This window comes from Eretmochelys imbricata, chromosome 28 (assembly GCF_965152235.1).
Source record: "Eretmochelys imbricata isolate rEreImb1 chromosome 28, rEreImb1.hap1, whole genome shotgun sequence".
In the NCBI taxonomy this organism is placed as follows: Eukaryota; Metazoa; Chordata; order Testudines; family Cheloniidae; genus Eretmochelys; species Eretmochelys imbricata.
Window position 1 is genome coordinate 908,088 of NC_135599.1, and position 70,028 is coordinate 978,115.

Genomic DNA, 70,028 nt, shown 5'->3' on the forward strand with positions numbered 1-70,028 from the left:
AAACACCCATGGCGGGGGGGGGGGGGGGAAGAGAGAGAGAGAGAGAGATGGATTCTCACCACTCTGTGAAGCTTGAATTGATGGGGGGTCCCTCAGGGAAACAACAATGGTTCGAGGGAGAACACTAGATTTGTTCGTGGGTAAAGTGATGGCTCAAGGGAGGATCCCAAAGTTGTTTTGTTCAGGCTAGACCGCGGGAGCTGATCATTCCTGGCTGTGGGCAGTGTTCCTTGGAGGGAGCGCACAATGCAGTTAGGGAGCTTCACTATTTTGGATATCTATAAAGGATTTATTACTAGAATTGGTCTGATAACTACTGAGCTGGGGGTGTGAAGGCATGGGCTTATTCGCACCTGGAGCAGAGATCCCCCATCCTGCAGTGCTTCCCCGCTTTTCTGGTCCCAGAGTTCCCTGCGGTTCTTGCCTTGGAATCTCTGTTCTCCATTCTGTAAGCTAATGGGGATGCCTCCTTGTCCCATCTTCCATGCAAATGAGGCGAGGGGAGTTGCCTTAATCCTGTCACCCTTATCCCAGCGCTTTAGGTAGGTCTCCCACCGCCTTTTCGTTGCTTTTTGTACGTCTTTCTTCTGATTGGTTTTGGTTCAAGCAGAGGCTGGTGGGAGATAGTGGGGGAAAGGTCTTTGGTGAGTCAGACAGGCTGGGTACTGCTCCCTGGTTCCCCAAGAACACAGAGCTGATAGGTAACAATCCCCCTCACTCCCCTTTTTCCATCTGTCCATCCAACCCTCCCACCCCTTTCTCCGTCCATCTGTCCATCCATCCCTCCGTCCATCCAACCCCCTCAGTCCTCTTTGTCTGTCCGTCTGTCCATCCCCCTCGCTCCCCTTTCTGTGTCCATCCATCAGTTCCCCTGTGACGTTCCCCTTTGGTGTTATCTGGACGCGTGATCTGCTGGGCCTCTCCAAACCTTGACTCTGGGAGCCAGCCTGACCCTGCTCTGCTGTGAGAACCCCCACTCCTGGTCACACACGGCCTCTGGCATGTCAGCTGCTCCTTGGACTGTGCAACCAAATGACATTAGCCAATCTCTCCAGTCCCAGACACAACCCTGGGAACCTCCGTCTTGCAGTGTCCAGTTATGCCCACTGGACTCTGCAAGCTTATATGAGTTCATTAATTTAACAAAGAAACTGATATGTACCTAGCTTGTTATCCCAAGGGGAGTCTCGGACATGCTTCAAACCAAACACACTGCTTCAGGTAGAATAAACAAACAGATTTATTAACTCCAAAAAAATAGATTTTAAGTGATTATAAGTCAAAGCATAAGAAGTCAGATCTGGTCAAATGAAATAAAAGCAAAACGCCTTCTAAGCTGATCTTACAACTTTCAGCGCCCTTACAAACTTAGAAGCTTCTCACCAGAGGCTGGCTGGTGGCTCTTCAGCCAGGCTCTCCCCTTTGATCAGCGCTTCAGTCACTTGGTGGTGATGTCTGTAGATGTAGGTCGAAGACAGAGAGCATGGCAAACATCTCTCCCTTTTCTCATTTTCTTTCTTCCCTCTTGGTTTTGCTGCCCCCCTGCCCCCTTCAGAGTCAGGTGAGCATTACCTCATCGCAGTCTCAAACTGCCCAAAGGAAGGGGGGTAACTCACTTGAGAGTCCAAGAGATCCTTTGTTGTTGCCTAGGCCAGTGTCCTTTGTTCCTGTGAGGCTGGGCTGGGTTTGTCCCATACCTGCCCTGATGAGGTGTGAACTGCCCCTCTGCTCTTGGTGAGTTTTTGCCTGGGCTTATTTTAAGCCACGAAGACACACTTTCAGCCTCATAACTATATACATGAAATTATAACCTATAGCATTAGTTTAACATTACTGTAACAACAATTACTGTAACATCACTATGACCACAGTGCTCAGTGCATCCTGAGCCTTCTGAAGACACCTGCCATGACCAACTTTGCAGTGGATACCACACAATCATTTTACAAGGATGAACATGGGTTTGCTGGGTGTTCCCCCAAAGTACAGAGCATCACACCTCCCCTCCTGGTTTACTGCAAGAGGGTTAGTCACTGACTATCTCAAAGTCAGTTTGTTATAGTTCTCTTGGCATCCAGCCATTAAGGCCATGAGGCAGTGTGCCTCAGTTTCCCCATTCTCACACAGCAAACCAGGTTTTTTATGGTTTCTCTCCTGTGATAAGCTTTAAACCTGTTTACAGGTATTCATTGAAAAGTAGCATTATCATAAAGTTTATCATCTGTGTCAAAATTCTTATCCCCAAAACTTAACATTAATACCAAAATTTTTATCACAGATGGGCATTTACAAGTATCTTTATGATACCACGCCCTCTGTTCAGATAGTAGTTTGAGCTTAGTTTGTTCATTACCCACGGTGTCCTTTGACTCTCTCCCATGTAATCAGTCACTGGCTTGTCAGTGTTTCCCTCTCTGTGGGCTCTTAATTTAATAATGTTTCAGGCATTTTGGTGCCTCAGGGTCTGGCAAGATAGGTGTTCAGGGGGATCCTGCACATTGGCTGGCCCTTTGGGGAGCGATCTCCCAACCCCAGGACTGTACATATACAGAAAATCCAGCTCCCTTTTTGGGGTTACCCTGTGTTTCCCACTCCCAGCACTGAGTCCTCCCCTGCCCCCTAGAGGGCTGTGATCGGTGCTCTCTGGGCTAGGTGTATTTGCTCTTTGATCAGATGCACCTTTTCCCAGAAGCTCTCCCATAACTGCTCCCTGTCTCTCACCAGCCTGGGGGAAAACACCCCCTTCTCTGTCAGTTGGGCCATTTGCATTCTCACAAACTGCCACCTGACAATTTCCAGCTGTCACAGGCGTTGGAGCTGCATCTAGATGTAAAGAGACACAGTTACTTTCCAAAAACTTATCAGAAATAGCATCCCGAAAAACTGGGACCTGGATTGGGGTACCCTCCGCCACCCCTTTCTCTGTCCCTGAGAAGTCAGCGGTGTGACTGCTCCCCTCCAGGAGGTCAGTGACACAGTTCCCTCTCCAACCCTGGGTCACAGGCTGAGTGCCTGGGTGCACAGACGCTGACCCAGCCTCCTCCTAGTGCCCTGGGCATCCTGCCCTAAGTGACTAGTGAGGAGACATTCCTGTACCCCCACTATTTCTTCCCCCGTTTCCTCCTCTGGGCCCCCTCCTAGGATGCATTTCTCTGTGCTCCGTAAGAAGAGATCTATCTCTTGTTCAGCTGCAATACTCTGCCAGCTAGCAACTGGGACAGTTTCCTTAATTACAGACCACGCCTCTCCTGCCCCTGCGCCTGAGGGCATGTTGCCTTCTGCTGGAAAGGAGCTCGTCTCAGCCCCTCCCGTACTTGGAAGCACCCTGCTTCCCTGTGTTACAGAGTCACAGGAATCCTCACCCATCTTGGTGGTTTCTGAGATCCCCTGCTCCTTCTCTGGGCTCTCCTCTGGCAGGCATTACACCCCCATCCCTTCCTGATATGGTGGTGCCTCCCGCTGCAATGCCGGAGTTGGTCTCAACCACCCTCCCACCTGGAAGCATGTGGCTTCCCCCAGCTGCAGAAGAATCAAGGAGACTCTCTCCCATTCTCTCTGAGACCTTCCCCTTTCCCTCGGGGGTCCCACTCCCTCCTGCTGCAGGCAAATACTTTATCCTGAGCTACATGGAAAAAAACATTCCCAAGAAGCAGGTTGACTAGAAGGTGTTCCATTACCCCCACAGTCAAAACACTTTCCAAACCTTCCCACCCCACATGGATTTTAGCTAGTGGTACAAGAAATCTGCTTTCGCCCCCCCCGCCACAATCTCTGCCATTTGGCCAGGCAACGTACTGGCCTTTGGGACCACACTCTGCTTAACCAGAGAGATCTGGGACCGTGTATCCCTCTGCCCAAGTATTCCCTGCCATCAATTTGGACAGCCGTAACATGCTCCATATCTGGTTCTGCAGAGGCTAACCTCCCAGAGCCAATACGGTCGGTTTCAATTGCTTGGGGGGTTTCTGTGCTGAGGACAACAGAACTAACATGAGCTATTGGTTGCCTGCTTCCCCCTAACCCAGGGCGTTTATTCCCCAGGGGATCAGTGGAATTACACTGATCGCACCTCCTGGGCTCGTCTGCTTTTTGGGATGAGGGTTAGAGGAATGTTTAGGCTCCCAACCCCCTTCTCTTTTCCCAGGGGCAAAATGGGATCCTCCCCTCCCCACCAGTTTTAAACCCCTCTTTCTGTGGCCTGCCCTCAATAGATGCTGGAGTCTGTTCCAAGGCATGAGATAAAAAAGCCAAATCCTCCACAGACTCGACACCTTTGTCCCACAGACACTGCGTCGCGTCAGGCTGATGCGTGCTAAGAAATGCTCTTGAGCAACAAGATCCAACGTTCCCTCAAAACTTGCCACCTCTTTACCCCTCACCCATTTTCCCAACAAATCTTTCATTTTGTTCACATATTCCTCATTACTCATCCCAATGTCCCTCTTAAGATTCCTAGATTTAACTCTATATGTGTCAGGGGTGATCTGAAAACTTCCTAAAACAGTATCTTTAAGTTTACAATAGTCTAAAGCATCTTCAACAGACACTCCATTGAACACATTTCGAGCTTTATCAGTTAATTTCACAGTCAGGGTAGGAACTCTCTTATCAGGGATTTCACAGCCTTTCGAAGGTAGTCAGATATTCAGCAATATCCTCCTCTTCACAGTACGTAGGACATAAGTGTTCCCACTTGTGGATTTTTGGAGTGATGGGAGTTGTTGGGGTCGGGGGGGTTCTGGTTCTGCAGGTTCAGCGGGTGTTTTCTCTCTCTTTCTCTTTCCTCTCTCTCTCTTTTCTTTTATCTCTAGTTCTTTCAGTTGCAATAATCTCTGGTGCTCCCTCTCCTTTTCTGCGGCCTGCAGCCGAAAAAGCTCCAACTTCACAATTGCTTCACTGCTTTCACTCATTTTCCTGCTTTTCTGTTCTTACTTCCCTTTCCTGAAATCAGCAAACAGGAAATAACAAAACTGTGACCTCCTCCTGGCTGCTTTTAGCCACTGCACTTAAGACTCACTTAAAATCACAAATATCAGTGCTTAAAGTGTGAACTTCACTTGGAGTAACAAACTGCACATACAGCCTGCTCGATGCGCCACTGTGACACTCCCCTCTGGTGTTATCCGGACTGGTGATCTGCTAGGTCACGCCAATCCTTGACTCTGGGAGCCGGCCTGACCCTGCTGTGCTGTGAGAACCCTCCCCACTCCTGGGCTGTTCACGCACAGCCTCTGGCATGTAAGCTGCTCCTTGGATTGTGCAACCGAATGACACTAGCCAATATCTCCAGTCCCAGACACAACCCTGGGAACCTCCGTCTTGCAGTGTCCAGTTATGTCCGCTGGACTCTGCAAATTTGAGTTCATAATTTAATAAAGAAATTTATATGCACCAGGCTTGTTATCCTAAGGGGAGTCTCTGACACGCTTCAAACCAAACACACTGCTTCAGGTAGAATAAACAAACAGATTTTAAATGATTATAAGCCAAAGTGGAACAAGTCAGATTTGGTCAAATGAAATAAAACCAAAACGCCTTCTAAGCTTATCTTAACACTTTCAGTGCCCTTACGAACTTCGATGCTTCTCATCACAGGCTGGCTGGTTGCCCTTCAGCCAGGCTCTCCCCTTTGATCAGCGCTTCAGTCACTTGGTGGTGATGTCTGCAGATGCAGGTGGAAGAGAGAGGAAGGGTATGGCAAACATCTCTCCCTTTTATCTTGTCATTTCTTCCCTTTTGGCTTTGCCCCCCACCTTCAGGGTCAGGTGAACATTACCTCATCGCAGTCCCAAACTGACCATGGCTCCCTCGAGAGTCCAACAGATCCTTTTGCTGCTGCCTAGGCCAGCGTCCTGTGTTCCTGTGAGGCTGGGGTGGGTTTGTCTCATACATGCCCTGATGATCTAGAGATGGGATGAATTAGTTGGGGATTGGTCCTGCTTTGAGCAGGGGGTTGGACTAGATGACCTCCTGAGGTCCCTTCCAGCCCTGATATTCTATGATTCTATGAGTTGTGAACTGCTCCTCTGTTCCCAGAGAGTTTTTTCCTGGGCTTATTTTAAGCCATGAGGACACATTTTCAGCCTCATAATTATATACATGAAATTACAACCTATAACATTACTAAAACAACAATGCTCAGTGCATCATGAGCCTTTCGAAGACACCTGACATGACCAACTTTGCATTGGATACCACACAGTCATATTATAAGGATGAATATGGGGGTGCAGGGTGTTCCCCCGAGGTACAGAGTGTCACACCCTCACTCCACTTTCTCCGTCCGTCCATCCCCCTCACTCCCTGTTCTTCATCCGTCCATCATAGAATCATAGAAGACTAGGGTTGGAAGGGACCTCAGGAGGTATCTAGTCCAACCCCCTGCTCAAAGCAGGACCAATCCTCGACAAAGCCCTGGCTGGGATGGTTTAGTTAAGCTGGACCTTAAAAACCTCTAAGGATGGAGATTCCACCACCTCCCTAGGGAACCCATTCCAGTGCTTTACCACCCTCCTAGTGAAGCAGTGTTTCCTAATATCCAACCTAAACCTCCCCCACTGCAACTTGAGACCATTGCTCCTTGTTCTGTCATCAGATACCACTGAGAACAGCCGAGCTCCATTCTGTTTGGAACCCCCTTCAGGTAGTTGAAGGCTGCTACCAAATCCCCCCTCACTCTTCTCTTCTGCAGACTAAACAAGCCCAGTTCCCTCAGCCTCTCCTCGTAAGTCATGTGCCCCAGCCCCCTAATAATTTTCATTGCCCTCCACTGGACTGTCTCCAATTTATCCACATCCCTTCTGTAGTGGGGGGCCCAAAACTGGACGCAGTGCTCCAGATGTGGCCTCACCAGTGCCGAATAGAAGGGAATAATCACTTTCCTCCATCTGCTGGCAATGCTCCTGCTAATACAGCCCAATATGCCGCTGGTCTTCTTGGCAACAAGGGCACACTGCTGACTCCTAGCCAGCTTCTCATCTACTGTAACCCCAGGTCCTTTTCTGCAGAACTGCTGCTGAGCCATTCGGTCCCCAGCCTGTAGCAATGCATGGGATTCTTCCGTCCTAAGTGCAGGACTCTGCACTTGTCCTTGTTGAACCTCATCACATTTCTTTTGGCTCAATCCTCCAATTTGTCTAGGTCCTTCTGGACCCTATCCCTACACTCCAACATATCTACCTCTCCTCCCAACTTAGTGTCATCTGCAAACTTGCTGAGGGTGCAATCCATCCCATCATCCATATCATTAATAAATATGTTGAAAAAAACTGGCCCCAGGACCGACCCCTGGGGCACTCCACTTGATACCGGCTGCCAACTAGACATTGAGCTGTTGATCACTCCCCGTTGAGCCTGATGATCTAGCCAGATTTTGACAATCACATCAGTCAACTCCCTCAGCACCCTTGGATGCAGCGCATCCAGCCGCATGGACTTGTGCACGTCCAGCTTTTCTAAATAGCCCTTAACCTGTTCTTTCACCACTGAGGGCTGCTCACCCCCTCCCCATATTGTGCTGCCCAGTGCAGCAGTCTGGGAGCTGACCTTGTCTGTGAAGACCGAGACAAAAAAACCATTGAGTACTTCAGCTTTTTCTACATCCTCTGTCACTAGGTTGCCTCCCCCATTCAGTAAGGGGCCCACACTTTCCCTGACCGCCTTGTTGCTAACATACCTGTAGAAACCCTTCTTGTTACCCTTCACATCCCTTGCTAGCTGTTGGCCTTCCTGATCACATCCCTGCATGCTCGAGCAATATTTTTATACTCCTCCCTAGTCATCTGTCCAAGTTTCCACTTCTTGTAAGCTTCCTTTTTGTGTTTAAGCTCACTGAAGATTTAGCTGTTAAGCCAAGCTGGTCGCCTGCCATATTTACTATTCTTTCTCCACATTGGGATGGTTTGTTCCTGCGCCCTCAATGACGCTTCTTTAAAATACAGCCAGCTCTCCTGGACTCCTTTTCCCCTCATATTAGCCTCCCAGGGGATCCTGCCCTTCAGTCCCCAGAGGGAGTCCAAGTCTGCTTTCTAAAGTCCAGGGTCCGTATTTTGCTACTCTCCTTTCTTCCTTTTGTCAGGATCCTGAACTCGAACATCTCATGGTCACTGTTTCATGGGTTGCCACCCACTTCTACTTCCCCCACCAATTCTTCCCTGTTTGTGAGCAGCCCGTCAAGAGGAGCAGGGCCCCTAGTTGGTTCCTCCAGCACTTGCCCCAGGAAGTTGTCCCCAACACTCCCCAAAAACTTCCTGGATTGTCCGTGCACCTCTGTATTGCTCTCCCAGCAGATGTCAGGGGGATTGAAGTCCCCCATGAGAACCAGGGCCTGTGATCTGGAAACTTCTGTTAGTTGTCTGAAGAAAGCCTCGTCCACCTCATCCTCCTGGTCCGGTGGTCTATAGCAGTCGCCCACCACGACATCGCCCTGGTTGCTCTCGCCTCTAAACTTAACCCAAAGACTCTCAACGGGCTTTTCTCCAGGTTCATACTGGAGCTCTGAGCAATCCTACAGTGCAACTCCTCCACCTTTCCTCCCCTGCCTGTTCTTCCTGAAAAGTTTGTACCCGTCCATGACAGTGCTCCAGTCATGTGAGCTACCCCACCAAGTCTGTTATTCCCATCACATCAGAGTTCCTTGACTCTGCCAGGTCTTCCAATTCTTCCTGCTTGTTTCCCAGGCTCCTTGCAGTCGTGTACAGGCACCAAAGATAACTATCCGATTGCCCTGCTTCCTCAGTATGAATCAGGAGGCCTCCCGTCTTGTACCCTGCTCCCCCTACTCCCCTCTCTCTGTCTGTCCGTCTGTCCCCCTCACTCTCCTTTCTTTCCATTCGTCCATCCCCCTGTCACGGACTCCCAGGTTGTGCCCACTCTTGGCCCCGTGCGGTCCCTGGGGGGAACCCCCTTCAGTGCGACAGCCCTTCTCGGGGGGCCTCTCTCAGGCGTTCAGCCCCTCTGCTTCCTAGAACCGCATCTCTCTGAGTCTTAGCACACCTGTCTCTCGCCGTGGGCCCCTTCAGGGAGTCCACTTGCTCTGGACCCCTGGGGCCTGCACTCCCAAAGGGAATAATGCCCCCCCCCGATCTCTAGCCCGGAGCGACTCTCAGCCAGCGTAAAACAGGAGGGTTTATTGAGCGTCTGAACCCAGCACAGGAAACTCTCCAGGCCCTCAGGCCTGGCCTCCCTCAGCACTGCACATCCCAGTCTCCCCTGCATCCAGGTGGGCTCTGTCTGCTTCCTCTCTCCAGTCCCGCGACCCCCTGCTTCCTAGCTGGGCATCGGGTATCACTGGACCCAACAGCTCCTCCACGTCCTTTGTCTTCCGTCCCAGGTAAACAGGTCACCGGGGTCCTTTCTCCTCAGTCCATTGTCCTCTCACTGGCCAGAACCGGCTGACGGCCAAGCTGACGTGGGCATCCTAGTCACCAGTTGTTTGGGTTCCCCATCTCTAGGCTGTTGTCCGGGGGTCCCGGCAGCCAGACGAGGTCACGCCTGGTTCTCTGCATCAACAAACCCTCTCCCACCACCTTGCAGCACACAGGGAAACTGAGGCGCTCACACACTAATCATGTAAAACACTACAAAAATCCCCAACTTCCTCACATCTCTCCCCCGTTTGAGTCTGAACTGAGCGGGGTCACTTCAGGCGGTGACCTGGGGAAGTTCAGGTCCCCGCTCTCCGGAACACAGCATCAGCTATAGCATCTGCACTCCTCTTAACATGGACCACCCCCAGAGGATCATCTGGTGGATCAGGCTCCACCCTAGGAGTTTGGCATTGGCCCCTTTCATCTGGTGCAGCCACGTCAGGGGCGAGTGGTCAGTGTACACCGTAAAGCGCCCCTCAAATAGGCAGCTTTTTAAGAGCCCATCCCAGGGCCAGGCACTCCTCTATGGCTGCATAGTTCTGCTCCAAGAAGAGCAGCTTCTTGCTCAGGTACGTGATGGGGTGTATCTTCCCCTTCAGATTGGCCTGCGTCAGCACCGTGCCCAGCCCTGTGTCTGAGGCGTGTCAGTGAACACCCTAAAGGGTTTGTCCAAGTCTGGGTTTACCAGCCCCAGCCCCTGGGTTACAGCCTCCTTCAGAACACAGAGTGCCACCCTGGCATTGCTCGATCCAGACCCCCTTGCTAGTCCAATGTACCAATCTTTGTAATGGGAGCTAAAGTGGGGTACAAACCTGCAATGGTACCCTGCCATCCCATTAGAGTCCTGGGCCTGTCTCTTGGTTTGAGGAACTGGCCAATCTCTTATTACCTTCCCCTTGGCTTGCTCTGGCTTTAGGCAGCTGCTTCCCACCTTGTGGCCCAGGTACGACACCTCTGCCACCCTCATCTTACCCTTTCCAGCCTCTATCATCCTATCCTGCATCCTGGAGGTGTCCCAGCTCCCTCTTCACCGGGACACACGGTTCTCCCAGCTCGGGCCGAAGACACAGATATCATAATGTAGCCAGGCACAGTCCTCCACCCCCCTCAGTAACTGATCCCCCCCCGGCCCTGTGAGGTGGCAGGCACCCCTTTGAGATGGTAGGACCAGGTGTGATGTTTCCCTCTGGTGTTATCTGGATCGGTGATCTGCTAGGTCACTCCAATCCTTGACTCTGGGAGCCAGCCTGACCCTGCTCTGCTGTGAGAACCCCCACTCCTGGGCTGGTCACGCACAGCCTCTGGCATGTAAATTGCTTGGATTGTGCAACCGAATGACACTCGCCAACTTTTTCACTAGGAGGGTAGTGAAGCACTGGAATGGGTTCCCTATGGAGGTGATGGAATCTCCTTCCTTAGAGGTTTTCAAGGCCCAGCTTGACAAAGCCCTGGCTGGGATGATTTAGCTGGGATTGGTCCTGCTTTGAGCAGGGGATTGGACTAGATACCTCCTGAGGTCCCTTCCAACCCTGATATTCTAATATCTGCGGTCCCAGACACAGCCCTAGGAACCTCCTTCTTGCAGTGTCCAGTTATGCCTGCTGGATGCTGCAAACTTATATGAGTTTGTCAATCTAACAAAGAAATTGATATGCACCAGGCTCATTATCCCAAGGGGAGACTCTGACATGCTTCAAACCAAACATGCTTCTTCAGGTAGAACAAACAAACAGATTTATTAACTATAAAGATAGATTTTAAGTGATTGTAAGTCAAAACATAACAAGTCAGATCTGGGCAAATGAAATAAAAGCAAAACGCCTTCTAAGCTGATCTTAGCACTTTCAGTGTCCTTACAAACTTAGATGCTTCTCACCATGGGCTGGCTGGTTGCCCTTCAGCCAGACTCTCTCCTTTGATCAGCGTTTCAGTCGCTTGGTGGTGGTGTCTGTAGATGGAGGCGGAAGAGAGAGGAAGAGCATGGCAAACGTCTCTCCCTTTTATCATGTCCTTTCGTCCCTCTTGACTTTGCCCCCCCATTCAGAGTCAGGTGAGCATTACCTCATCGCAGTCCCAGACTGACCAAAGGAAGGGGGGTGACTCCTTCGAGAGTCCAACAGATTCTTTTGTTGTTGCCTAGGCCAGCGTCCTTTGTTCCTGAAAGGCTGGGGTGGATTTGTCCCATACCTGCCCTGATGAGGTGAGAACTGCCTCTCTGCTCTTTGGGAGTTTTTTCCTGGGCTTGCTTTAAGCCATGAGGACACATTTTCAGCCTCATAACTACATACATGAAATTACAACCTATAACATTAGTATAACCTCACTATAACAACCATGCTCAGTGCATCATGAGAACTTCCGAAGACACTTGACATGACCAACTTTGCATTGGATACCACACAATCATAAGGATGAACATGGGGGGTAGGGTGTTCCCATGAGGTACAGAATGTCACACCAGGATCCCAGAGCCCTATACGGGTGGTGGGAGCAGATTTCAACCCAGAAACTGGGTCCAAAGGCATGTGCCAGTAGCCCCTGGTGAGATTCACAGTAGTGAGATAACACCCCCACCCCCTGCCCCCCGTCTAGGATTTTGTTATTCCTAAGCCTGGGGCAGGTATCAAACATGGTGACGGCCTTGAGCTTCCAACTGTGCACCCCGGGTCTGATTGACCTGTCTTGCTTGGGGTCCAGCCCCATGGGTGAGTCCCGGGGGCTGGTGGGCAGCTGGATCACCCCTAATGCCAGCACGTCACTGACCTCTCTTTCCAGATCCTGGGCTGCTTTCCCGGTGACTGTGAATGGGGAACACCTCCCCTCCCCCCAGGCACAGCTAGATAGTGAGCCCAGGCCAGCTGGTGCCCGGCTGTGGGTACAAACGCGCCCCTCTGATCTCAGCCGGCGGGCAGGGGTTAGCTGGCCAGAGAGGGGAAGTTATTCCAGAAGGGAGGTCGGCTCCTGGTTTAGGAGAGAGATTCCCTTTCCCCTCTTCTGGTCCCTGATCAGGCACATTGTCGTACCAGCCCTTTTGCCGTTCCTGAGGCCCGGCTAGGTTCTTCCTGGCCAAACCCATGAGCTCAGTGAGCTTTCCCCAGAATCCACCACCCATTCCCCATTTGTTTCTCATCAAGTCCAGGGGTCCCCTCTTTCTCCTTCCATACCCCAACTCAAAAGGGGGGACCCCTGTGAATTCCCGGGGCAGTAAACGTTCTGCAGCAGCTCTCACTGGGTGCACTGAACCGCCTGATGTTTAGAAAGGAGGGACATCCCCCTGGTGGTACTTCTGGGGGACCACCAGACACCCTCTGACCCCCCACATTCAGTTTCCCTCAGGGAGCCCTTTTTGGTCCCGGGTCGCTTCTCTCACCTGGATTCTTCCCCAGGATCTCGCAACACCCCACAAGGCCCCCGCTTCTTCCAGGAAGGATCCTTCTGCGGCTAGGTCTTGAATTCAGCTGCTGGGTTTGGGGCCAGCCCACAAGGGCTGTGCCTCAGTTTCCCCACCTTGGGACAAGGCCTTGGTCTCAGCCCTGTCCCTGGCAACTCACTTCCCCCCATTGGTGGTTCCACGTCCCCCTGCTGGGTAGATTGCCGGTGCCAGGCCAAGTGGCTCTCCTTGACCTTAGCCACAGGCAAGGACCGGGGCACCGTCTGGCCAGTTCTTCAGTCCATCCCCCATCAGCACCTCTGTAGGCAGCTGATCATGCACCCCAACCTCTTTGGGGCCCCCATTCAGATGCGTCCTTGCTACAGGACCTTAACTGGGGGTCCGACCACCCCCAGCACCTGTGTCCCAGTGAGGGTAGGGAGTGGGCCCACTGCTTTGGTTGCCAGTGGGAGCCACCTCTCCCCTGTGCAGGGCTGTTGTCCCACTCAGCTCCAGGGGCTGGCTACAGATGGGCAGGAAACCGGAGCTCCGCAGTTCTTCCCCTGTGCTACTAGCCAGGGGGGAAAGGACCCCCGTCCCTGCCAGCCCCATTTACGGGCCATTCACATGCTCACTGGCTCCTGCCCTGTCCGCCTGACAATCTCTGGGTTCAGCTCTTTGGCCGTTCCTGGCATGGGGTTTGGATCCTGTCTTAAAGAGACGCAGTCACTTCCCATGAGTACATCAAGGCTGACGTGCTGAAGGACCCCAGCTAAGAGCCCTGTGTCTGCACAGGAACCCCGGGTGGATGGTAGCTGGCCGGGAGCCTCCCCCCAACTTACACGGCCCCCCCTGCAGCTGGTGAGGTTGCATCACACCCTCAAGAGTCTCAGTCCCAGAAGCGCGTCGCTCTGTGAATATCTCCCCACCTGCCGCTCCCCCTCAGGATCAGAGGGGCCTGAGCCCAGGACTCACAAGCAGGCCTATCTGCTGGGCTTGGAGGGTAAGCCTGTCTGCCTTCCCCCTTCCCCTGGCCAGCTCTGCCCCAGGAGCTGGCCGGGTGACCCGTTCCCAGCTCGCTCTCTCAGTCTGGGTTACAGGCTGTCTTCCCTTCACCTGTTAACCCTTCGACGGTTCTCTTGGGCCAAAATTTCCTGTCTCTTTGGGCGTGACACCACCTTGAGTCCTTTTGGGCCATAGTAATTACAGTTCAGGTCCCTCAAGTCCCACGAGGTGGGTCGGCCCTCCCCAGCCTTCACGGGCACCCCTGAGTTGGGCTTCCTGGAGTCCCACCTTTGAGAGGTCTCTGGGGGACTCCCCTTCTGAGTCCCCGATGTGGGTCTCCCTCCTGCCCCCGATCTGCTGTCCACAAGCTCATCCACTACAATGCAGATCTATGGGCTTCTGGTCCACTAACTAGGCTGACCAGACATCGCAATAAGATTGGGACTGTCCCGATATTTAGTTGTTTGTCCTGTGTCCCGACCGATGTACGGTTGGGATGGCATTTGTCCCCATATTTTGCTTCGACAGCACTTCGGCTTTTTTGTTGTTGCTTGGAGCGGCAAAAAACTTAGAGCCGGCCCTGGTCGTGGGGAGAGTCTATGGCTGCCCCGCCATGTGTCCCGATATTTTGTTCTGGTCACCCTACCACTAACCACACCTTAAGGTCTGGAGGGCAGATGTCATACAGCTGCTCCAACCCCACCAGGTTATACAAGTCCTCTGCGGTAGTGGCCCCCACTTACGAAGATATTCCCCCAGCAGGTTGGCGACTTTCTTGTAAATGACCCCTGAGGTCTTGCGTACACTCTGGAATTGTTTCCTATACGCCTCGGGGGTCCGTTCAAACTTCAGCAGCAAAGCCTGTTTGACCAGGTCATAGTCCTCCGTCTCAATACCATCCCTTTGGCTGAAAGTCTCTATGGCCTTGGGACCCAGCACTGGGGTCACACAGCGAAGCCTGTCTGCGGGGTCAATCTGGTTCAGCTCACAAGCCTTCTCAAAGTCTGTGAGATAGCATCAATATCCCCCCCACTCCTTAAACCGGGGCAGCAGTTTGGTGTCTAGATTCCCCACAACACTGGTGTCTTGGGGCCCTTCCCCACTTACCCCCTTGGAGGACCTCTTCGCCCCCTGCTCCTCCAACTCTGACTCGTGCTTCCGCTGTTCTGCACGGTCCACCAGCCTCCGCTCCTCCATCTCCATCTTCTTCGCTTCCAGCTCCAGTCTCCACAGCTCCTCCAGGGAGAAACCTGACTGGGGTCCCCCTGGGCTGACTGGGGAGTTGGGTCTGAGAGACTCCCGGTTGTTACTCCGACCTCCCCCACGGCTCCTTCCCAGCTCTCCGGGCACCCTGAGCTCTGGAGCCTGTTCCTCAGGCTGGTTGTTCTCCACAAGCTGAGCCATCAGCTGCTCCTTCGTGAGCTTCCCCATGCTCAGCCCTCTCTCCTTGCCCAGACGTGCCAGGTTCCTCTTACGGAGCTGGTTCTAGGCCATTTCCGCCCTGGTTCCTTCAATTCCCTCGTTTTATCGCTGGCAGCCACTCACTGCAAAGCCACTCACACAGGGTGCAGCCACCAACCATCCTCTGCTACCACGTTGTCACGGACCCACAGGTCAGGCCCACTCCTGGCCCCGTGCGGTCCCTGGGGGGAGCCCCCTTCAGTGCAACAGCTCTTCTTGGGGGTCCACTCTCTCTCGGAGGTTAAGCCTCTCTGCCTCCTGGAGCTGCACCTCTCTGAGCCTTAGCACATCTGTTTCTTGCCATGGGCTCCCTCAGGGAGTCCACTGGCTCTGGACCCCCGGAGCCTCCACGCCCAGAGGGAATAATGCCCCCCTGTTCTCCAGATTGGAGCAACTCTTCACCTGCATAAAACAGGAGGGTTTATTGAGCGTCTGAGCCCAGCACAGGAAACTCTCCGGGCCCTCAAGCCTGGCCTCCCTCAGCACTGCACATCCCAGTCTCCCCTGCATCCAGGTGGGCTCTGCCTGCTCCCTCTCTCCAGTTCCAAGACCCCCTGCTTCCCACCCGGGCATCTGATCTCACCGGCCCCAAATCCCGCCTCTGTCCTTTGTCTTCTGTCCAGGTAAACAGGGTCGCCTGGGCCTCCTCTCCTCTCAGCTGTCCTTTGTTTCTCCTCTGGCTGGAACCCGCTGGTCAGGTCACCGGGGTCCTCTCTTGGGAGCCCATTGTCCTCCCACTGGCTGGAACTGGCTTGTGAGTGCCGAGCTGGGCCTCCCGGTCACCAGGTCGCCAGTCACTGGGGTCTCCATTCTCCAGGCCATTCACTGACCCTCTGTAACAACAAACTCCCTCTCCCATCACCTTGTTCAACCAGTAACACCCAGGGAAGCTGAGTCCAACGCCCTCTGCGTGCAAACCATTGGAAACAACAAGAAAACCCTTTGCTTCATCACAACTGCTAAAATAGACCCCATCTCTTTGCATGCACTGTTGGGATTGTGGTTTCCCATGTGCATTACTTTGCATTTATTGATGAGCCAACAAAAAATACTCATATCCCCGAAGAAGGATCCGGAATTTTTATTCTCACACCTAACTCCCAATTCCTTGGTTGTGGATGGCGTTAATGACCTTGGGAGGTGGCACCATGCCAAGGTTACTCCCTATACCAAAGATCAGAAGTGTCTTGATCTTGTTGGTTGCCAAAGGTCTCAAGTTGGTCCCAAGCAATGGTCTCACGTTGCAGTGGGGGAGGTCTAGTTTGGATATTAGGAAACACTATTTCACTAGGAGGGTGGTGAAGCACTGGAATGGGCTCCCTAGGGAGGTGGTGGAATCTCCTTCCTTAGAGGTTTTTAAGGCCTGGCTTGACAAAGCCCTGGCTGGGATGATTTAGTTGGGGATTGGTCCTGCTTTGAGCAGGGGGTTGGACTAGATACCTCCTGAGGTCCCTTCCAACCCTGATCTTCGATGAGTCTATGAAAAGCTACTCCTCTGTGACATCATCCCGGAGAGCGAATCAGGCGCTTGTGTCAAAATGCAACTCTGAATTTAACACCTTTACTAACGATTTGCCACCAAAGCACCAGGCCCGATTTTAAGGCCCATCCCGGGTGAAGGTCAACTCTTGGCACAGACGTCTTCGCAGGGCTTCGTAGATGCTGCCGGAACTCCAGCCTGGTCCATTTTCACCATGATTGTGATGGAACGAGCATCTTGGCTCCGGCTCTCTGGCTTTGCTAGAGATCGCAAATGATCTTCAGACTCTACGGACAATTCCCTTCACCCGCCGAAGGAGTCACAGGAAAAGACCTCGCCCACCACACTCGGCTACTTTTGTGGCCGACTGGAGTCTCCGACGCAGAGATGCCAAAAAGAAGCTGGCTTACTGCCACATCTACTTCATCCCAGCTGTCCACATCCCTCAGTACCTGTGCTGATGGCTTGGTTGGGAGTCTGAACCTGCTGCCATAGTCTCAAAGCCTTTGGATGTCACCTCTTCCAGTTCCAGCCTCATTCACCAAGTAGGTTTTGGAGGTCATAATCTCTTGGTTATGCCATCCATTTTACCCCCGTCCCTCCCAACTGCCCTCCTTCCCCATCCCTTCCCAGGGACCCATCTCATGACCAATTCATAGAATCCTAGAAGATCAGGGTTGGAAGGGACCTCAGGAGGTATCTAGTCCAACCCCTGCTCAAAGCAGGACCAATCCCCAACTAAATCATCCCAGCCAGGGCTTTGTCAAGCCTGACCTTAAAAATATCTAAGTAAGGAGATTCCACCACTTCCCTAGGTAACGCATTCCAGTGTTTCACCACCCTCCTAGTGAAAAAGTTTTTCCTACTATCCAACCTAAACCTCCCCCACTGCAACTTGAGACCATTACTCCTCATTCTGTCATCTGCTACCACTGAGAACAGTCTAGATCCATCCTCTTTGGAACCCCCTTTCAGGTAGTTGAAAGCAGCTATCAAATCCCCCCTCATTCTTCTCTTCTGCAGACTAAACAATCCCTGTTCCCTCAGCCTCTCCTCATAAGTCATGTGTTCCAGTCCCCTAATCATTTTTGTTGCCCTCCGCTGGACTTTTTCGAATTTTTCCGCATCCTTTTTGTAGTGTGGGGCCCAAAACTGGACACAGTACTCCAGATGAGGTCTCACCAATGTCGAATAGAGGGGAACGATCACGTCCCTCGATCTGCTGGCAATGCCCCTACTTATACATCCCAAAATGCCATTGGCCTTCTTGGCAACAAGTGCACACTGTTGACTCATCTCCAGCTTCTTGTCCCACTGTAACCCTTAGGTCCTTTTCTGCAGAACTGCTGCCGAGCCATTAGATTCCTAGTCTGTAGTGGTGCATGGGATTCTTCCGTCCTAAGTGCAGGACTCTGCACTTGTCCTTGTTGAACCTCATCAGATTTCTTTTGGCCCAATCCTCTAATTTGTCTAGAGCCCTCTGTATCCTATCCCTACCCTCCATCTTATCTACCTCTCCTCCCAGTTTAGTGTCATCTGCAAACTTGCTGAGGGTGCAATCCACACCATCCTCCAGATCATTTATGAAGATATTGAACAAAACCGGCCCCAGGACCGACCCTTGGGGCACTCCACTTGATACCAGCTGCCAACTAGACATGGAGCCATTGATCAGTTGCTTCATGAACTAACCCCCCCCCCGTGGCTCTTCCCAGACTCCATCTCCAGTTGACCCGCCTCCTCCTGGAACCGTGGGCACCAGAACTGGGCACAGGATTCCAGCAGCGGTCGCGCTGGGAATGGAAGCACGGTGGACCCTTGGCGATTTGTCAACATCTGTCTTGAACAGGCAGATGCTCGGAAACGTGGAGCCTTGAGGGAGATTTGAACCCCTGTCCCCAAAGACAGAAGTGACGCGTGTGGGGGGCACATGTGGGGGCCTTCCCCCTCCCCCAGATTTCTGCCAGATTTTTGCTGGCTGGGCCCTCACCTTGTGCGGCAGCTTCAGGAGCTGGCGAGATGCAAGCTGCGGCCATGGGGACAGGCAGCAGCAAATAGCTGTGTGACGTAATGCGTGTAATAAGGGGACAGGGCCAGAAAGAGTTAATTAACTCTCAGACTGACCTGACCCATGGCCGAACTTTAAAGCCTGGTTAGGAAGAGATGTAAATAAATAGAGCTTTGCAATGCAGCCGGCATTGTTAGAGATAGAAGGGGAGATGTTCGCTCAGGTCTTGTAATGTCAGCAAACAAGTCTTGTCTATTGCTAAGCTTTGGTTCAAAGATCAAAAAAGGAATATTAACATTTAGGAAGACACTTGAGTGAAATAGGTTTATTGTCTATATGTCTCTTTGAAGGTTGTGGTAACCTGTATCTGAACTGTTTAATGGATAAATTACCCTGTGCTAATTGCCATGATGTTTGGGAGAAGGAAAGTTAAGCCAATTGTTTTCTCAGGCCAAAAGGCTGCAGAAAATGTCTAAAAACCTTGGGACCAGGATCCTCCTTCATCTCAGATCTGCTTTGGGTTTCAAGAGGGGGAAACCTTAATCCATAAGGATGGAGATCCCCAGTCACTGACTGGAGTCACCCTGAACATGGACATTGGACTATAACCTCTGGACTATTTCTAAAAGGTCTTTTGGCAACTGCAAGCTCATCTCTGCTCTGTGTCTGAACCTCAAGAATTGAACTCAAGTCTGTCTGTACATTGATCTTTCAACCAACTCTCTCTCTTTTCCTTTTTAATAAATTTTAGCTTAGATAACAATTGACTATAAGCGCGTATTTGGGGTAAGATCTGAGTTACCATTTGACCTGGGTCTGGGGCTTGGTCCTTTGGGGTCAGGAGAACCTTCTCTTCTATATGATGAGACAGGATTTTCAGAATTTATCATCCTATGTTTGACGTGTGTGTCTGGATGGAGGCCGGAGGCTGGATCACTTTAAGGGAACTGCATTGTTTGGACATCTGAGTAACCCAGGAGGTGCTACAGAAGCTGTTTTGGGCTGGCTGGGTAAATCTAAGTCCTGGAATATCCACCAGCATTCGGGGTTGGTCTGCCCCGTTTTGTTTGCAGTTCACCCTGATTGAGTGACCTCAGCTGGTTCCCACGGGCAGCACCCTCACAAGCCAGGAGTGGCAGAGGGGGGCCGCTGAGGGTAAGAGGGGGGCACCTGCCTGGCGGGGAGAGACTCAAGCTGTTCAGGGGCAACCTTTAAATTGTGCTCCCCCCCCCCCCCACACACACACTCTTAGCAGGTACCAGCCGTCTCTGCCCCGAGAGACTGAACCAGTCAGCAATGCTACGAGCTGCTTTGAGGTTGGGAGACAGGGCCAATGGCTGGATTTAAAAAAAAAATGTATTTGTTTTATAACCAGGCTGAATTGGATGCAACTGTGTCACCAGGAGAGGGACTCCGAACGCCTGGACTCTGCTGGCTGCCCGTGGGAAGCTGCTTCCCCCTGCGCTGTGCCTCGGTTTCACCCCCAAAGTACCGGGAGAGCCGCGGCTGAGCAGTGGTTTAGGGATTAGTAAAACAAGGCCCTTTTTGTTTTATTAGGTGAAAAGATGAGTGAAAGAGATGCAAGGGACAAGAGGGAACAAAAATGGCGGAGGGAAAAGTTCAAGAAAAGAGACTTTTTAGGTGAAAAACATTTATGACAAGCGCAGCTCTCGCTGAGCAATGCATGCTGGGAAATCTGGTGAATTCTCCCAGAATGCATCAGCCGGTATGAAGCCCACAGTGAGCAATGCATGCTGGGAAAATCCAGGCAGTTCTCCCAGAATGCATCAGCCGGCATGTAACCCACAGTGAGCAATGCATGCTGGGAAAATCCAGGCAGTTCTCCCAAAATGCATCAGCTGGCATGTAGCCCACACTGAGCAAGGCATGCTGGGAAATCCAGGTGGGTCTCCCAGAGCAGAGCAATGCATTGTGAGATGCACAGAGAGCCGAGAGGGCTGCATGCCGAACGTCTCCGGCTGTGGCAAAAACCACAGCTGGCCTCCTGGTGAGGACTGGCTGTGTGGCCATGGGGCTGGGGGCTCGCCAGCTGGGAATGACTTGGGGCAGGGGGGAGGGTGAAAGATGCATGAGCATACCTAGGGGACCAGAGAGCCTGTCTCGCTGAGCATGCCTTGTCAGCCAGAGATGCAGTCAGCAAGGGGGGCGTGATGGCTGTACCTAAATCCATCGGTGGGAGTCCAGCCCCAGGGCAATGTTGGCACCAGAACGAATGGGGATCAGTGGGCCAGGGATCAGTGGATGCCGGAGAACAGAAGGTTTCTACCCACTGGAGATGGGTGGGCATGGGACAGCCTCCCACGAGGTGCTGTGGGGGCCAAATGGCTTAATTCGTTTTGTGAAAGAGCTGGAGAAATATCTGAAGGGGGTTGAGCGAGGGTGTTGCTCATGAGGATCGGGGGCAGGGCTGGCCAGGCTCTGGGTCCCCCCTTCTCCCCCCGCTTTAGAGCTCACATTCCTAATAGTCATGCTTCAGGGCCCCAGTTGGTCCCCTGCAAGGGTCAGGAAGGGTACTTGCCCCGGTGGCTCCTGGCCCTGTTCATGCGTTGGTGTACCTGCTTCCTCTGAGGCAGCCACACTTGGGCACAGCTGGGACATGGGGCGGGGTTCGGAGCATCCTCTCGCCAGCAGCCTGGCTGGTGGGTCTCGCTCACGGGTTCAGGATCCAGCCAATCGCCTGATTTGGGCCGGGAAGGAATTTGCCCCCCTGGGTCAGAGTGGCAGGGACCATGGCGGGGTGGGGGTGGGGGTTATGGCTTCCTCTGTAGCATAGGGCGCAGCTCCCCCGTGGGGCTCATCTGGGCCCGTCTCATGTAGTCAGTTCCCTGCGGGCACGGGGGGCACCTTGCTCCCGCCTGTTCTCGGCCAGTTGAGTCACCTGTGGGCTGGGATCCCGCGGTTTAATGTCGGGGGTTGGGTGCGTTGGGTAGTTAGTGCTATGGAGGAGGTCACCCTAGACGATCGTGTGGTCTCCTCCAGCCTCAAACTCTCAGTGCCGGGGAGAGCGCCCCCTGCCGAGCCCCCTGCCCCCCCAGCGCCCCCTAGCGCCGCCCTGGGGCCAGCCCTGCCAGCCAGGGGAGAGCGCCCCCTGCTGAGCCCCCTGCCCCGCTCCCTGGCTCTCTTCCCTGCTTAGCCCGAGAACCGTCTGAGGACCAAGGTCACCACTGACTTCCCCTGGCCACCCATCCATTCCCTCCATCCTGCCCCACCTTGCCCGTGGCTTCTTCTCGCGCCCCCCCCCCCCGCCGCCCCGCTCCGGCCCATCCACGTGGGGCAGGCGACATGTAGGCTGGGGCCGCCGGAGCTGCGCTCACACGTGGCTGCCCTGGGCCATTGGGCTGCTTCACACCTAATGCGACGGGGCAGCTGGGGCCAAAGGGTTAATCCCCGTTTAGCTCAGCTGGGGGATTAGGATTGGGGTGGGGGAGGGGAGCAGGCAGGTTTATGGACGTGCCGGGCGCCACGTGTCGCCGTGATTTGGCTAATACCAGCCGAGGCTGATGAGATCAGGTGGATTTAGGCCAGGACAGCTGTCCTCGCCCGCCGCGACCCCTCCCGCTTGGCCTGCCGTGGAAATGGGCCATGCAAGGCCCCATGCGTGTGGGGCGGGAGGGACGAGGGACTGGGGGTTGCCTGCTGTCAAGGCAAGGGTCATGGCGGGCAGGTACAGGCTGTGGGGTCATGCCCTGGAAAGATGGTTGCCATTGTTAGCTTTATAGTCACCCCTGGTGGCCATGTATGGCTGCTGTTATTCACAAATATGGCTGCCGTTAACAGTAGGTCTACAGTTCACAATATGGCCACCGTTGTTAGCAATACGGCCGCTGTTAGTGACCATATGGCTGGCATATTGGCAATATGGCCGTTGTTAACAATTTGTCTACTGTTATTTGCCATATGGCCGCCACTGTTCGCAATATGGCCGCCACTGTTTGCAATATGGCTGCCATTCGCAATATGGCTGCCTCTGTTTGCAGTATGGCTGCCGTTCGCAACATGGCCACCACTGTTTGCAACATGGCCGCCACTGTTCGCAACATGGCCGCTGCAGTTAACAGTTTGGCGGCCGTTGTTGGCGACAGGGTCACCATTAGCGAACATATTGCTGGCATGGTGACAATATGGCCACCATTGTGGGGCTGGCCCTAATTGACGCAACACGCTTTCCTGGTGATTTTCAAGAGCCGCCCGCCCCTTGTAACGCTTTGCGATGCCGAAACAAACCCGCACAAGTCAGGACCCACCCACTAAATGTTGTGTAATTTATGCACAGTCCCTTGGCAATTGGCCACCGAAGTTAAGAATGTGGCCGCCATAGTTAGCATTATGACTGCCGTTTGTGACAATACGGCTGGTGGCCACCGTCGTTAAGAATATGGCTGCCGTTGTGGGCAATACAGCCACCGTAGTTGGCGTTGTGGTCACTGTTGACATCGAGATGGTCTCCATCAGCCGTGAGATGGATGGTCCTAGCCGCAAGACGTCCACCCCTGGAAGTAGGGTGGTTGCCGCTGGCAACAAGAGGGCTGCCCCTGGCAGTAAGATGGCTGCCGTTGGGTAGCAAGACAGTATAGTACACCTCACTCCCCTCCCCAGAGCCAGGGGGAGAATCCTGGCTCCCAGCCTCCCTGCGCGAACCACTAGCCCCCACTCCACCCCCGCCCCCCAGCTGGGGAGAGAACCCAGGAGTTCTGGCTCCCAGCCCCCCTGCTCTAACCCACCAGCCCCCACTCCCCTCCCAGAGCCGGGGAGAGAACCCGGGAGTCCTGGCTCCCAGCCCCCCTTGCTCTAACCCACCAGCCCCCACTCCCCTCCCAGAGCTGGGGAGAGAAACCAAGAGTCCTGGCTCCCATCTCCCCCACTCTCTGCCTCCCATTCTGACACCTGTCTCCTCTCTCTTCCAGGTGCACCGTTCCCCGTAGCTCCGGCGGCAGTGACCTCCCCTCCCGTGATGTCGGGCGCAGCGGCCAGACCTCTTTACACCCGAGCCTCTGGGGCCTGGCCCCCACGGGGCTAAAGAGCCCGGCGACCTCTCCCCCCCTTGCACCCGTCCCCTCCAGGCTCCCTTGAACCATGCCTCCCGCCTGGTTCGGTGTCCACAGCTTTCTGCTGCGCCTCTCCAACCACCCCAGGTGGGGACGCCGGCGGCCCCAGGCCCCCCTGCTCTGGCTCCTGCTCCTGGGCTGGCCCGCCTGGGTCCAGCCTGCCACCTTCAAGGTGGGGGTGATGGGGCCCTGGACCTGCGACCCCATCTTCGCCCAGGCCTTGCCCGAGGTGGCCGCCAAGCTGGCCGTGGGGCGGCTCAACAAGGACCCCACCATGAACCAGGGCTACTGGTTCGACTACGTGTTGCTGAACGAGGAGTGCCAGACCAGCCAGGCGCTGGTGGCCTTGGTCAAGGCCGAGCGCTATGCCTCGGGCTTCGTGGGGCCGCTCAACCCGGGGTCCTGCGGGGCGGCCGGACCGCTGGGCCGGGCCTGGAACAAGCCCGTCTTCTCCTGGGCCTGCCTGAACGGGGACGCCGAGGTCGAGCGGTGGGGCACCTTCGCCCGGCCCCTGCCCCGGGCCTCGGCCATCCTCTACGCTGTCCTCCAGTTCTTCCGCTGGGCCCACGTGGCTGTGGTCACCTCCCGGCAGGACCTGTGGGTGGAGGTGGGGCAGGGCCTGGCCAGCTCCCTGCGCGAGTTCGGCTTGCCCGTGGGCGTGGTGACCACCATGGAGCCCGGGGCCGACGGGGCCCGGAATGCCCTGCGGAGGGTGCAGAGAGCCGACAACGTCAGAGGTACGCCAGTGGGAGAGGGGCAGGACTCCTGGGTTCTCTCCCCACCTCTGGGAGGTTAGGGGAAGAGGGGTCTAGTGGGTTAGAGCAGGGGGGGCTGGGAGCCAGGACTCCTGGGTTCTCTCCTGTTTCCAGGAAGGGAGTGGGGTCTAGTGGTTAGAGCAGAGGAACCAGGATTTCTGAGTCAGGAATATCTGGGAGCTGAAACCGGACAAATTCAGACAGGAAATAAGGGGTCCATGTTGCCCCGGGAGGGGGATCAGCCGCTGGGAACAGCCCCCAAAGGAGGGAGAATGCCCCATCACTGGAAGACTTTCACAGCCAAGGGGGCACGCTGGTTGAGCTGGAAGCTGCGGGTTCGATGGTGGGAGGGCTCAGCGAGGTCCCCTGGGCTCTGGCCAGCCCTGCTGGCCTGGAGACGTGTGCATTTACCAGGGGCTGGGTGCCTAGATAGAGAAGATGGGTGTGGGTATATGGGGATGGATGGGCAGAGAGATGTAGGGGGAATGGGTAGATAAATAAAGGCATAAGAATATTTGTATGGGGGTGGATGGACAGAGAGGTGTGGGGGATGGATGGGCGGACAGACGGAGAGGTGTGTGGGGTGGTTGAATGGACAGATGGACAGAGAGAGGCGTGGGGGGTGGATGGATGATTGGGCCTGTGGGGGATGGATGGACACATGGAGACGTGTGTGTGTGGGGGGGGGGGTAGATGGATGGATGGAGAGCTGTGTGTGAGGGATGGATGGATGGATGGAGAAGTGTGCGGGGGATGGATGGATGGACAGACGGAGAGGTGTGCGGATGGATGGGCAGATGGAGGGGTGTGTGGGATAGATGGATGAATGGACAGATGGAAAGGTATGTGTGGGGGATGGATGGATTGAGGATGGAGAGGTGTGTGGGATGGATGGGCGGACAGACGGAGAGGTGTGTGGGGTGGATGAATGGACAGACGGAGAGGTGTGTGTGGGGTGGATGAATGGACAGACGGAGAGGTGTGTGTGGGGTGGATGAATGGACAGACGGAGAGGTGTGTGGGGGATGGATGAATGGACAGACGGAGAGGTGTGTGGGGTGGATGAATGGACAGACGGAGAGGTGTGTGGGGGATGGATGGGCGGACAGACGGAGAGGTGTGTGGGGTGGATGAATGGACAGATGGAGAGGTGTGTGGGGGATGGATGAATGGACAGACGGAGAGGTGTGTGGGGTGGATGAATGGACAGACGGAGAGGTGTGTGGGGGATGGATGGGCGGACAGACGGAGAGGTGTGTGGGGTGGATGAATGGACAGACGGAGAGGTGTGTGGGGTGGATGAATGGACAGACGGAGAGGTGTGTGGGGGGTGGATGAATGGACAGACGGAGAGGTGTGTGGGGGGTGGATGAATGGACAGACGGAGAGGTGTGTGGGGGATGGATGGAGAGACAGAGGCGTGGGGGGAATAGAGGGTGTGCGGGGATGGGAAGTCAGAGGACTCTTGGGGTGACGGGTGGAACACCGAAGTCCTGGTGCAAGGGGGAAGCCCGATCCCAAGCCGTGGGGGGCTGGGGGACAGAGGGGGGGCCAGCTCTGCCCACCGCTCTAACTTGTCGGGCACTTTTCAGCCTTCTGGTGCGTCTTCCTCCCCTCCCCCCTTGTGTCCCCTTGCCCCCCATGTCCCCGCCCCCCGCAGTGGTGGTGATGTGCATGCATTCGGTGCTGCTGGGCGGGGAGGAGCAGCGCCTCCTGCTGGAGAAGGCCGAGGACCTGCGCATGACGGACGGCACCTTCATCTTCATCCCCTACGACGCGCTGACATACAGCCTGCCCTACCGCCGGACCCCCTACCCCGTGCTGGGCAATAACACCAAGCTGCGGCTGGCCTACGACGCCGTGCTCACCGTCACCATCGATGCCCCCGAGCGCGGCTTCCGCGAGGCTTTCCAGGACGCCCAGCGGGCGCACGAGTTGCCGGCTCACCTGGACCCCGCACAGGTGGGCACCAGACACGGAGGGCACAGGCCGTAGGATCCTGGTCTTGACCCTGGGACGGGCAGAGAGGTAGGGGTGTTGGGACCAGGGCCAAGGGGGAGGCGGGTTGGAGGTGCACAGATGTGACCAGTGAGGAGACAGCACCCTTGGGCAGCTGGAGGGGGTGTGCCAAAACCCACCACCCGCTGCCCCTGACCCCGTCCCCCCGCTGCCCCCAGGTGCACCCGCTCTTCGGCACCATCTACAACTCCATCTACTACCTGGCCAAGGCGGTGGAGCGCACGCAGCAGGCCGGCCGCTGGGTGATGGGCTCCAGCGTCGCCGAGCATGCCCGGGACTTCCAACTGGACGGCTTCTGCCAGCCGCTGGCAGCCGACGAGGATGGCGACCCCGTGGTGAGCTACATCATCCTTGACACGGACGGCAAAGGGAACCACCTCTGGCCCACCTACAGCGTGGCCACGGGGCCCGAGGGGCTGCGCTACATGGGGCATGCCATCCACTGGCCCCACAGTGCCAGCCCCGGCACCGACTCGAGCTGCTGGTTCGACCCAACATCTGTCTGTTCTGGGGGTGAGCGCTCGCCGTCTGTCCTCTGGCCTCCCGATGTGTCCCTCCCTGCACACGTCTGGTCTGTCGGTCTAGCTGGACATCCACCCCTGTGCATGCCCACCCGTCTGTCTCTCTGTCCAGCCATCTGTCCCCAAGCGCAGCCATCCACCCGTCCGTCCATCTCTACAAGCACCCATCCACTCGTCCATCCAGCGATCCATCCCAACATGTATCCATCTACCTGTCCATCTATTTATCCGTCCCCGTGCTCACCCGCCCTCCTGTCTGTCCATCTAACTGTCCCCATGCATACACATCTGCCTGTCCGTCTAGCCATCTGTCCACACACGCACCCATCTGCCCGGCCACCCATCCATCCCCATGTGCACCCATTCGCTCATTCATCCATTCATTCCCAAGCACACCCATCTGCCCATCCATCTATCCATGCATCCCCACGTGCACCTGCCCGTCCATCTCTCTGTTCCTATGTGCACCACCCCCTCGTCCATCCAGCCATCTGTCCCCATGCGCACCCATCCGCCCGTCTGTCCGTCCATCCATCCCCACATAAACCCATCCGCCTATTTGTCCAACTGTCCATCCCCATGTGCACCCATCCACGCATCCATTTATCTATCTGTCTGCAAGAGCACCCATCCACCTGTTGATCTATCCATCCATCCCCATGAGCACCCATCAGCCCATCCATCCAGCCATCCATCCCCACGAGCACCCCTCTGGTCATCCATCCAACCATCCATCCCTATGCACCCATCCACCCGTCCGTCTTTCCGTCTGTCCCCACACGCACCAGTCTGCCCGTCCATCCAGCCATCCATTCCCACGTGCACCAGCCCACCTATCTGTCCAGCCAGTCTTCCCTACGTGCGCCCGTCCGCCCGTCCAGCCATCTGTCCCCACATGCACGCATCTGCCTGTCTGTCCAGCCATGCATTCCCAAGTGCACCAACCACCTGTCCGTCCAGCCAATGTTCCCTACACGCACCCTTCCGCTGTCCCTCCAGCCATCTGTCCACATGGGCACCCATCCGCTCGTCCATCCAGCCATCTGTTCCTACGCACACCCATTTGTCCGTCCGTTCAGCCATCCGTTCCCACGCGCATCCATCCGCCTGTCCGTCCATCCAGCCATTCATTCCCACGCATGCCCGCTTGTCCAGCCATCCATCCCCATGCGCACTCATCCCCCTGTCCGTTTATCCATCTGCCCCACACGCACCCACCCACCCATCTGTCTATCCATCCGTCCCCATGTGCACTCATCCGCCTATCTGTCCAGCCATCTGTCCCCATGTGCATCCATCCACCTGTCCATCTATCCATCCGTCCCCATGTGCACCTGCCTGTCCATCTATCTATCTGTTCTTATGCCCGCCACCCCCTCATCCATTCAGCCATCCGTTCCCATGTGTACCAACCCATCTGTCCCCACTCACCCCCTTCCACCCATTCATCCAGCCATCCATCCCCATGCGCCCTGTAATGATGCTGGCTTTGGTGGGACCCAACTGAGAATACCAATTCAGGACAAATTGCTTAAAGCAGGGCAGTTACAGCCCAAGGCTGGGGTCTCTGTGCACACCAAGGCAAACCAAACCAGCCAAACAGAGCAGACTTTGGTTTTGTCCCACTGGCTAACCACAAGTCACACAAGCAATTCCCTTAGACACGCCGGTTTCCCAGTATCCCCACCAGTGCCACTCATTATGGTGATAGATGGTCATGAAAACCAGTACCCCAGTAAAAGAAAAAAGGTTCCCTCGATCTCAAAGGACCAAGCCCCAGACCCAGGTCAATATACAAATCAGATCTTACCCACAAATCACGCCGTTGCCAACCCTTTAGAATCTAAAGGTTTATTCGTAAAAGGAAAAAGAGAGAGATGAGAGCTAGAGCTGGTTAAATGGAATCAATTTAATATGGATATGAGTTAACAGTGTGCCCTTGTTGCCAAGAAGGCCAATAGCATTTTGGGATGTATACGTAGGGGCATTGCCAGCAGATCGAGGGACGTGACCGTTCCCCTCTATTCAACATTGGTGAGGCCTCATCTGGAGTACTGTGTCCAGCTTTGGGCCCCACACTACAAGAAGGATGTGGAAAAATTGAAAAGAGTCCAGTGGAGGGCAACAAAAATGATAAGGGGACTGGAACACATGACTTATGAGGAGAGGCTGAGGGAACTGGGATTGTTTAGTCTGCAGAAGAGAAGAATGAGGGGGGATTTGATAGCTGCTTTCAACTACCTGAAAGGGGATTCCAAAGAGGATGGATCTAGACTGTTCTCAGTGGTATCTGATGACAGAACAAGGAGTAATGGTCTCAAGTTGCAGTGGGGGAGGTTTAGGTTGGATATTAGGAAAAACTTTTTCACTAGGAGGGTGGTGAAACACTGGAATGTGTTACCTAGGGAGGTGGTGGAATCTCCTTCCTTAGATATTTTTAAGGTCAGGCTTGACAAAGCCCTGGCTGGGATGATTTAGTTGGGGATTGGTCCTGCTTTGAGCAGGGGGTTGGACTAGATGAGCTCCTGAGGTCCCTTCCAACCCTGATATTCTATGATTCTATGATTCTAATTCCATAGAGTAATGGCCAAGTTCTTGGTTCAGGCTTGTAGCAGGGATGGAATAAACTGCAGGTTCAAATCCAATCTCTGGAGAACATCCCCAGCTGGGATGGGGCTTTCAGTCCCTGGTTCAGACCTTCAGTTTGTAGCCAAGTCCCTCCAGAGGCAAGAAGCAGGACTGAAGACAAGATGGAGGAGCTGCAGCTGTTTTTTATATCCTCTGCCCTGTGGACGATCACAGCAGCAAGATGGAGTCTGGCATCACATGGGCAAGTCACATGTGCCCTCATGACTCAGTCTGCTAGGCCGACGCCATTGTTTACATGTTAGTTTGAATGTTCCCAGGAAAGCTCAGATATGGATTGGCATCTCCCAAAGTCCATTGGCCGTTAAGCGTTTCTTGACTGGGCACTTACTGAGAATAGTCCCTTCTCAAGAAGCTGAACAAATGCTTCGCTGAGGCTACTTAGAATCAAAACACACTGAGATACAAGTCCATAGCCAATATTCATAACTTCAACTACAAGAATGATACACACCCAGAGACAGCATAACCATAATCAGCAAATCATAAACTTCCCATAGACACCTTACATGACCACCTTTGTACAATATTTGCTGCAAATATATAACAGTGGTTGCAACAATGATCTACATGATCACAGGTTATGTCAATAATGTCACACGCCCCTGTCCGCCTGTCCGTCCAACTGTCTGTCCCCTCATGCACCCATATGCCCATTCATCTGTCCATCTGTTCCCACATGCACCCATACGCCCATCTGTCCGTCCATCTGTCCCCACACGCCCCCACCCACCTATCTGTCCACCCATCTGTCTGTCCCCATATGCACCCATCTGTCTGTCCATCCAGCCATCTGTCCCCATGTGTGTCCATCCCTCATCTGTCCAGCCATCTGTCCCCACACACACCTTCCCAACCATCTCTGCACCCACCTGTCCTTTTATCCATTGATTCTCGAGTGCATCCACCCATCCGTCTGTCCATCTATCTCTCTGCATGCACATCCATCCACTCATCCATCCATCTTCACACACATCCAACTGTCCATCCACCCATCCCCATGCCCAGCCACCCATCCGTCCTCACGTATACCCACCCACCCGTCTGTCCGTCCATCCACCTGTCTATCCATCTATCCCCAAGTGCACCCTCCCAACAACTTCCCATCCATCTCCCGCGCACCCACCCATCCACCCACCTCCCTCCCCACATAAACCCACCTGTCTGTCTGTCCATCCATCCCTCCGTCCACCCCTTTGCATGCAAACGCATCCATCCATCCATCCATCCATCCATCCTTCTGTCCACCCATCCCACCCCATGCACAACCCCCCATCTGTCCATCCATCCATCCGTCCCATGCACATCTACCCATCTGTCTGTCCATCCACCCATTCCCATATGCGCTCACCTATCTGTCCATCCATTCACCCACCCACCCACCCATCCATCTGTCTGTCCATCCATCCATTTGTCTGTCCCACCCTCCTCACACCCACCCATCTGTCCGTCCATCCACTCACCTCTCCGTCCAATCATGCATCCCCTTGCACATCCATCCATTTCCATACATGCCTCAGACTGTCTGTCTCTGTCCAGTTCCTGTTCATGGTGAAGGACTTTAGTGGTGGCCATGTTGGATCCTGGCACTTCCCGCTGTGCGCTAAGAATGCACTGGGCTGGCTATTTTATTTTGAGCTGACCTTTATTGGCTGGGCACAGAGCCTCTCCCCTGTGTGTCATAGACCCCATACTGCTCCTATTCCTGGAGAATTTCCTTTGGCTGGAGCCTGTGTTTTCGGAGCGGGCGACTCATGGCTCTGCACTGGCCGGGAATTCCTCAGCTGGCCACGGATTTGCCCAGTTTGATGCTTGACGGTTGCCCTGGGACCTCCTGGCTTGGTTCTGGAGCCTTCATTATCCCATGACCACTTGAGCTGTGGCCAATAGTCAGAGAATCCCCTTCCCCTGCCCTCTTTCCATCCGTGGGGTGGCAGGGAGTGAGGGGGGGTCCTTTTGGGATGGAGGAGGGGAAAGAGGAGGAGTTCTGCTGAGCAGAAATGGGGAAAGAGGAGGGGTCCATATGGGTGAGATTGGGGGAGACGAGGGGAGTCCTTTTTGGGGTATTGGAACAGGGAGAAGAAGAGGGTCGGACCCCGGAAACCCCTTGTAAGGGATAGCGGAGGGCAGAGGAAATGGGGGCATTCCTGTGTGGGTTTCAAGGGGAGAGGGAGGGCTGAACCTGAGTGGGGCTGGGGGACCTGGAGGTCTTCCCCACCCGCCATCGCTAACCCCCCCTGCTGTCCCTCCCCTGTAGGGGTGGACCCCAGCTTCATCCTGCTGCTCTTCATCCTGGTTTCCAGCTTGATTGTTGGGGGAACGGTTCTTGCTTATTACATCAGGTGAGAGCTGTGGTGGGCAACTTCCTGCTATGGGCTCATGGCGTCATTGGCGGCTAAATTGGATCCCAGGCCATTCCGTTGTGGGCTCATGGTGTCATTGGCGGCCATGTTGGGTCCCGGCCCATCTCGTTGTGGGATCATGGCGTCATTGGCGGCCACGTGGAGTCCCGGCCCATCCCGTTGTGGGCTCATGGCGTCATTGGCGGCCACGTGGGGTCCCGGCCCATCCCGTTGAGGGCTCATGGCGTCATTGGCGGACACGTGGGGTCCCGGCCCATCTCGTTGTGGGCTCGTGGCGTCATTGGCGGCCACGTGGGGTCCCGGCCCATCCCGTTGTGGGCTCGTGGCGTCATTGGCGGCCACGTGGGGTCCCGGCCCATCCCGTTGTGGGCTCGTGGCGTCATTGGCAACCACGTGGAGTCCCGGCCCATCCCGTTGTGGGCTCGTGGCGTCATTGGCAGCCACGTGGGGTCCCGGCCCATCTCGTTGTGTGCTCATGGTGTCATTGGCGTCCATGTGGAGTCCCGGCCCATCCCGTTGTGGGCTCGTGGCGTCATTGGCGTCCATGTGGAGTCCCGGCCCATCCCGTTGTGGGCTCGTGGCTTCATTGGCAGCCACGTGGGGTCCCAGCACATCTCGTTGTGGGCTCATGGCGTCATTGGTGGCCATGTGGGGTCCCAGCCCGTCCATATTGGATCCTTGTTCCTTATCGCTAGCTGTGGGCTAACAATTGTATTGACAACCATGCCGTCTCCTGGCTTTTCCTGGGACTGGCAGGCAGAGATTGCCAGGGGAGGCCCCACATGCATGCCTGCTGCCCTACTATCTCCATAGACTCCCCCTTTTAATTAATCCTGGGGGGCAGGGGGTCATCTGGTGTTTCCATGTTCCAGTGCCCAGCAGGGGAGGTAGCCCAAGCAAGGTTCCCCCCTCCCATTTCCCAAGCTGGGCTCCCCACATCCTTTCCCAGCAGTCGGGGGGAGGTGCAATGCCCCACACACACTTCGGGGCTTGCACCCCATGCATCTGTGTTTCCACACCCTGCAGGCGCCGGATCCTGCACGCCCAGCTGGTGAAGGGGCCCAACAAGATCATTCTGACCATGGACGACTTGACCTTCATCCACACCCAGAGCAGCAACAAAGTAAGAAGCAGAGTGTGGGGGGCAAAGGACGGTGGGGGGGGACCCCACTGGGGCCAAGGGGCGGGGGCTGTCCAGGGTGATGGGTGGGGCGGAGCTGGGGAAGTGGGTCTTCGGAAGGGGTAGGGAGTCCTTGGGGTCAGGGGTTCGGGACGGTGGGGTGAAGCGGGAGGAGGGTCGGAGGTCAGGTAGGACGGCCATGGTGATGGCATTAGGGGGAGAGGGGCCAGAGGGATCAGACGTGTTTCCTGGGGTCACAGACATGCCTCAGGGTCAGGGACATTGGGCAGTTGCGCCCCCAGGGTCAGAGGGAGAGACACCCCAGGGCTGGGGGATTGGGGTCAGAGATGCCAACTGGGGGTCATGCTCTCTGGGGGGGGGCAGAGGGGCACACCCTAGAGGTCGGGGTCAGAGATGCCAAAGGGAGTTCAGTGGGTGGAAGGGATCTGGGGGTCAGAGGTCCCCTCCCAGAGCCAGGCTGATGCTCTGCCCTTGGCCCCGGCAGAAGATGGACGAGAGCCGCACCAGCCTGGCGGGGAAGAGTGTCTCTGACATGAGGAGCTTCAAGAGCCTGGCAGCTGCCCCTGACAACACCAACATGGCTGTCGCCGAGGTAACCTTCCCCCGGCCCCCCCCGGTGCTCCCCCGGTACCCCCTCCCTCTGCACCGGCTCCAGGGCACAGACCCCCCCACCGGGTAAATACCCCCTGGGCCCAGCCCCCAGGGCACAGACCCCCCTCTCACTGGCTAAATACCCCCTGGGCCCTGCCCTCAGGGCACAGGCCCCCCCACCAGCTAAATACCCCCTGGGCACTGCCCCCAGGGTACAGACCCCCCCTCACTGGCTAAATACCCCCTGGGCACTGCCCTCAGGGCACAGGCCCCCCACTGGGTAAATACCCCCTGGGCACTGCCCTCCAGGTTAATACCCCTGGGCACTGCCCCCATGTGCCCCCACCAGATAATTGCCCCTTGTGCACAGCCCCTGAGTGCTCCCACCAGGTAAATACCCCCGGGGCAGTGTCCTGCAGGTGCACCCATGAGGTAAATACCCCCTGGGCATTGTCCCGCACTGGGTATTTACCCCAGGACACCCTCTGCCAGGTAAATATCCCTTGCTGGGAAAATACCCCCTGCGTAAGTATCCACCTGGGTTTCACTCCCTCCGTGTCTCCCTGGGATGGCTCTTCCCACCACCCCTGGCCGTGCCATCCCCCCCGGGACACCTGTGCTTCCCACCCTGCCCGCCAGCACCATCCATCCCCTCCTCCATCTGAACAGGATCCCCCCTTGCTCCTCCACCTCCGTCCCCTTTCCCGACCCCGCCGGCATTCGGGGTGTCCCCCCTCGCCCCCGCTTCTCTCTCCCCCCACCCCGCCAGGTCACATGATTGACAGCTGCTTCCTGCCATCCTTAGGGAGATGAGAAGCAAAAATGCAACAGCCACGTCCCCTTCCTCCTCCTTTTGTTTAACAACCAAGGGCTAGTGGCAGCCGTGCAGGTAAGCGGCCAAAGGCTCCAGGCACTGCCTTTGGGCTCCCGCATCCTCCCCCTCAGCTTCTTCCCTCCCTGCCCCCCGGGTTTCGCTCCTCTCCCACGGACAGGAGGGAAAGCAGCGGCTATGGCACCTGGTAGCCGCCCCCCACTTCCCCGTCACCTGGCATTCAGTCAGTAAGACCACTGCTGGGCCTGGGTCCAATCTCCGCATCAGCCGCATCACCCGCCTGTCGGATCTGCCTGTCCCTGGAGGGAGAGGGGGATCCCCCTTGCTGGGGGAGGGTATTTTGATTTTTTTTTAATGGTGCGAGAAGTGAGAATTTCTCCCCGCGATGCACATGGCACGCAGTAGGGGGCACCCCGGGGAAGGGGGAGTGGTTCTTACTATTGGTGTTACGGGGCCAGCTACTGCTCACCGGGGCCCCATTGTGCCGGGCGCTGCCCAGACCCTGATCGAGGGCCGGGCTCTCTCATGCCGGGCGCTGCCTGGACTCAGACCCAGATCTGGGCCTTGTTGGGCCAGGTGCTGCCCAGACTCCGACCCAGATCTGGGCTGTGTTCCTCTTGTAATGATCCCCAACTCCAGGAGCTGCGTGCCACCAACATCGCAACCCTCCTGAGCCCACGTTCAGCAGCTGACCCATCCGCCAGTGGGGTCTCCTCGAGGCTGAGACTCAATTTCCTCTCGCCTGGCAGCGGGGTTCGGGCGGGGATGTGTGACAATGTGAAGTCCCACTGGGGACTCTCCCAACACCAGGGGTGACTCTTTGTTGCCCACTAGTGGCCAGTCCGGGTATGGCAATGGGTGAATTTTTGACGGCCGCTGTCCGAATTGCCCTGTTCTTTCTGTGCCAAGCAGGACAGCCTGGAATTTTATCTCTGTTCTTTGACACGAGGCCTCAAATCAACCCCAGCTGGCATCCTTGGCAGAATAACCCTGCGGGTGGAGGACACCCCATCCCGCTTTGCAGCTCCAGGCGAAAGTTCAGGGGGTTGGAAGCCAGATGCGTTCAAACTCTTGCGTGGGACACAATTTCTCCCTGTGCTAAACCGAATGGCATGTTTCTTAGCCATAAAGAAACAGGGAGGGTTTTGTAACCCTGCCATGAGTCCCCCCCCCATGACCCTTGAACCCTGGCTCTAAAATTTTGGGCTTTGTTACCAAAAATACCCCAGGTTTTTTTGTTTCTCCTGCTTTGTTTGAGTTGTGTCAAGCAGAATCTGTTAGCAAAGAGGCAGGACACCTGGGTTCTATTCTTGGTTCGGTGGTGAGCCCTTGGGGAAAGGGCTGAGTTACTCCATGCCTCAGTTTCCCCCGACTCACACACCCCTGGAAAATTGGGTAAATGGTGCTCACTGCCTCTCTGAAGTGCTGGAAAATGGGGTTTGAATCCATCAGGTTGACCACAGCAGTATACAGTTCGATAGCATTCATCACCATATATTTTTGGACAGGTTTCCAAGCCCCATTTAGGGTTTATATCCCACCCTCTATCCCCGTTTCCGTTGGCGTCGAAGTTCGGCACCATTGGCCATTTTGAAAAAAAACCCTGTTGATTATGTTTTATGTTTGAATGGGGGGGGGTGTTGCATGCTTCTGCTTTGATACGTTTGATTGTTTGTTTAGAGAAAAAGGTTGAAAGAATAGCGTGAGAGAGCTTAAAGATTAAATAATCAAATTTTTTTTTCCAAATGGCCGATGGCGCCGAACTTCGACACCAACGGAAACGGGGACGGAGGGTGGGATATAAGCCCTGAATGGGGCATGGAAACCTGTCAAAAAAGACATGGTGATGAATGCTATTCAGCTGTATACTACTGACCACCCTTCCCCCCACCGAAAACAGCTCTGGTCTTTCGGGTCCTGAGGCCCCGATCCTATCAATGAATCTGTCCCACGCAGGATTGGTGTTTTCCACTCTGATTTTGGCTACGCGTCCATCTGAGTGGGACTCTCGGAACTCAATCCATGCGGAAGTGCGCTGGTGAATCGGGGAGTTTTGAATCGAGTTGGTCAGAAATGGATTTTCTGTCTTGCAATTTTTTAATTTTTTTTTTAGATTTTTTTTTGGGGGGGGGGAATCAAACACAATTTTTTTGAGGGGGGTACATTTTCCACCTTCAAAATTTCAGAATTTGAAGGGCAAAACCCAATTTCGAAATAGATTTTGTTTCAGCTGGAAGTCTCTTGTCTCAAGGAATTCCAATGTTTCGTTCAGCTGAGTCCGAACTTTTTCCATGGTTGGTTTGAATTCTCTTTGACGATCGAGTAATGAAAAGTCATTTCACAATGGGAAAAAACCCACCCAAATGTTTCGCCCCCAAATCAGATGTTTTTCACCCTTTTGAAATTGCCCTCTCCCTGCTTGCTCCTTCCCCAATTTTTTGAACAAAATTGATGCCAAAAATTTTGGCATGGCCCAAACGGCATCTGCCAATGGGAAACTGTTTTGCTGAAAATTTTCCTACTGCCTCTACTGGGGAGAGATTGACAAAGACCTGTGAAATGGGGTTTTGAGAAGGAAACCTTAGCCTGGCACAAACCTTGCTCCCCCCACCCTCCCCGAATCATAGTCCCCATAGCGACTGGTGGGACGGTGCCATAGCTGGCTGAGCGGCTGCCTGCTCACGCCGGGTTTGTTCTCTTTCTGGCTGGGGTGGGTGATCGTGGGCCTGGCTTTCCCCAGCTGAGGACGAAGGCATGAGGCCAAAGCTGCAGGATGCAACAATTTTGGTGGTGGGTCTTAGCCAGCTGGGAGGGGCAACTAACAACTCAACCCCCCTCTGCCATCCCCAGACCCACCCCCACGCCAGATGCCAACTCTGTTCAGGGCATGGGGGGGTGGAGCTGGGGGGGTGGAAAAGGAGGGTTGCATTTTTTAAAGCTCTAGCACTAAACACTGAGCAGCCCTGTGCCTGGTGGTTAGAAGGGGAAGGGCTGGGAGCCAGGACTCCTGGGTTCTCTCTCTGGCTCTGGGATGGGAGTGGGGTCTAGTGGTCAGAGCAGGGGGGAGGGCTGGACATCAGGGACTGGCCCCAGAGCCTGGTGCAGTGAGGGATAAAGAACCGAAGCACCTGGTGCTGAAAATGCAGGGGGCAGCCTATCACAGAGTGTGGGGGAGTCTGGGCCCTGCACCCCCCTCTTCCTGGGATTCACTGTGACTCTCAACCAGCCAGTAAAATGGAAGGTTTATTGGACAATAGGAACACAGTCTAAAACAGAGCTTGTGGGTAGAACCAAGACCCCTCAGTCAAGTCCTTCTCGGGGGCAGGGAGCTTAGACCCCAGCCTTGGGGTTCCCTGCGTTCGACCACCCAGCCCAAAACTGAAACCAAAAAATCCCCCTCTGCCAGTCTCACTCCTCTTCCCCCCGGCTCCTCCTCCAGCCTTTGTCCAGTTTCCGGGGCCAAGGTGTCACCTGGGTCCAACCCCCTCCCGGCTCAGGTGACAGGCTCAGGTCTCCTCACTCCAGTGGAGTCACCTCCGGCTCTCCCATCCGCCGTGCAGACAATCCCAGCAGATGTAGACGACATTCCCCAGTCAGTCCACCCCACTCCCTGCTCCCTCACATCTCTCCCACCTTCGAGACTGAACTGAGTGGGGTCACTCTGCCCAGTGACCTGGGGAAGTTTTGGGGCCCCCTCTCCGGGACAGCGCATCTGCTGTCAGGTTGGCACTTCCCTTCACGTGGACCATGTCCATGTCATAATCCTGCAGGGGCAGGCTCCACCTCAGGAGTTGGGCGTTGGCTCCTTTCATCTGGTGCAGCCAGGTCAGGGGAGAGTGGTCGGTGTATACAGTGAAGTGTCACCCAAATAGATAGGGCTCTAGTTTCTTGAGGGCCCACACCATGGCCAGGCACTCCTCCTCGATGGCCGCGTAGTGTTGCTCCCAGGGTAGCAGCTTCTTGCTCAGGTACACGATGGGGTGTCTCTTCCCCTTTTCATCCTCCTGCATTAACACTGCCCCCAGTCCCGTGTCTGAGGCGTCAGTGAACACCATAAAGGGTTTGTCAAAGTCTGGGTTTGCCAGAACTGGGCCACTGACCAGAGCCTCCTTCAGCGCCCGGAAAGCCTCCTGGCACTGCTCGGTCCAGACCACCTTGTCTGGCTTCCCCTTCTTGCATAGCTCAGTAATGGGGGTGGCTATGGCGCTAAAGTGGGGCACAAATCTTCGGTAGTATCCTGCCATCCCAATAAAGGCTTGGACCTGCTTTTTGGTGTGGGGAGCGGGCCAGTCTCTGATCACCTCCACCTTGGCTGATTGGCCGCTCCCCACCCGATGGCCCAGGTAAGATACTTCAGCCATCCCCACCTTGCACTCTCTGCTTTTACAGTCAGCCCAGCCCCCTGGAGTCGGTCCAGCACTTGTCTGACCTGGGACACGTGGTCCTCCCAGGTCTGGCTACAGACACAGCTGTCATCAATATACACCACAGCAAAACTCTCCATCCCCCTCAGTAGCTGATCCACCAGGTGCTGGAAGGTGGCCGGCGCTCCCTTGAGGCCGAAAGGCAGGGTCAGGAACTCATAGAGCCCCAGAGGGGTGATAAAGGCTGATTTCAGCCAGGCATCTGCATCCAGCGGCACTTGCCAGTAGACCTTTGTAAGGTCCATGGTGGTAAGGTACCGAGCTCCTCCCAGCTTGTCTAGGAGCTCGTCAGGCCTGGGCATGGGGTAGGCATCAGATACAGTGATGGCATTGAGCTTCCGATAGTCCACACAGAACCGGATCGACCCGTCCTTTCTGGGGACCAGCACCACCGGCGAGGCCCAAGGGCTGGCAGATGGCTGGATCGCCCCCAAAGCCAGCATGTCCCGGACCTCTCTTTCCAGGTCCTGAGCAGTTTTCCCTGTGACTCGGAAGGGGGAGCATCTTATCGGCGGGTGCGATCCTGTCTGCACCCGGTGGACAGTCAGATTAGTGCGTCCAGGCTAGTTGGAAAATAGCTGTCGGGACGGATGCAGCACCCCCCTGACCTCAGCTTGCTGGGCAGGGGTTAGCCGATCGGAGAGGGGAATTGTTTCCAGGGGGGAACCAGCTCTGGTCCCAGGGAATAGACCTACTAAAGGGTCATCTCCCTGCTCCTCCCAATGTCCACACACGGCCAACATCACATTCCCCCTGGCATAATATGGCTTCATCATATTCACATGGTACACCCGGCAGTGGTGCGCCCGGTTCGACAGCTCCACCACATAGTTTACCTTATTTAGCTGCTTGACAGCCTTTGAAGGGACCTTCCCAGGCGGCCTGTAGTTTGTTCTTTCTCACGGGGATGAGGACCATCACCTGATCCCTGGTGGCGTAAGCACGGGCCCGCGCCGTGCGGTCATACCAGACCTTCTGCTTCCTCTGGGCTCTGGCCAGATTCTCCCTGGCCAGGCCCATGAACTCAGCAAGTCTCTCTCGGAAGATCAGGACATACTCCACCATAGATTCTCCATCGGGAGTGGCCTTCCCCTCCCATTCATCTCTCATCAGGTCTAGGGGCCCCCTTACCCTCCTGCCATATAACAGTTCAAAAGGCGAAAATCCGGTAGACTCCTGGGGTACCTCCCTGTACACGAACAACAGGTGAGGTAAGTACTTGTCCCAATCCTGTGGGTGCTGGTTCATAACGGTTTTCAGCATCATCTTTAGTGTCCCATTGAACCTCTCCCCCAGCCCACTGGACTGGGGGTGATAAGCTGAGGCCCAGTTGTGCCAGACACCACATTTCTCCCACAAGCACCAGAGCAGGGCCGACATGAAGTTGGATCCCTGGGCCTTCCTCCCATCCACCTCCAGGGGAACAAGGCATTCGCTCCACAGGGACAGCCCCTACCCACCCTGTAAATGGAGACCCTTGAGTCTGGGGCATCCAACCCCCCAGAGGAGCTGGCCTAGGGCCCTCCCCCTCCTGAGCAGTTGATAAGCTGCCAGCCCCCCTTGCCTGGGAAGCCTGCCCCTCATCCAGCTGGGTCCCTACCCAGTTAACCCTGGGTGAGTTTGGTCTGCTCAGTCTGTCATTGAGCTTTGGGCATTGGGTCCGTAGATGGCCTCTCTGGCCACAGTAATAGCAGCCCATGTCCCGTTGGTCCCCTCGAGCCAGTTGGTTGGCCCTGACGCTGGATGTTCCCCTTGGGAAGAGGTTCTCCATATTTCCACGCTGGGAGGTCCCATGGTGACTCTCTCTCTGCATCGTGCGGGGCCTGTTCCTTTGGGGCTCCTCCCTGCCAGCCCCTGTCCGGCTTTTCACAAACTTATCGGCCAGCCACCCTGCATGTCGCAGGTTCTCTGGCTTTTTGTCCACCAACCATAGCCTCAGGTCAGGTGGGCACTGCTCATACAGTTGCTCTAGTATGATCAGTTTAACCAGGTCCTCCTTCATCTGGGCCCCTTCTGCCCACTTGGTGGCATATCCCTCCATGTGGGCAGCTAGTTGCAGATATGAGGCCTCGGGTTTTTACGCTGACTCTGGAACCCTTCCCGATACATCTCAGGAGTCCGCCCAAACTCGCGGAGCAGGGCCTTTTTGAATAGTTCGTAGTCCCCTTTCTCCACCCCTTCCAGTCAGCGTACAATGCCATGGCCTTGGGGTCCAGTAAGGGGGTGAGAAACGGGAGCCTATCCACAGGATCAACCTGGTGCAGCTCGCAGGCCATCTCAGAGGCATCCAGGAGTCATCCATGTCCTCCCGCTCCTTATGCTGGGCCAGGATGCACTTATCAAAGCTCTGTGCCGTCCAGGGTCCCCTATCACTCACCACAGCTGGGGGCTCGCTGCTCCTCAGCTTGGCCAACTCCAGCTCATGCTGTCTCTGCTTCTCTTCCTGCTGTCTTTGTTTCTCCTTCTCCTCCAGCTCATGCTGTCGCTGCTTTTCCTCTTCTTCCCACTCCTCCTGCAGTTCCCACTGTCTGAGCTTCAACTCTCTCAGTTTTAGCTCCTTCTCCCAATGCAGCCACCTCAGCTTCAGGGATGGGGAGCTCTGCCGGGAGGATCACAGTGCCCTCAGTATTTGCTGGGCTCCTCCCGGCCCTTCCCCTAGGCATAGGTAGAAGGGGTCTTGGGAAGCCCTCAGCAGCCTCCTGTTCACTCCCCACTGGGACAGACACCGGTGCCTGCACTGCATCTGCCAGGCTGCTTCCCTCCGAGACAGGGATCGGTTCGTTCCAGCGATCTCCCTCCTCCAGCTGGGCAATCAGCTGTTCTTTGGTGGGCCTCCCAATGTGCAGCCCCCTCTGCCTGCACAGCTCCACCAGGTCGCTCTTAAGGTGTTTGCTGTACATCTCCTTGCTGGCCACTCGCAGGCCTGTGCGCTCGCCGCTCCCCACGGTTTCCAGGGAGAACCCCTAGGGTGCCAGCCTTTCTTAAGGTCACCACCTCTTTGCCAGGGTCGAGATGCAGAGGCCTCCGCCCCTGGGACTGCTTGCTGCAATCCCCAGTGGGACTCTGTTACTGCAAAAGTCCTTCTCGCTGGTCACACACTCCCAGGGGTAACCGCCGCCCCTGAAACTGCTCCTCTCTGAGCCTTCAGCACGCCTGGTCCTCGTCAATCCCCCTTCATCTTACTGCTCCCCAGTCACTTACTGCAGGAAGTGCCATCCACGGGGTGCAGTACATCCCACCACTGCCACCAGTTGTCACGGAGTGTGGGGGAGTCTGGGCTCTGCACCCCCCTCTTCCTGGGATTCACCTTGACTCTCAGCCAGCCAGTAAAGCAGAAGGTTTATTGGACAACAGGAACACAGTCTAAAACAGAGCTAGTGGGTACAACCAGGACCCCTCAGTCAAGTCCTTCTGGGGGGCAGGGAGCTTAGACCCCAGCCTTGGAGTTCCCTGCATTTGACTACCCAGCCCCAAACTGAAACCAAAAAACCGCCCTCCCCCAGTCTCACACCTCCTCCCCCTGGCTCCTCCTCCAGCCTTTGTCCAGTTTCCGGGGCCAAGGTGTCACCTGGATCCAACCCCCTCCCAGCTCAGGTGACAGGCTCAGGTCTCTTCACTCCAGTGGAGTCACCCCCTGCTCTCCCATCCCCCGTGCAGACAGTCCCAGAAGATGTAGACGACATTCCCCGGTCAGTCCTCCCCACTCCCTGCTCCGTCACACAGCCCCCATCCCTCCTCATGTTTGCAGCATCTCTGCTGCCCTCTCCTCACTGTTGGGAAGACCAGCTTCTGCTGCTCTTCCCACAGGATACCTCTGGATACCTCCGGAGGGCGTGCTGGGGCCAGGTTGGCCGCATGAGATGGGGCAGGGTGTCTCTGGCTTGGTTTGTTGCAAACCTGGCTGGTTCTGATTCCTGCCCTGGTGTGACTGGCTGTGGGAATCCACCGATCTCCCAGCTCTGGGGTTACCGGGCTGCCCTTCTGTCTCCTCCCCTAGGGTGACTGGGTTTGGCTCAAGAAGTTCCCAGGGGAAAAGCACACAGAGATCAAGCCAGCCACCAAAACCAGCTTCTGCAAGGTGAGTGTGAACAGCAGTGGGGGTCTCAGTGTAATGGCCATGCTGAGACACAGGGAGCATTCCCCTCCCTGGCCACTGGGTGTCACCGCTGCTCTGGGGGGCTGGATACACCCTGTGCATTCCCCTCCCTGGCCACTGGGTGTCACCGCTGCTCTGGGGGGCTGGATACACCCTGTGCATTCCCCTCCCTGGCCACTGGGTGTCACCGCTGCTCTGGGGGGGCTGGATACACCCTGTGCATTCCCCTCCCTGGCCACTGGGTGTCACCCACTGCTCCGGGGGGGCTGGATACACCCTATGCATTCCCCTCCCTGGCCACTGGGTGTCACCGCTGCTCTGGGGGGGCTGGATACACCCTGTGCATTGCCCTCCCTGGCCACTGGGTATCACCGCTGCTCCGGGGGGGCTGTATACACCCTGTGCATTGCCCTCCCTGGCCACTGGGTGTCACCGCTGCTCTGGGGGGGCTGGATACACCCTGTGCATTCCCCTCCCTGGCCACTGGGTGTCACCGCTGCTCTGGGGGGCTGGATACACCCTGTGCATTCCCCTCCCTGGCCACTGGGTGTCACCGCTGCTCTGGGGGGCTGGATACACCCTGTGCATTCCCCTCCCTGGCCACTGGGTGTCACCGCTGCTCCGGGGGGTCTGGATACACCCTGTGCATTGCCCTGCCTGGCGACTGGGTGTCACCGCTGCTCTGGGGGGGCTGGATACACCCTGTGCATTCCCCTGCCTGGCCACTGGGTGTCACCGCTGCTCTGGGGGGGCTGGATACACCCTGTGCATTCCCCTGCCTGGCCACTGGGTGTCACCGCTGCTCCGGGGGGGCTGGATACACCCTGTGCATTCCCCTCCCTAGCCACTGGGTGTCACCGCTGCTCTGGGGGGCTGGATACACCCTGTGCATTCCCCTCCCTGGCCACTGGGTGTCACCGCTGCTCTGGCGGGCTGGATACACCCTGTGCATTCCCCTCCCTGGCCACTGGGTGTCACCCGCTGCTCCGGGGGGGCTGGATACACCCTGTGCATTCCCCTCCCTGGCCACTGGGTGTCACCGCTGCTCTGGGGGGGCTGGATACACCCTGTGCATTCCCCTCCCTGGCCACTGGGTGTCACCGCTGCTCCGGGGGGGCTGGATACACCCTGTGCATTGCCCTCCCTGGCCACTGGGTATCACCGCTGCTCCGGGGGGGCTGGATACACCCTGTGCATTGCCCTGCCTGGCCACTGGGTGTCACCGCTGCTCCGGGGGGGCTGGATACACCCTGTGCATTCCCCTGCCTGGCCACTGGGTGTCACCGCTGCTCTGGGGGGCTGGATACACCCTGTGCATTGCCCTCCCTGGCCACTGGGTGTCACCGCTGCTCTGGGGGGCTGGATACACCCTGTGCATTCCCCTGCCTGGCCACTGGGTGTCACCGCTGCTCTGGGGGGGCTGGATACACCCTGTGCATTGCCCTGCCTGGCCACTGGGTGTCACCGCTGCTCTGGGGGCTGGATACACCCTGTGCATTCCCCTCCCTGGCCACTGGGTGTCACCGCTGCTCTGGGGGGCTGGATACACCCTGTGCATTGCCCTGCCTTGCCACTGGGTGTCACCGCTGCTCCGGGGGGGCTGGATACACCCTGTGCATTCCCCTGCCTGGCCACGGGGTGTCACCTGCTGCTCCGAGGGGGCTGGATACACCCTGTGCATTCCCCTCCCTGGCCACTGGGTGTCACCGCTGCTCTGGGGGGGCTGGATACACCCTGTGCATTGCCCTGCCTGGCCACTGGGTGTCATCGCTGCTCTGGGGGGCTGGATACACCCTGTGCATTCCCCTCCCTGGCCACTGGGTGTCACCGCTGCTCTGGGGGGCTGGATACACCCTGTGCATTCTCCTCCCTGGCCACTGGGTGTCACCGCTGCTCCGGGGGGGCTGGATACACCCTGTGCATTGCCCTGCCTGGCCACTGGGTGTCACCGCTGCTCTGGGGGGCTGGATACACCCTGTGCATTCCCCTCCCTGGCCACTGGGTGTCACCGCTGCTCTGGGGGGCTGGATACACCCTGTGCATTCTCCTCCCTGGCCACTGGGTGTCACCGCTGCTCCGGGGGGGCTGGATACACCCTGTGCATTGCCCTGCCTGGCCACTGGGTGTCACCGCTGCTCTGGGGGGCTGGATACACCCTGTGCATTCCCCTCCCTGGCCACTGGGTGTCACCGCTGCTCTGGGGCGGCTGGATACACCCTGTGCATTGCCCTCCCTGGCCACTGGGTGTCACCGCTGCTCTGGGGGGCTGGATACACCCTGTGCATTCCCCTCCCTGGCCACTGGGTGTCACCGCTGCTCCGGGGGGGCTGGATACACCCTGTGCATTGCCCTGCCTGGCCACTGGGTGTCACCGCTGCTCCGGGGGGGCTGGATACACCCTGTGCATTGCCCTGCCTGGCCACTGGGTGTCACCGCTGCTCTGGGGGGCTGGATACACCCTGTGCATTGCCCTCCCTGGCCACTGGATGTCACCGCTGCTCTGGGGGGGCTGGATACACCCTGTGCATTGCCCTGCCTGGCCACTGGGTGTCACCGCTGCTCCGGGGGGCTGGGCTACACCCTGTGCATTCCCCTCCCTGGCCACTGGGTGTCACCGCTGCTCCGGGGGGGCTGGATACACCCTGTGCATTGCCCTCCCTAGCCACTGGGTGTCACCGCTGCTCCGGGAGGGCTGGATACACCCTATGCATTCCCCTGCCTGGCCACTGGGTGTCACCGCTGCGCCGGGGGGGCTGGATACACCCTGTGCATTGCCCTCCCTGGCCACTGGGTGTCACCGCTGCTCTGGGGGGCTGGATACACCCTGTGCATTCCCCTCCCTGGCCACTGGGTGTCACCGCTGCTCCGGGAGGGCTGGATACACCCTATGCATTCCCCTGCCTGGCCACTGGGTGTCACCGCTGCGCCGGGGGGGCTGGATACACCCTGTGCATTGCCCTGCCTGGCCACTGGGTGTCACCGCTGCTCTGGGGGGCTGGATACACCCTGTGCATTCCCCTCCCTAGCCACTGGGTGTCACCGCTGCTCTGGGGGGGGGCTGGATACACCCTGTGCATTGCCCTGCCTGGCCACTGGGTGTCACCGCTGCTCCGGGGGGGCTGGATACACCCTGTGCATTGCCCTGCCTGGCCACTGGGTGTCACCGCTGCTCTGGGGGGCTGGATACACCCTGTGCATTGCCCTCCCTGGCCACTGGGTGTCACCGCTGCTCTGGGGGGGCTGGATACACCCTGTGCATTGCCCTGCCTGGCCACTGGGTGTCACCGCTGCTCCGGGGGGCTGGGCTACACCCTGTGCATTCCCCTCCCTGGCCACTGGGTGTCACCGCTGCTCCGGAGGGGCTGGATACACCCTGTGCATTGCCCTCCCTAGCCACTGGGTGTCACCGCTGCTCCGGGAGGGCTGGATACACCCTATGCATTCCCCTGCCTGGCCACTGGGTGTCACCGCTGCGCCGGGGGGGCTGGATACACCCTGTGCATTGCCCTCCCTGGCCACTGGGTGTCACCGCTGCTCTGGGGGGCTGGATACACCCTGTGCATTCCCCTCCCTGGCCACTGGGTGTCACCGCTGCTCCGGGAGGGCTGGATACACCCTATGCATTCCCCTGCCTGGCCACTGGGTGTCACCGCTGCGCCGGGGGGGCTGGATACACCCTGTGCATTGCCCTGCCTGGCCACTGGGTGTCACCGCTGCTCTGGGGGGCTGGATACACCCTGTGCATTCCCCTCCCTAGCCACTGGGTGTCACCGCTGCTCCGGGGGGGCTGGATACACCCTGTGCATTGCCCTGCCTTGCCACTGGGTGTCACCGCTGCTCCGGGGGGGCTGGATACACCCTGTGCATTCCCCTCCCTGTCCACTGGGTGTCACCGCTGCTCCGGGAGGGCTGGATACACCCTATGCATTGCCCTGCCTGGCCACTGGGATTCCCCCATTTCCCCCGCCTCCAGCTCCGGGACCTCCGGCATGAGAACGTGAACCTGTTCCTGGGGTTCTTCTACGACTGTGGGGTGTTCGCCATCGTCTCGGAGCACTGCTCCCGCGGCAGCCTGGAGGACCTCATCCGCAACCAGGACATGAAGCTCGACTGGATGTTCAAGTCCTCCCTGCTCATCGACCTCATCAAGGTACAGCCGGGAAGACAGGGGCAGGACAGGGCAGGGATCCTGCCTTGGGGTCTGGGTCTGGGGCGGGAATCGCACCTGGTGGGGGAGGATCCCCGGGGATCCACTGGTGAGTGAATTTAAGGACATGGGGCATCAGCTAGGAGCAGTGTGCGTGTGCAGGGGGGAAGGGATCCACTTTGAAATCACCACACAGAGGGGATCCCGTTCAGATGACCGATCTGTGGAGAGGCCCAGGATATCCACTTGCAGGGATTGCAAAGCCATCCGGGATCCACGGATACATGGCAGATCTGATGGGGGTGGGCAGGGGAATCCAGCTGTCTGAATTGCCAGCCAGGATCTACTGTTCGTTGGGCATGGGGGGGATCCACTTGCTGGATGGCTAGCCAATGGGGATCCCATGACAACAAGTATCTACTGGGAGCTCAGGGATCCACTGCCAGAAATCAGCTAAGTGGATCTGTTCACACAGGGAAGGTCTGCTGGCAGGGCGGGGATCCAGCTCTGTTTGGAGGGGATCGATTTCCAGGTGATGCTGCCTGGAAGGTTGCTGGAAGATCCATTTGAGGAGTGAGCCTGCTGTCACTTCAGGAAGGGATCCCTCTCACACAGAGCGCTAAGCAGAGGGGATCCGCTGGGATGCTGCAGGATCCTGGCAGGGGGATCCATTCACCTGCAGCCCCGGCTTCAGGAAGGGATCCTGATGCCCAAAGCGCTAGGTGGAGGAGATCTGCTGGAAGGGGAATCCACTCACAGCAGGGGAAGGGGATCTACTCCAGGGGCTGGGAGGCTGGATAGGATCCACTCCTAGATTGTGCTCCTTGGTAGGACTGGGGGATCCACTGGGCTAACCAACCACTGGCCAGAGTGGTCTACTCAGTGAGAGGATGGAAGGGATCCAGTGGATCGATCTGCTGGCTGGGGATCCACTGGTACTGTGACGGAGCAGGGAGTGGGGCGGACTGACTGGGGAATGCCGTCTACATCTGCTGGGACTGTCTGCACGGGGGATGGGAGAGCAGGGGGTGACTCCACTGGAGTGAGGAGACCTGAGCCTGTCACCTGAGCCGGGAGGGGGTTGGACCCAGGTGACACCTTGGCCCCGGAAACTGGACAAAGGCTGGAGGAGGAGCTGGGGGGAGGAGGAGTGAGACTGGAAGAGGGGGGTTTTTTGATTTCAGTTTTGGGCTGGTCGAACGCAGGGAACCCCAGGCCTGGGGTCTAAGTTCCCTGACCCCCAGAAGGACTCGACTGAGGGGTCCTGGCTATACCCACAAGCTGAGCTTTAGACTGTGTTCCTATTGTCCAATAAACCTTCCGCTTTACTGGCTGGCTGAGAGTCACGGTGAATCCCAGGAAGAGGGGGGTGCAGGGCCTGGACGCCCCCACGCTCCGTGACAACTGGTGGCAGCGGTGGGATGTACTGCACCCCATGGATGGCGCTTCCTGCAGTAAGTGACTGGGGAGCAGTAAGATGAAGGGAATTGACGAGGACCCGGCGTGCTGAAGGCTCAGAGAGGAGCAGTTTCGGGGGGCACGGTTACCCCGGGAGTGTGTGACCAGCGAGAAGGACTTTTGCAGTAACAGCGTCCCCCAGGGGATTGCAGCGAGCGGTGCCAGGGGCGGAGGAGTCTGCAGCTCGACCCTGGCAAAGAGGTGGTGACCTCAAGAAAGGCTGGTACCCTAGGGGTTCTCCCTGGAAACCGTGGGGAGCGGCGAGCGCACAGGCTGCGAGCGGCCAGCAGGGAGATGTACGCTAAACGCCTTAAGAGCGACCTGGTGGAGCTGTGCAGGCAGCGGGGGCTGCGCATTGGGAGGCCCACCAAAGAACAGCTGATTGCCCAGCTGGAGGAGGGAGATCGCTGGAACGAACCGATCCCTGTCTCGGAGGGAAGCAGCCTGGCAGATGCAGTGCAAACACCGGTGTCTGTCCCAGCGGGGAGTGACAGGCGGCTGCTTAGGGCTTCCCGAGACCCCTTCTACCTATGCCTAGGGGAAGGGCCGGGAGGAGCCCAGCGAATACTGAGGGCACCGTGACCCCTGCGGCCAGCGGGGGATCCTCCCGGCAGAGCTCCCCATCGCTGGATCTGAGGTGGCTGCAATGGGAGAAGGAGCTAAAAGTGCGAGAGTTGGAGCTCAGGGAGCGGGAACTGCAGCAGGAGCGGGAAGAGTATGTCCTGATCTTCCGAGAGAGACTGGCTGAGTTCATGGGCCTGGCCAGGGAGAATCTGGCCAGAGCCCAGAAGAAGCAGAAGGTCTGGTACGACCGCACGGCGCAGGCCCGTGCCTATGCCACCGGGGATCCGGTGATGGTTCTAATCCCTGTGAGAAAGAACAAACTACAGGCCGCCTGGGAGGGCCCTTTCAAGGTCGTCAAGCAGCTCAATGAGGTAAACTATGTGGTGGAGCTGTCTAACCGGGCGCACCACCGCCGGGTGTACCATGTGAATATGATGAAGCCATATTATGCCAGGGGGAATGTGGTGTTGGCCGTGTGTGGACAGTGGGAGGAGCAGGGAGATGACCCTTTAGTAGATCTATTCCCTGGGACCAAAGCTGGTTCCTCCCTGGAAACAATTCCCCTCTCGGATCAGCCCACCCCTGTCCAGCAAGCTGAGGTCAGGGGGGTGCTGAATCCGTCCCGACAGCTGTTTTCCAACCAGCCTGGATGCACTAATCTGACTGTCCACCGGGTGCAGACAGGATCGCACCCGCCGATAAGATGCTTCCCCTTCCGAGTCACAGGGAAAACTGCTCAGGACCTGGAAAGAGAGGTCCGGGACATGCTGGCTTTGGGGGCGATCCAGCCATCGGCCAGCCCTTGGGCCTCGCCGGTGGTGCTGGTCCCCAGAAAGGACGGGTCCGTCCGGTTCTGTGTGGTCTATCGGAAGCTCAGTGCCATCACTGTATCTGATGCCTACCCCATGCCCAGGCCTGACGAGCTCCTAGACAAGCTGGGGGGAGCTCGGTACCTTACCACCATGGATCTTACAAAGGGCTACTGGCAAGTGCCGCTGGATGCAGGTGCCCGGCTGAAATCGGCCTTTATCACCCCTCTGGGGCTCTATGAGTTCCTGACCCTGCCTTTCGGCCTCAAGGGAGCGCCGGCCACCTTCCAGCGCCTAGTGGACCAGCTCCTGTGGGGGATGGAGAGTTTTGCCGTGGCGTATATTGATGACAGCTGTGTCTGTAGCCAGACCTGGGAGGACCACATGTCCCAGGTCAGACAAGTGCTGGACCGACTCCAGCGGGCTGGGCTGACTGTAAAAGCAGAGAAGTGCAAGGTGGGGATGGCTGAAGCATCTTACCTGGGCCATCGGGTGGGGAGCGGCCGCCTAAAGCCGGAACCAGCCACGGTGGAGGTGATCAGAGACTGGCCCGCTCCCCACACCAAAAAGCAGGTCCAAGCCTTTATTGGGATGGCAGGATACTACCGAAGATTTGTGCCCCACTTTAGCGCCATAGCCACCCCCATCACTGAGCTATGCAAGAAGGGGAAGCCAGACAAGGTGGTCTGGACCGAGCAGTGCCAGGAGGCTTTCCGGGTGCTGAAGGAGGCTCTGGTCCGTGGCCCAGTTCTGGCAAACCCAGACTTTGACAAGCCCTTTGTGGTGTTCACCGATGCCTCAGACACGGGACTGGGGGCGGTGTTAATGCAGGAGGATGAAAAGGGGGAGAGACACCCCATCGTGTACCTGAGCAAGAGGCTGCCACCCCGGGAGCAGAACTACGCGGCCATTGAGAAGGAGTGCCTGGCCATGGTGTGGGCCCTCAAGAAACTAGAGCCCTATCTCTTCGGGCGACACTTCACCGTCTACACCGACCACTCTCCCCTGACCTGGCTGCGCCAGATGAAAGGAGCCAACGCCAAGCTCCTGAGGTGGAGCCTGCTCCTGCAGGATTACAACATGGACGTGATCCACGTGAAGGGAAGGGCCAACCTGATAGCGGATGCGCTGTCCTGGAGGGGGGGCCCCGAACTTCCCCAGGTCACTGGTCAGAGTGACCCCACTCAGCTCAGTCTCGAAGGGGGGAGAGAAATTGAGGGAGCAGGGAGGGGGGCGGATTGACCGGGGAATGCCGTCTACATCTGCTGGGACTGTCTGCACGGGGGATGGCAGAGCCGGGGGTGACTCCACTGGAGTGAGGAGACCTGAGTCGGGAGGGGGTTGGACCCAGGTGACACCTTGGCCCGGGAAACTGGACGGGAAACTGGAGGAGGAGCCCGGGGGGAGGAGGAGTGAGACTGGGGGAGGGGGGGTCTTGGTTTCAGTTTGGGGCTGGGTGGTGGAACGCAGGGAACCCCAAGGCTGGGGTCTGAGCTCCCTGCCCCCCAGAAGGACTTGACTGAGGGGTCCTGGTTGTACCCACAAGCTCTGTTTTAGACTGCGTTCCTGTCGTCCAATAAACCTTCCGCTTTACTGGCTGGCTGAGAGTCACGGCTAATCCCAGGAAGAGGGGGGTGCAGGGCTCAGACTCCCCCACACTCTGTAACAGGTACAACACGCTAACTGGACAGGGATCCCCATGAATAGTTGAACTGTCTGCAGTGGAGAAATCCACTGGATCAAAACGGGGTCAATCTTTGATCCACTGGCACAACACACCAGGCAAGATGCCAACTGGATAGATCAACTAGCATGGTTAGAGCGATCCACTGGATCATTCAGACAGCAGGGTTGGGAATCCATTGGGATCTATTAATTAGACACCCCAGGGAAGCTAGTCAGTAGGTCTAGTGACAACAAGGATCTACTGGATCAGCCTGGTGCTGGTCAGGGACCCACTGGGATACACTGGCCAAAAAATCTGGTCAGAAGATCCACTGGATAGATCAACTGGCTGGGGCAGATGGATTTATTGAACCAATCAGGAGGCAGTTGGACCTACTGATTCAATGCATCGATCAGAGAGCAAACTCACCGTATCAATTAATCGATCAAGCTGATGGATCCACTGGATCGATTAGGCACCGGAGCCCGGCCATCCTCAAAGAACATAAGATCCACTCAATCCTGGGTCAGCCAGAGGGATCCACTCGCTCGACCGGGCTTCAGGACCAGAGATCCCCTGGGACCTATTGATGCAAATAAACCAAGGAGCAAACTCCCTGGCTGAGTTGGAGGGATCCACTGGATCCCCCACACGGCCAATCGGGGCTGTCGCACAGTCAGAGTGGATCCCAGTGCTGCCGGCGGCCCTGGGGACCAGCCGGGGATGGGGGAGGTTGATCTCACCCCCCTGTCTCTCTCCCCCCGCCCCCCCCCCCCTGCAGGGGATGAAGTATCTCCATCACCGGGAGGTGGTCCACGGGCGGCTGAAGTCACGGAACTGCGTGGTGGATGGGCGCTTCGTGCTGAAGGTGACGGACCACGGCTACAACGAGCTGCTGGAGGCCCAGAAGGTCCCGCACGACCCGCCCAGGCCCGAAGGTGACGCCCCGGGGGAGTGTCCGGGGCGGGGGCGGCTGGAGGGGTCGCGGTGTCTGGGGGCGGGGAGGGGGCTACAGGCGACTGAGCCGGCCCTGCTTGTTGTTGGCCCCAGATCGGTTCTGGACGGCGCCGGAGCTGCTGCGGGACCCGTCGCTGGAGCGCAAGGGCACCTTCCGCGGGGACGTCTACAGCATCTCCATCATCATGCAGGAGGTGATCTGCCGCAGCGCCCCCTACTGCATGCTGGACATGCCGGCCGACGGTACGGGGGGGAGGGACTGTGCCCCCATTTCCTCCGGCTCCCGCCTCCCCACCCTGCCAGGGGTCCTCACTCCCGACCTGCAGCCCCCTGTCCCCCCAGCCCTGCCGGTGCCCCTCACTCCTGGCCCGTAGCCCCCTGCTAGCCCAGCCCTGCCCCCCCGGCCCTGCCGGTGCCCCTCACTCCTGACCCGTAGCCCCCTGCTAGCCCAGCCCTGCCCCTCCCCGCCCTGCCGGTGCCCCTCACTCCCGACCCACAGCCCCCCGCTAGCCTAGCCCCGGGCTGCCCCCCAGCTCCGGCGGGGCAGTAGGTGGGGGCAGAGCGGGGCGGCAGGCGCCCGCGGTGACCGTGGGTCTCCTCTCGTGGGCAGAGATCATCCGGAAGGTGGAGAAGCCCCCCCCGCTCTGCCGGCCCTCGGTCTCGGTGGACCAGGCCCCGCTGGAGTGCATCCAGCTGATGAAGCAATGCTGGAGCGAGCAGCCCGAGCGGCGGCCCACCGTCGACCAGATCTTCGACCAGGTAGCGGGGGGCCCATGGGGGATGGGGCACAGGGGGGCGCCGGAGCCGGTGGGGATGTTGGAGCCAGTGCCCAGGAGGGGCCGGGATGTTGGAGCCAGAGTCAATAGGGAGCGGGGATGCCGAGGCAGGGAGCAGAGACGCCGGAGCCATTGGGGGGGGGCGCCGGAGCCAGGCGGGAGCCCTCTCTCTCACGCCTCCCCCCCCCCGCCGCAGTTCAAGAGCATCAACAAGGGCCGGAAGACCAACATCATCGACTCCATGCTGCGCATGCTGGAGCAGTACTCCAGCAACCTGGAGGACCTGATCCGGGAGCGGACGGAGGAGCTGGAGATCGAGAAGCAGAAGACGGACAAGCTGCTCACCCAGATGCTGCCGCCGTGAGTCCCAGCCGGGGGGGGGGGGGGGGGCGGGAGCCCGGAGCCATACAGGGCAGACTCACGAGGCCGGCACAGCCGTGCCACTGGGGGGGGCCTGTACACCAGCCAGCCCCCCAAGTCCTCGCAGGGGCCAGGCTGCACCTGACCAGACACTCCCCGCATCCCCAAGCCGGCGGTACCCAGAGAAACAACGTGCGGCCCGGCTGCCAGGTCCCACCTGAGACTGGGGGCTGGGGTAGAGGCTCCGGGGAGGCCGGGGGGTCGGGGTCCGTCCCAGCCCCACTGACACCCTCCGGTGACGCAGGTCGGTGAGGCTCCGGGGAGGCGGTGAGGGACCGGGGAGGGGCCGTCCCAGCCCCACTGACGCCCCCCGGTGGCGCAGGTTAGTGGCGCAGGCTCTGGAGAGGCGGTGGGGGGCCGGGGAGGGGTCGTCCCAGCCCCACTGACGCCCCCCGGTGGCGCAGGCTCCGGGGGGGCCGGGGAGGGGCCGTCCCAGCCCCACTGACACCCCCCGGTGGCGCAGGTCGGTGGCACAGGCTCTGAAGATGGGGACTCCGGTGGAGCCCGAGTACTTCGAGGAGGTGACGCTCTACTTCAGCGACATCGTGGGCTTCACCACCATCTCGGCCATGAGCGAGCCCATCGAGGTGGTCGACCTGCTCAACGACCTCTACACCCTCTTCGATGCCATCATTGGCTCCCACGATGTCTACAAGGTGCTGCCCCCATCCCCGGTCCTGTGGGGTGGGGCCAGGCCTGGGGGATGGGGCCTGGCCTGGGCGGGAGGCCAGGGCATTGACACGGGGGAAGATCTTGACACAGGGGAATTGGGGACCCCGGAGATGGGGGGCAGTGCCTGGTGGCACAGGGGAGCAGGATTGTAGGGGCAAGATTGGGGGGCCCAGCCAGGGGCAGGTGGAGGTTGGGGGGCGGGGGAGCAGAGATTTGGGTGGCAGGGACTGGGGAGTTGGGGGTCTCTGGGTGGGGCACCCCGCAGGGTGAGGACAGAGCTCCCCCTCTGACCCCTGCCCCTCCCCGGCAGGTGGAGACCATCGGAGACGCCTACATGGTGGCCTCGGGGCTGCCCCATCGGAATGGGAACCGGCACGCGGGCGAAATCGCCAACATGTCGCTGGACATCCTGAGCGCCGTCGGCTCCTTCCGCATGCGCCACATGCCCGACGTGCCGATCCGCATCCGCATTGGCCTGCACTCCGGTATGGCGCCCGCACAATGCCATGGCCTCTATGGGCCTCCGCTCATTCATGATGGCCGTGCCCCTTTTCCTCTGCCCTCCCCAGCTTACCGGATCCCCACCTGGAGTGGTACCATAATGGGGTTCTTCATTCCCCTCCACCGGGGAACTCTTTCCACCCCTACCCCTGGAGAGGTTTTGGTGTCAGCAGTGGGATCCCGGTATTTTCCCCGGGGTTTACTTCACCGAGTGGTGGTGGGAAATCAGGGCTGCTCCCTCCCCACAACCTCCCTGTTGCCTTGGGGCTGGCTGGGCCCCCCCAGAGCAGTGTGGTTTGGAGATAACTCCCCACTGAGATTCAGGGGGCACCTCCCCCTGTCAGAACAATGGGTTCAGGCTCTCTGCAATCTCAGGCCACATTGCTGTGTCGGTCCCGCCCAGGCCAGCGCCCTGTCACCCTGTCCGTCCCCACTGTAACCCGTCTCCTCTCCTGTCTCCCCACAGGGCCCTGCGTGGCTGGCGTGGTGGGGCTCACCATGCCCCGGTACTGCCTCTTCGGGGACACCGTCAACACCGCCTCCCGCATGGAGTCCACCGGCCTGCGTGAGTCCCCCCTCGTCCCCGGGGCAGCGCTGGGGCGGGCGGGAGAGACTCTCCTGGGCTGGTGCCCAGGGGTGTTTGTATGTGGGGGGTGAGGGGGGGTGGACAGAGCAGAGGGTGGCGATTTTATTAGGGGTGCTCACCCCCCATGTTCTTGGTGCCCCCCGCCCCCCACAGCTTACCGGATCCACGTGAACATCCGTACGGTCACCATCCTGCACTCGCTAAAGGAGGGATTCAAATTGGACGTTCGGGGCAAGACGGAGCTCAAGGTAACGGCGCCCCTCACTCCCGACCCACAGCTCCTGCTGGCCCAGCCCTGCCCCCCGCCAGCTCTGCCGGTGCCCCTCACTCCTGACCCGCAGCCCCTGCTAGCTCAGCCCTCCCACCGCCCCAGCCCTGCTGGTGCCCCCCACTCCTGACCCGCAGCCCCCCCGCCACTCCAGCCTTGGACTCACAGTCTCTCTCTCTCTCTGCCTCGCCATAGGGCAAAGGTGTAGAAGACACATACTGGCTGGTGGGACGAGACGGATTCAACAAACCCATCCCTACGCCCCCCGACCTGCAGCCGGGGTAAGAGCATCATGGGCCTGGAGCCCCCTCTGACCTCCATGGGGGGATGGGAGGGGCAGGACGGGAGGGGGTGGGTGGCCACTGTCTGTGCCCAGGCCCTGAGGCCACCCTGAGAGGGGAGAGGGCCTTGAGGGAGATGGGAGGGGACGCCTGGAAAGAAGCAAAGTGGGATGGGGCTGGGAGCCAGGACTCCTGGGTTCTCTCCCTGGCTCTGGGAGGGGAGTGGGGGCTGGTGGTTAGAGCAGGGGGGGCTGGGAGCCCGGACTCCTGGGTTCTCTCCCTGGCTCTGGGAGGGGAGTGGGGGCTAGTGGTTTGAGCAGGGGAGCGGCCTGGGCACCAGGCTTCACTCTGCCCCCCTCCTACAGGGCGAGTAACCACGGCATCAGCCTGGACGAGATCCCCGAGGACCGGCGGAAGAAGCTGGAGAAAGCCCGGCAGAACAAGTAGTGAGGGAGACCAGCGAGTGGAAGGCCAGGCTGGGCCGAGGTGAGGCCACGGCTGGGGGACAGGGGAGCTGCGATAACCGCCCCCCTGTGGATAAAGGAGCCCCCAGGAGCAACTCGGCAAGGCCAAGCCATGCTGGGAGACAGAGGCACCTGCCACACCCCTCCTGGCCCCACTTCCTGGAAGGTGGGGCTACCCTGGGCTCCTCCCCCTTAGACACTCCATCAGCGGCCACCAGCAGCTCTTAGCTTCTCCTCTTTCCCTGGGAACAAATCCCTAATCCGCCCCCAACCAGAGCCAGGTCCAGAAACCACAGGTCTATGCAAATGAGCACTGCTCTCATTTACATATTTGATTAATATGCACCGGATCATTTGCATAACTCCACCATATCATTCCCCTTCACCCTCCCTCCGAATTTCCCCTCCAACAACCTCCTACCCCGCCCTGATCACAGAGCGCCCTCCAGGAGCCTGGTTCCATCCCCACTCCTATGGACTGACCCATAACCATAGAGACGGGGCTAGAATGCCTGGGACGGTAGGACCGCTCTAGCCATGAGCTCTATGGTCATGGGTGGCCTACGGGTTGCCCCCACTGAGGTCACCCCAATGCTCCATTCCATTTGGAGTCCTCCAACTCTCCTGAACCATAGAGGTGGGGCCCGGAGCAGCCACCTACATAGAGCCACTCTGCCCACTCTATTGCCCTGGCCCACACCCTATGGTCATGGACAGGCCCAACTCTATTGCATTTAGAGTCCTCCAGCTCTCCCTAGCCATAGAGATGTGGCCTAGAGTGCCTCCCCAATAAAAGTGGGAGCGGGGGGGAAACTGGGGGGAGACCGAGTGGCTCTGACGTGACTAATTCTGCCTCCATCCCCTTATCCAGATCTGCGGCCAAGACCACCTGACACTTTCCGGCCAGTCTCTGTGGGCCTTTCTGCCGCAGGGCAGACTCAGATTGCTCCCCCGCCTCGACCCCATCACACCCTGCGGAAGGAGAATGGGCCGGGGCAGGCGGGCAACTGGTGCCGGTCACCAGAAATGGACTCGTCTTTGTGTGCGCTGGTCCCGCCTCCCCAGGTGCATTGTGGGACTGTGGCCCTGACCTAGGAATCGCTGTTTGCTTTGCAGCCGAAGAGCCAGGTGCATTATGGGACTTTGGCCAACCTGGGAAATTCCATGCACCTCCTACTACAAAGCCAGATGCATTATGGGACTTCGGCCAACCTGGAATTTGCCGTTCACCTCCAATCAAGGTCCCCAGGTGCATTATGGGACTTCAGCCAACCTGAGAATTCACATTCATTCCTGTAAGGGGCAGTGTCCCCTGGGACCAGCCGTTCTCCCCCTTTCTTCAGGGGTTCAGACTGTACCACTGTGAGGAGATGGGGGTGGCTGGGTGGTTTGTTCAGACCCTAATTGCTTTCTGCAGAGAATCCCGGACAGACACGAATGGGGAATGGAGCGACGCCCCCATGGGGTTACTGTAGTTTGCCGGCTGAGTGCCGGGGGATTAGCTCCCTCTAGGGGCAGCAAAGGGAACAAAGTTTTGCTCCCTCTCTGCTAACGGATGTTTTGTGGGGCTGGAGGTCCTGGGTTCAGTTCCCGCCCACGGCCATGCTGGCTGTATGCACGAGGCTTCCCTGTCCAGCACTGTAGTATATGGGCTCTCATATGACTCCAGGGGGCAGGGACTGGAGCATGGGGGGGGAGGGGGAATGGGGCACGGGGCTTTTCTCCTCTAGGGGGTGCCAGCTCCCATCTGGCCCAGGGTGGGGACTGGGGCATGGGGTGGATGGGAATGTGGCACGGGGCCTTTCCCCTCTAGAGGGCATTGGCTCCCGTCTGGCCTCAGAGCCAAGACTGCCCGGCTCAGGGGGCAGGGAATGGGACACAGGCCCTTTCCCCTCTAGGGGGCACCAGCTCCCATCCGGACCAAGGGCCAGGACTGGGACATTGGGGGGTGGGAATGGGGCACGGGGCTTGTCCCCTCTAGGGGGCGCCAGCTCCCATCCGGCCCCAGAGCAGGGACTGGCTGGCTCAGGGGTGCAGGGAATGGGACAAGGGGGCTTTTCCACATCTTCAGGATGGGAGAAGGCGATTGACTCAAGTGGGCTGGGAGTGAATCCGTCGGGGGCCAGGGCTGGATCCACCTGGTAACAATGAAATCTACCGTCTCCTCGCGGATTGCGTTTCCGTCACCGGCCGAGGTCTGGGCTGCGCTCTTTCTCCCGCGGGGGGTTAAAACCACAGACCTTGCCCCCGGACATGCCCATCGGACCCACCCAGGATTGTCTCCTCATGCACCACGCGAACGGTGCCCAAGAGGAATGTGGGGGGGGTCACGGCAGAGCGGCTGTCCTGGGGGATGTGGGCCGACCCCCAACTGGACTTTTCTTTACCCACCTGGCGTTTCAGGGGTTAAAAAAAGGAAAAAAAAAAAAATCTACGCACATGCAGTACACACAGCTGGCCGCTAGATGGCAGTCAGGACCCCCCCCCATCATCATAGAATCATGGAAGATCAGGGTTGGAAGGGACCTCAGGGGGTATCTAGTCCAACCCCCTGCTCAAAGCAGGACCAACCCCAACTAAATCATCCCAGCCAGGGGTCAAGCCGGGCCTTAAAAACCTCTAAGGAAGGAGATTCCACCACCTCCCTGGGGAACCACCCTCCTCGTGAAATAGTGTTTCCTAATATCCAACCTAAACCTCCCCCACGGCAACGTGAGATCATTGCTCCTCGTTCTGTCATCTGCCACCTCTGAGAACAGCCGAGCTCCAACCTCTTTGGGACCCCCCTTCAGGCAATTGAAGGCTGCGATCAAATCCCCCCTCATTCTTCTCTTCAGGAGACTAAACAACCCCAGTTCCCTCAGCCTCTCCTCGTAAATCATGTGCCCCAACCCTTGATCATTTTCGTTGCCCTCCGCTGGACTCTCTCCAATTTATCCACATCCCTTCTGTAGTGGGGGCCCCAAAACTGGACGCAATGCTCCAGCTGTGGCCTCACCAGTGATGAGTAGAGGGGAATAATCACGTCCCTTGATCTGCTGGCCATGCTCCTACTCACACAGCCCAATAGGCTGTTGGCCTTCTTGGCAACAAGGCCACGCTGCTGACTCCTAGCCAGCTTCTCCTTCATGGTAATTCCCAGGTCCTTACTATCCCATTGCTCTTAAAGGTGGCGGCGTGACTTTAAAGGGCACAATCTGTTGGGACAAGTTACCGAGTGGCGTGGGGTGAATACTCCATCCTGGGCAAGATTTCAGTCAAGATGGGGTGTGTTTTTTTGTTTTTAAAGAGCTTCTCTAGCACAAAAAGGGATTATTTTGGGGCAGGTCTTTGGCCTGTGGTCTCCAGAAGGTCAAACTACCTGAGCAAAATGTCCTGGCTGGCCTTGGAAGCTATGAACAAATATTTTTTTGCTCGTTTTTTGCTTCTTTGGGATGGGTAAAGAGGGCCTTCAAGGTTTGTTTTCTAATATATATATATGAATCTGGGTGCTGGGGGATTAGCTCCCTCTTGGAGGAGTGATGGGAACAATGTTCTGCTCACTCCCTGCCAACAGCTGCTTTGTGGGGCTGGAGGTCCTGCAATTGGTTCCTGCCTCCAGCCGTGGGGGGCTGAACGAATGTGGCTCCGTGCCCCCCCCCCACTTGGTTTTTGCCTGGAATGGCTTGGAATAGTAGATACCCTGGAGGGTAGGGATAGGATACAGAGGGCCCTAGACAAATTGGAGGATTGGGCCAAAAGAAATCGGATGAGATTCAATAAGGACAAGTGCAGAGTCCTGCCCTTAGGACGGAAGAATCCCATGCACCGCTACAGACTAGGGACCGAATGGCTCGGCAGCAGCTCTGCAGAGAAGGACCTAGGGGTGACAGTGGACGAGAAGCTGGAGATGAGTCAGCAGTGTGCCCTTGTTGCCAAGAAGGCCAATGGCATTTTGGGATGTATACGTAGGGGCATTGCCAGCAGATCGAGGGACGTGATCGTTCCCCTCTATTCAACATTGGTGAGGCCTCATCTGGAGTACTGTGTCCAGTTTTGGGCCCCACACTACAAGAAGGATGTGGAAAAATTGGAAAGAGTCCAGCGGAGGGCAACAAAAATGATTAGGGGACTGGAACACATGAGTTATGAGGAGAGGCTGAGGGAACTGGGATTGTTTAGTCTGCGGAAGAGAAGAATGAGGGGGGATTTGATAGCTGCTTTCAACTACCTGAGAGGGGGTTCCAAAGAGGATGGATCTACATTATTCTCCGTGATAGCAGATGACAGGACAAGGGGTAATGGTCTCAAGTTGCAGTGGGGGAGGTTTAGGTTGGATATTAGGAAAAACTTTTTCACTAGGAGGGTGGTGAAACACTGGAATGCGTTACCTAGGGAGGTGGTAGAATCTCCTTCCTTAGAAGTTTTTAAGGTCAGGCTTGCTGGCTGGGATGATTTAGTTGGGGTTGGTCCTGCTTTGAGCAGGGGGTTGGACTAGACGCTTCCTGAGGTCCCTTCCAACCCTGATATTCTATGATTCTATGATTCTAAGTCTTTGGCGTTCTCGGCCGTGCCGAATCTTTAGCCGGGATGACTTTTCTCCCCGCGGTTTGTTGGTTGAATGAGTGAAATAGCTGCCCCCCACAGTTGTTATGAAATGGTTGGAAATGCCCTCGCCTCGTGATCAGGTTTCCTCTTGGCGGGGGCCTAACCCACCCAGATCATCAGTCAGCTACAGTTGCCTGTGAAAAACTGGGCCAAAAATAATCGTAATATGCCCGACCTTGCGGTCCAAGGATCCAGTGACCTGTCTGGAAAATTATCGCAATGCCAGCCCGGGTGCACTTGGTTAATATTTGTCTGTGGACAAAAAATATAGTCATAAAGGCTTGAGGCTGATTGGCTAGGTTCTGCCACATGGGTTTTTGTCATTGCTCGACAGACTTGGTCAATAGTGATCTGCAAACAAACACCGCCCCCCCCAACCCAACACGAAACTCCCCTCCCGTAAAACCCACCCAGAGGTGGAGGCCAAGGGGTCACTGTACTCGATCAATATTTCGGTGCAGTGGGAATGAGGTGCCCCATGCACCTGGTCGGGATGTGTCTGTGGCGGGGAGGGGGCGGGGGGGGAACATATTTCTTAAAGAGATGGTCATTTTTTAATCTGTAGATTTGTTTTTCCTTAAAGGGGTGGCCACTTTTGTCTATGCTGCGTTTTTTCATGGTGGTTCGATTTACTTGGAAGATATTTGTCTGCAGACAAAAAAAACTTTCCGGAGGGGGGGCTGTGACTGTCTATCTCTTAAAAGGGTGACCTGTGAATGGCCATCTTTCTCTACCCTGCATTTCTGATGACACTCAATGTGCTTGGTAAATATTTGTCTGCAGATGAAAAAAAAATTTCTTAAAGGGGTGGCATGTAATCATCCATCTCTTAAAGGGGTGGCCTGTGAATGGCCATCTTTTTCTACCCTGCATTTCTGATGACACTCAATGTGCTTGGTAAATATTTGTCTGCAGATCAAAAAAAATTTTTCTTAAAGGGGTGGCCTGTGATCGGCCGTGTTTTAAAGGCCCAGGAGGCTCACAGCTTTGAGGGAGGAGCCGGCCACCCGGTCTGGGGATCTGGTTGTCTATCATTTTTCATAGACTCGTGTACAAATTGTACTTTTTTTTTTGCAACGACTTTTGGGTGTATCTTGGGGGGAGGGAAGCGGCCAGGGTGGCGGGGGAAGGGCAGGGAACTATATCTATATTTATAACGTGTCGGGGTGGGCGGAGGAGATGAACTAGACACCTCACGACTGGGGTCGTTAACGACTGTATGTGACCATGTAAATAAAGGGTCAGGCTAGAGATTTCAAGGCGTGTCCTTCCCTGGGGGGAGTCATTCTTGCCACTCGGGGCTGACCCCGAGTCTGACCCAGGTCAGAACCTGGCCCTGCCCCAGGCTAATCTTAGTTCCCCCTGTGGTGGAGCTTGGGAACATCCTCTCCTTTTGATGAGGGGTAAACTGAGGCACAGTGAGCACAGGAGACTTATGCCTATTGCCTATGGACAATAGAAGCCAGGAGTCCTGGCTCCCCACACACCCTGCTCTAACCCACCAGCCCCCACTCCCCTCCCAGAGCCAGGGAGACAACCCAGGAGTCCTGGCTGCCAGCCCCCCCTGCTCTAACCACCCTCACCCTGCCCAGAGCCGGGGAGAGAACCCAGGAGTCCTGGCTGCCAGCCCCCCGCGCAGTACCCCACTAGACAGAATCAGCCATTCAGAGTGGAACCAGGCTGTGGTTTATTGCTCCCGGGACAGGATCGCAGGGACAGCGGTGCCAGCGGCCACATGGGGCCCGTCCCTGGGGCTCTCCGGCCGGGCTCAGATGGACGTGCTGTTCTCGATTTGGTGGGGATCCAGGTAGCAGTAGGGGATGGGCAGGGACTTGTTCCTCTCTTGGATCTCCTGGGAAATCTGGGCCAGGCGCCCCTGGAAGGCTGCGATCAGCTGCTTGGGCTCCTCCGCGGTGAAGTGCTCGTCGGGGTACGTGCCCAGGGATCTCTGCAAGGGAACGGGAGAGCAGTGAGGGACAGCCCGGAAGGGACCCCTTGCCCGGTGCCGAGACACGGCCACCTCTGGGGCGGGGCGGCTGGTTGTGACCCAGGGACCCCTCGCCCGGCGCTGAGATGCGGCCACCTCTGGGGCGGGGCGGCTGGTTGTGACCCAGGGACCCCTCGCCCGGTGCCGAGACACGGCCACCTCTGGGGCGGGGCGGCTGGTTGTGACCCAGGGACCCCTCGCCCGGTGCTGAGACGCGGCCACCTCTGGGGTGGGGCGGCCGGTGACCCAGGGACCCCTCGCCCGGCGCTGAGATGCGGCCACCTCTGGGGCGGGGCGGCTGGTGACACAAGGATCCCTCAGGCCCTGGGCCGAGAGCACAGGGCAGGTGTTTACCAGCTGTGTAGCAACACTGGGAAGAGTTCAGGCCAGGGAGGGAAGGAGAATCCTGCGGCCGGTTGAAACAACAGGGGGGCATTTGTGGGTGTCCCCCAGTGTGCAACTGGGCCAGGACACCCTGGTTCACCCCCCGGCTCGTGTGAAATGTCAGCGGGTCCTTTACTGCTACCACAAGGGAGGGGACGGAGAACTCAGTGGAACGGGTCATTCAACAGACACCCGCTGCCTAGCGCCCCCTAGCGTCACCCTGGGGCCAGCCCTGCCTGCCGGGGGAGAGCGCCCCCTGCTGAGCCCACCGCCCCGCTCCCTGCCCCACAGCGCCCCCTAGCAATGCCCTGGGGCCAGCCCTGCCTGCCAGGGGAAAGCGCCCCCCCCGCTGAGCCCCCCGCCCCACTCCCTGCCCCACAGCACCCCCTAGCACCGCCCTGGGGCCAGCCCTGCCTGCCGGGGGAGAGCACCCCCCCTGCTGAGCCCCCCGCCCCACTCCCTGCCCCACAGCACCCCCTAGCAACACCCTGGGGCCAGCCCTGCCAGCCAGGGGAAAGCGCCCCCTGCTGAACCCCCACCCCTCTCCCTGCCCCACAGCGCCCCCTGGCACCCGTGTCCTCACCGAGTCCCCTGGCTCGCAGCAGAGGACCCAGAGGATTTGGATAGCGAGGCTGGTGCTGTTGACCTCCGGGATGGTGTCCAGGTAGCTCTCCAGCGAGGTGGTGCCCTTGGCCTGGGGTGGGGGGTTCCTCATGGTGGCCGGGAAGTTGGGCATCCAAGCGCCAAGGTCATACTGCAGCCCAGAGAGACCCCCGCAGTCAGAGCAGCCGGGGACCCCCCAGCTCAGCCAGGAACCTCCCCAAGCCAAGCCAGGGATCCCCTCCTCACCCCGCCCAGGGGGCACCAGCACAGGGAAGGTCTGGCTCAGCCAAGAGACCAGGGCACCCGGGGGTTGGTCACAGTCTCACCCATGGGCAACGGGTAGGAAAGTCAAGGCGGGGGTCGGGGGTGCTGAGCGTGGTGGTGGGGGAGGGTCCCGAGGTGTCCGGGGTCTCATTGGGGTTGGGTTCTGGTTGGGGGATTGGCTGCTAGAGCAGGGTCCTGGGGATTGAGGTGTCAGTGGGGTGCGGTGCAGGGTGGGGATGTTGGTGGCGGGATCCCAGAGCCCCATGTGGGGTGCGGGGATGTTGGTGGCTGGACCCCAGGGCCCCTTGGGGGGCAGGGTGGGGGTGTCCGTAGCCAGACCCCAGGGCCCTGTGTGGGGGGCAGGGTGGGGGTGTCGGTGGCTGGACCCCAGGGCCCTGTGGGGGGGCAGGAAATGGGGCTCCGAGCGCCCCGGCTGGCCTCTCCCTACCTGCCCGTTATTGAGGGCGGCGTGCCGGGCCGAGCAGCAGTAGATCCACATGGTCAGGTACTTGATGAGCTCAGGGATGCTCTGCAGGGACGAGGGGAAGCCTGCGAGACGGAGAACGGGTATCACTGACCTGGCCCTGCCCTGCTCCGCGGCCTCGGCACTGGGACCCCTAGAGCCTGGGTTTGATGCCTCCCTCAGCCGGAGCCTGCCCCGGTGAGATGCTCCCCTGCTCCAGGCCTCAGCTCAGCCACGCATCAGGTCCCCACCCTGCCCTTTCCCATGGCGGGGCCATTTCCAGTCACCCCACGGCCCCGTCCCACTGCCATGACCCAGACCACCCTGTCCCTATGGGGTCAGAGATCTTGCTCCCTGTCCCCTGCAGGGCCACTTGATATGAGCTGGAATCTGGCCCCATTGACTGCAATGGAGAGACGCCCATTGACACCAGCCGGGATCTGGCCCCATTGACGCCAGTGGAGAGACACCCATTGACACCAGCCGGGACCTGGCCCCGTTGGCTGCAATGGAGAGACGCCCATTGACACCGGCCGGGATCTGGCCCCGTTGACTGCAATGGAGAGAGGCCCATTGACACCAGCCGGGACCTGGCCCCGTTGGCTGCAATAGAGAGACGCCCATTGACACCGGCCGGGACCTGGACCCGTTGACTGCAATGGAGAGAGGCCCATTGACACCAGCCGGGACCTGGCCCCGTTGGCTGCAATAGAGAGACGCCCATTGACACCGGCCGGGACCTGGACCCGTTGACTGCAATGGAGAGACGCCCATTGACACCAGCCGGGATCTGGCCCCGTTGACTGCAATGGAGAGAGGCCCATTGACACCAGCCGGGACCTGGCCCCGTTGGCTGCAATAGAGAGACGCCCATTGACACCGGCCGGGATCTGGCCCCGTTGACTGCAATGGAGAGACGCCCATTGACACCAGCCGGGATCTGGCCCCATTGACTGCAATGGAGAGAGGCCCATTGACACCAGCCGGGACCTGGCCCCGTTGGCTGCAATGGAGAGACGCCCATTGACACCGGCCGGGATCTGGCCCCGTTGACTGCAATGGAGAGAGGCCCATTGACACCAGCCGGAATCTGTCCCGGTTGACTGCAATAGAGAGACGCCCATTGACACGGGCCGGGATCTGGCCCCGTTGACTGCAATAGAGAGACGCCCATTGACACCAGCCGGGATCTGGCCCCGTTGACTGCAATGGAGAGACGCCCATTGACACCAGCCGGGATCTGGCCCCGTTGACTGCAATGGAGAGACGCCCATTGACACCAGCCGGGATCTGGCCCCGTTGACTGCAATGGAGAGACGCCCATTGACACCAGCCGGGATCTGGCCCCGTTGACTGCAATGGAGAGACGCCCATTGACACCAGCCGGGACCTGGCCCCGTTGACTGCAATGGAGAGACGCCCATTGACACCAGCCGGGACCTGGCCCCGTTGACTGCAATGGAGAGACGCCCATTGACACCAGCCGGGATCTGGCCCCGTTGACTGCAATGGAGAGACGCCCATTGACACCGGCCGGGACCTGGCCCCGTTGACTGCAATGGAGAGACGCCCATTGACACCGGCCGGGATCTGTCCCCGTTGACTGCAATGGAGAGACGCCCATTGACACCGGCCGGGATCTGGCCCCGTTGACTGCAATGGAGAGACGCCCATTGACACCGGCCGGGATCTGGCCCCGTTGACTGCAATGGAGAGACGCCCATTGACACCGGCCGGGATCTGGCCCCGTTGACTGCAATGGAGAGACGCCCATTGACACCGGCCGGGATCTGGCCCCGTTGACTGCAATGGAGAGACGCCCATTGACACCGGCCGGGATCTGGCCCCGTTGACTGCAATGGAGAGACGCCCATTGACACCGGCCGGGATCTGGCTGACAGTCGTTCAGTCTCCTGAGACACACAGTCCGGAGACGCTCCGCATGACCCCGCATGGAGCCTGGTGACTGGCGGCTGCAGAGCTCTGGGTTCCCGTGGCCCCTACCGGATGCCTCGTTCCCCAGGAAACCTTGATTGAAGATCTCGTCTGCCCAGGCCTGCAGCTCGCAGTCGGCCAGGACATGGGCATCACTGGGGTAATAGTATCTGACGATGCCGGAGACGAAGCTGGAGAGAGCAGAGATGTGTCAGCTTGATGGGTCAATGCAGGCCACATTGCTCCCCAGTGCGCCAGCCACACTCAGCCAGCGACTGCAAAGGGCCCAGTGCTACCATGCATCCTTGCCAGCACCTACTGTCCCTTCCACTTCGCCCTTTTCTAGGTGTGGGAGCATGGCCTGGTGGCCAAGCCTCTGGCCTGACCTCCAGGTGATCTTGGATCTCATCCACAGTCTACTGCAGAGTTGAACTTTTCATTTCAAATTGGACTTGCTCTTGTGGAAGTTAAAACGTTAAACAAGAGTTGCCATTGACACAAAACGCCCTGACTTCACAGAAACAAAGTGTTTCCATTCACCCCCAACAAGACCTTTCCCCGGAATTTGCTTTTGGGAAAAAATTCCCAAACATTTGACTTTTCCTCTCCATTTTTGTGTATTTATAAGTTTTCATTCATTTTCCAAAGCCAACCAATCTACCACACAAAGTAAGTAAAGGGGGTTAGGATAAAGGCAGGGGAGGGAATGTGATCTATCTTTAGTGTCTATATTGATCATAGACTTCTAAAAAGTCAGCCGAAATTGCTTTGAATTTTTCAGGCATTCCCTTTCTCTGATTGCCAGTGATTCGTTAGCTGCGTGATCAGCCAGATCACCAAGCCAGGCATCAATATTTGATGGTTGACTTTTCCATTGTGGTAGGGTTAATTTTTTAGTGCCCAAAGCTGCCTGTTGGCACCACGCCGCCTTGTTACCAGGGAACCTCCAGGTATCAGGAATATAATCTGTGATACACCGTACCTCAAAATAGCTCCCTGTAAAATCCATATGTGTCATTCACGTGTGGTTGTGATATTTCATACAAAGCATGCCTTGTAAGATATCATATGAAAGGTCACGATCTTCTGAAACCTGTTGCTCTTTCCCAATGTGTATATGAAGTGTGTATGAAGTTATGAGATTTTGCTGGGTGGTTGTTACTGAAATATGCTGTAAATTTGCTAGTGACAGTTAAAGAACTTCCCTCCACCCAGGAGGATGTTGAATGATCATTAATAAGCAGGAGAGTTGTAATCAAGGGATTTACAATTCAGTGAGTGCTTCCCAAGCACCACACAATGGGGACTGTTCCACTTTCTGACTCAGTTGCACAAGACCCACCAGAGGGATTGCTCAACCCAGTGACTCAGCAAAGCCCACCAGGATGTGTCTGGACAAGTGTCTTCTAGGCACACGGACTGAGGGTATAAAATAAGAGACAGCAGCATTGTTCCTTGGCCTCTCTCCTCCCTCACCTACGCCGAAAGCAACAAGAATGCTGGGAAGACGAAAACTTTGACTGAGGAGACTGGTCCTAGGCTTCAGGGAGAAGCCTGTGTATTAAGAACTGTAACATCCAGTGGGATGAGAAAAATTGCTTGATCTAAATGCTGCCTAGTGTAATAAGGTTTGAGATTTAGACTGTGTGCTTACCTTTTATTTTCTTTGGTAACTATCGCTCACCTCTAAAAATCTATCTTTCTATAGTTAATAAACCTGTTTTATATTTTACCTAAAACAATTTGGTTTGGTTGAAGTGCTCAGGAAATCTCAGCTCAGGTACAAAGACTGGTGGATGTCCTCTCCACATTGAGCGAGGGGCGGAGTAGGTAATAAACTTAAACTGGGCAGGCTTCTGAGCAGGACAAGATGGGATAGATCTGGTGTGCAAGGCTGGGGAGAATTGGCTGGTGCTCTTCTCTGTGTGATTCATGAGTGGCTCAAGGAGCTTTCATGCAATCTAGCTCGGTGTGTGGGGGCCCGTGTGTTTGAAAAAGTTCCTTTTGGGGAATTGCAGGGTTTTCTTAACTCAGAATTCTTTACGTGGTAGGAAAGCCGTGTTTCCAAGCAACTCTGGGCTGGTGGGAATTTTCCACATGCCATCTGCTGGGGGGGAGGGATAGCTCACTGGTTTGAGCATTGGCCTGCTAAACCCAAGATTGTGAGTTCAATCCTTGAGGGAGCCATTTAGGGGGTTCTGGGGCAAAATTGGGGATTGGTCCTGCTTTGAGCAGGGGGTTGGACTAGATGACCTCCTGAGGTCCCTTCCAACTCTGATATTCTATGAATCTATGCTTCCTCGCTAGCCTCTGCCCCTGCTCCTGCTCCTTACCTCTCAATGGCCGACCAGATCTTCAGCCCATCATCCCTGTAGTAGTAATTGGGGATGCAGTCAACCCCGCGCTCTTGGATGTCATCAGGGAAGCAGAGGGAGGCATAAGTCAGGCAGGACATGCCCTTGGCCATCAGCACCTTCGTCCCCTCGAGCCCCGAGCCCATGCCCTGGGAAGGCACCAAAGAGAGAGCCTTCAACCTCCGAGCCACCGGGCCAAGGGGCAGGTTAGAATGAAACACCGCCGCGTTCTATGTCAGCACAAAACATCGATGCACAATACGCCCCGTGACAAATGTGCCGATGTTTTGCTCTGTGTTGTACCCCAGAAATGACCGATCACTCCCAACACCCGTGTTTTCACAGAACCGTAGAATCGTGGGGCTGGAAGGGACCTTGAGAGGTCACCGAGTCCAGCCCCACCGCGCCAAGGCAGGACCAAGTCAACCTAGACCACGCCTGACCGGTGTTTGTCCAACCAGTTCTTAGAAACCTCTAATGATGGAGATTCCACAACCTCCATGCTTGCTCCAGAGTTTAGTATCTTTAGAGAGGGAAGGCTTTTCCTAATATCTAACCTAAATCTCCCGTGTTGCAGATTAAGCCCATTACTTCTTGTCCTGCCTTCAGCAGGACCAGAGAACAATTGATCACCGTCCTCTTTGTAACATATTTGAAGACGCTCAGGTCCCCCTCTTGGTCTTCTTCTCTCAGGACTCCTTGTGCCCAGTTCTTTTTAACCTGGCCTCATAGATCA

At 57.4% G+C, this 70,028-nt stretch overlaps 2 protein-coding genes across 2 annotated transcripts in view; one reads left to right on the forward strand and one right to left on the reverse strand.

Moving 5' to 3' along the window:
• Nucleotides 1-23,692: 23,692 nt before the first annotated feature.
• On the forward strand, nucleotides 23,693-58,277 carry GUCY2D (guanylate cyclase 2D, retinal). Its single transcript, XM_077806654.1, has 20 exons — nucleotides 23,693-24,495; nucleotides 26,174-26,475; nucleotides 26,691-27,045; nucleotides 31,957-32,041; nucleotides 33,089-33,185; nucleotides 33,688-33,795; nucleotides 34,600-34,683; nucleotides 43,048-43,128; nucleotides 47,120-47,296; nucleotides 52,572-52,728; nucleotides 52,841-52,990; nucleotides 53,358-53,506; nucleotides 53,720-53,883; nucleotides 54,407-54,599; nucleotides 54,926-55,100; nucleotides 55,583-55,681; nucleotides 55,856-55,950; nucleotides 56,166-56,251; nucleotides 56,617-56,737; nucleotides 57,587-58,277. The coding sequence occupies exons 1-19, from the start codon at nucleotides 23,787-23,789 to the stop codon at nucleotides 56,696-56,698; spliced, it is 3,348 nt and encodes a 1,115-aa protein (XP_077662780.1). The 5' UTR covers nucleotides 23,693-23,786; the 3' UTR covers nucleotides 56,699-56,737; nucleotides 57,587-58,277.
• Nucleotides 58,278-62,988: 4,711 nt separating this feature from the next.
• Nucleotides 62,989-70,028, reverse strand: part of LOC144258207 (hydroperoxide isomerase ALOXE3-like) — a 21,168-nt gene continuing 14,128 nt past the window's right edge. Inside the window, 5 exon segments of the mRNA XM_077806613.1 lie at nucleotides 62,989-63,250; nucleotides 64,257-64,427; nucleotides 64,989-65,089; nucleotides 67,008-67,129; nucleotides 69,272-69,441. Coding sequence (XP_077662739.1) covers nucleotides 63,071-63,250; nucleotides 64,257-64,427; nucleotides 64,989-65,089; nucleotides 67,008-67,129; nucleotides 69,272-69,441 — 744 coding nt within the window. The 3' untranslated portion in view covers nucleotides 62,989-63,070.

Excerpts from the sequence above, each read along its gene's own strand:
- GUCY2D (XM_077806654.1), top strand. The coding sequence starts at position 23,787 with ATGCCTCCCGCCTGGTTCGGTGTCCACAGCTTTCTGCTGCGCCTCTCC. Across the intron at positions 43,129-47,119 it reads CCAAAACCAGCTTCTGCAAG|CTCCGGGACCTCCGGCATGA; the intron begins GTGAGTGTGAAC and ends CCCCGCCTCCAG. Across the intron at positions 55,951-56,165 it reads GGGGCAAGACGGAGCTCAAG|GGCAAAGGTGTAGAAGACAC; the intron begins GTAACGGCGCCC and ends GCCTCGCCATAG.